The sequence below is a fragment of the Mchenga conophoros genome, linkage group LG3, assembly GCF_057382185.1.
Source record: "Mchenga conophoros isolate Kocher_MC1m ecotype Shallow Benthic linkage group LG3, M_conophoros_male_GT1.1, whole genome shotgun sequence".
Taxonomy (NCBI): Eukaryota; Metazoa; Chordata; class Actinopteri; order Cichliformes; family Cichlidae; genus Mchenga; species Mchenga conophoros.
This window is the reverse complement of record NC_140528.1, coordinates 29,054,757-29,125,757: the sequence shown is the minus strand read 5'-3', so window position 1 is coordinate 29,125,757 and position 71,001 is coordinate 29,054,757. Positions and strand designations below refer to the sequence as shown.

Here is a 71,001-nt window from a genome sequence, read left to right as displayed (position 1 = left end):
GGGACCCCTCTTCTTGCCTCAGATGTCTCTCCTTTCTGAGGCTCTTCCCGGGTGGGGGCAGATGGAGCTCCTCCTCAAGGTTTCTGCTGGGCTTTGTCTGTTCTTGGAGTACTGTTTGTTCCTCTTTATGAGATAACTCCTCGTTTATCTCAGCCTTGGCACCAAGCACAGATGGATGACGTATGGAATAAAACAAGTTGGAGGTGAACAGTTTCACCCCTGACTTGTTAAAATTAAATCCATTTGCTTTAAACAGATGCCTGCGTTGAGGATAAGGTAACTATAAAAATGTTGCTGTTTCTGTTAAGAACACTTTAGTCCTGATGATCTATAAGTGTCCAGAAGCTATCGCAGGTAAGCTCATACGCAAAAAAGAGAAAAAATCAGCATAAAAATCAAAAAAAGAAGCAAAGCATTTAAAGAGCAAAGAGAGGAAGCCCTTAAGCACCTTCTTTGCTGCCGCATATTCTTTTCTTCTTCGTTGTATCTCCGGGGCATAATCAAGTACAAGTACTTAAATAAATAAATCATTAAATAATTAATTAAAACTGTCAATAATTATTTAAATGTGTTATTAATTAATTAAATATGTCAATAATTAATTAAAACTGTCAATAATTAATTAATTACATGTGTTGTAAATATTTATGTAATTAAATATGGTGTATTTAATTGATTCATTATGGCAGTCCTGGCGTTCCTTACCTCGGGGATAAACTACATGTTTTATGGCAAATGTGAGATGAGCCTTTGTGGTGTTCTTGGTCAGCAGTGGTTTTATTCTTAGAACTCTCACATGGAGGTGATTTTTGCCCAGACCTTAAATAAGTTATTCAATTAATCCCAATTCAGGGTCTGCAGCCTTAAAGGCCGCATTTTAAGGCCGATTACATCAGAGCGACGCGACGAAGGCTGTCCCAATTCAAAGGCTATACATATATCATACATATACATATATCATACACATACATATATCATACATATACATATATCATACACATACATATATCATACACATACATATATCATACATATACATATATCATACACATACATATATCATACACATACATATATCATACACATACATATATCATACATATACATATATCATACATATACATATATCATACATATACATATATCATACACATACATATATCATACACATACATATATCATACACATACATATATCATACATATACATATATCATACATATACATATATCATACATATACATATATCATACACATACATATATCATACATATACATATATCATACACATACATATATCATACATATACATATATCATACACATACATATATCATACATATACATATATCATACACATACATATATCATACACATACATATATCATACATATACATATATCATACATATACATATATCATACATATACATATATCATACACATACATATATCATACATATACATATATCATACACATACATATATCATACATATACATATATCATACATATACATATATCATACACATACATATATCATACACATACATATATCATACACATACATATATCACTGACTTTCAGCGTGTTGTGTTTGTGGATATATGACTGACTTTAATTATTAAACATTCGCACATAAATAAGTGACGTCATATTCAGTACTTTTGACAGTTCACTCTTCGGCCGCTCCATCTTATTAGGGAAATTCCACATACATAAATGTAAATTTCAAAACTCAACCCCATCATTTAATTTGTTTTTGATTGAAATTGAATATTACTTAAACTCTCTTAAATTAACTTCCAATATAAAAGGTTTCTCATTGATTGAAGTTCATCCAGAAATGTTTAACGAATGAGCTGTCACAACTTTCAAGTACAAAGTTGTTATGAAGTCTGTCACATTCCCCCCTTTTTTTCCCTTTTTTATCCTTTATTTATTTATCCTTCTTATTTCATTGTGCTGTATATTGTTACTCTTATTTGCCTTGTATGTCTACTGTACAAACTGAACTGGAATGACTGACTGTTCGCTTTATAAGTTCAATAAAGTTTGGAAAAAAAAAAAACCTCTTCGGCCGATCCCTTCCGTATTCCCTGCCGTATTTTGCAGCAAAATTATCCACACCCACCGCCGCGCTATGAATTGTGGGATATATGGGACCACGAAGCGTGCACCGGACCACGCTTGATATTTGGGGAAATCGACGGCGCATTTGGAGTATTGCATTTGAAGTACACTTCGATTGGGACAGCCGTCGTCGTGTGGCGGTGACGTAACCGCACTTAAAATGTGTACTTCAAGCGTGCAGACCCTGAATTGGGACACAGCTTGAGAGCTTCAGGTGGACCCTGAAGGAGGTCTCAGACACAGGTGGTAAAAGTACACACAGTCTGTACTGAAGTAGAAGTACTACTGTTAAAAATACTCCAGGTACTAATTCAGCCTCTTTACTCAAGTAAAAGTAAAAAAGTACTGGCTGTGAAATGAGAGTAAAAAGAGCTGATTGAAGAACATTTCTAACACGTGTGTTTATACAAAGCTAACTGACTGTGTGACTAACTAACTGACTAACTGCTGTGGTTTGGAGTAGAGATTCCTGAATTTACCAGGCGCACCTGAAGGCAGCACAATTTAAACCGTAAATAATGATGTAGGTGCGCAAATCCTTTTCAAGCTTCACACCATCAAATGAGCCGGCTTACATTTGTTGCACTTCTACACCAAGTTTTACGCTAACGTTTCTTCGTTGCTGATTTTTGTTCCACAAACCAAAAGAACAAAGATTCAACCTTTAATATATTTTCATGTGTGTTTCAAGCACTGTGACATATCACACACACACATGCTGAGTGTGTCACTGATAAAGCTGTGACACAGCAGCTCACTCAGTCCAGTCCAGGTAACAGACTCACCTGTTAGCAGCAGCTCTGCCCTCACAGAGCTCAGCTGCTTATTTCAGTCAGCAGGAAACATTAATATTATGGACTACAGCCGTCTGTCAGGGCCGTTCAAGGACACAACGTCACACACAGGTTTAAACTGTTAGACTCATGAATACCCACAACGTTCGATGCACATTTCTCTTTAACAGGAGCAAACGGCCTGATCAGATAATATAAGAACTCATAAAAGCTCATTTATGTAAATCTCTGCTTGGACCAGTGAAACAGTCTCACACTGATTAAACACCATCACTACTTCAGTCAGTGGCGTGCACAGACATTTTGGGGGGCAAGTGCTCCAGGGGGGAAAAAGGGCACTTTTTGCATATGTGGAAAACCTTTTCTTTTTATAATAAAAAAATCGCACAGGTTAAATGCAATTTGACTTTTATTTCAAAACATTCTCTAAAAATCAAAAATCACACCACAAAAAGATAAAATCTGTATCCAACTCTAAACTATATACATACATATTCTCAAGTGTCCATTAAATGGAGTGTACTGCTCTAAAGAAGCATCCTTCTTGGTGCCATGTCTTTGTAGATGTTGATGACCTCGTTGTAATTGATCTCCACATCTTTCTCAATGGCCAACAAGAGGAGATCAGACAACCTTTCTTCTCCACACAAACTTCTTAGTTTATTTTTGATTATTTTTAGCTTTGAAAAGGATCTTTCAACTGTCGCAGTTGTCACTGGTAGTGTTGCGTAGATCTGAATCATTTTGACAAAGGCAGGAAAGATCAGCTGGCCATTGTTTTCCCTCAGTATCAGAAATATTTCTCTGAGGTCTTTTGAATTAAAGCTGGAGTGGAAGACCTTTAATTCTGTTTTGAGCTGGTCCTCATCTTCTCCATAGAATTCACAGAGGATGTGGACAGCTTCAATGGCTTCTGGGTTTGGTGGGCCTACCCAGTTAGCATGCACAGTTAAGGGCTGGAAGGACTGAATGATTCTGGCCGTTGGGCTTCTAGTATTGTCCCCTTTGAACCTCCTGTTCAGTTCCCCAGTCATGATGTCCAGAAAGGTGAAATATACACCACTCCTGAAATATGCCTCCACTGACTCAAACTGAGCACCTACTTGAGACACTGTGGTGCTGTGTTGGAAACGCACTGGAACTTTCCGCTTTCTCTCCTGACCAGGCACCACGGTAGGTACTGGAATGTTGAAACTCTCTGCCTTCTCTGATGCACATCTAAATATCTCTCCAAATTTCTCCTCAGACCTCATGGTTTGCAATGTGTGAAGCACACCATCAATTACCTTGTAGGCAGTGGAATGGTCCAACCCTTCTTCCTGCAGAGAATCTGATGCCAAAGCAGTGACTTCGAATACTGGTGTGGTGATTTCCATGCAGAGAATGAACATAAAATTAATGGCATTTCTGTACATCTGAGCATCACCTTGGGCCAGGTTAGGTGGGTCACTGTCACTGATGTCATCAAGGAGCATCAAAATGGCTTTCAAATTTCTCTGAAGTGCCTTCAGTGCTTTTTCCCTGCAAGCCCATCGAGTATCTGACAGCTGCTGGAGCTCCATAACACGTTGTCCAGGAAAGAGAGACTCCTGAAATTTGACCAAGGCAGCATGACGCTTTGGGGAGCCTGAGCAAAAGGCATACAATTTCTCCACCAAGTTGAAAAATGTCACAAAATGCTTGCTGGACTTTGATGCCTCCACTAGTACCAAATTGAGGCAATGGGCTTTGCAGTGCACATAGAGGGCCTTCTCATTGTGTGCACGGATTCTAGCTTGGAGACCTTTATACATGCCACTCATGTTGGCTGCTCCATCATAGCCTTGACCATACATGTTCTTCATCTCTAGGCCATTCTTTTGCAGAAGCAAGAACACTGTATTCTCCAGCTCCTGGCCTGTAGTTGTATCAACATTGCACACTTCGATGAATCTCTCCTTTATTTGCATATGATGAAAATATCGCACAACAAATGACACTTGCTCTTTGTGTGAAACATCAGAGGTTTCATCAAGTAGAATGGAATACATTTCAGCCTCTTTTATTTCACGTTGTATCTCCTTCCTGATGTAAGTTCCTAGTGCTGCAATGATGTCATTTTGACTTCTGTTGGAAAGCAGTGACACCTGGGGCCTTGTCTTGGTGGCTTTAACTGTGGCAATTTTTTCCAAATGCATTTTCAGCACACTATCGTAGCGGGAAAATACATTGACTAATTCACGAAAATTGCCACGGTTATCACTGGACTCACTCTCATCATGACCTCGGAATGCTTGTCCCTGACGTGCAAGATACACTGTTAGGTCAATTAATCTTGTCAGGATTTCTTTGTTTGTCTGCCTCTCTCGCTCTCTAACTTCCACCCCTTTTACGTCTGAAACATCAAATGCAGACTGAAGGGCCTTTTTCTGGAAATTGATCCATCTAACCATGCTTGTCATGTGCATCTCTGCGCTGGAGTGTTGTTTGATTTTTTCAAGAGCAGTACTCCACTTTCTGATGCCATCAGTTGTCCAGGCTGTTCTGCTTTTATATTTTTCATCCGAGAGGAAAAGCCGACAACTAAAACAATGCATTGAATTAGCAGTGGGTGAGTATTCCAGCCACACATTAGCAGAAAACACTGTTTCTGGAATGATCTCCCCTCAGTTTTTGGGTAAGGTATATCAGGCTGACATGGGCCCACATTGCAGCACATTGAAACGTATCTGTCATTGCGCTTTATTTTAAATGTATGGATGTGTGTTGGATCTGTTGGGTATTGTAAAGCTGCTAACTTTGACATTATGTGATCGATCTGTTCTTCCTCATTGTGGTCTTCAGAGAGCACTACATCAGTGTCTGTAGGCCTAACTGAACCTGTTGCTGCATTGGTCGCGGCTTCATCTGTTTCTATATCTCCCTCTTCTGCTATGCTGGTAGATGGCATAGAGCTGCTTCCCTGCTGTGACTGACTACAATGGAACAATAATAATAATAATAGTATTATTATTTATCATAATAATAAGCTTAAACAGATAGTTTTAATAATAACCCATACTGCAAGTCTTGTAACATAGAAATAACTTTCGTAGGTACAAAATAATAGTTAGCTCAATGCCTGCTGATTAAGTTCATTAAAAACTAAGTGTGAACAGCTTTTAAGATTTTTCAATAGAATTAACTGCAAGGAGCAGGTTACATTAAAACATTAAAATAGAACCTGACTCTGCCCTTGACTCTGACCTTTCATCTTCATTTTCCTTTGCTTTCATCCAGGAGAGCAGAGAACTGCTTCCCTGGGCTGCCTGTTGTAGATCCCTTTCTTTCTCCTTTCTCAGCCTCTCTTTCCTAGGCATTATGCTTGCTGAAATTAGTAAATAAATAGACCAAAATGTATGAGAACGAATAAGACTGACTGTGGTCATTACAAGAACAGGGCAGAATGGTCGTTTTCACAGGCAATTGGGAACTGCCTATTTTTCCTTTAGCAAATTAATGTGTTAATGTTGCCAATATGTTACACCAAAAAAAATTAACATGTCTAACCAGTGCTTCTCAAAACTTTTAACATGCACCACCCCAACACCGTACCCTTCAAACTACCAATAACAACGTCACTGTTCTGTCACAATCAGGTCACAACACAGTGCGTAAATGTCTGCGAGCATCGCTGAGTCAGTAACAACCAGTTAGGCTAAAGACTGCATCTTTAGACAGTTGGACGGTGTTCTAACTTTCTCACAGGAGACACCTACTAAAGACAGTCAAAGACATTAATTTCAATCTTACCAAAGTAGGACAGTAGTTGACGTTAGTTATGGAAAGGCTAATCCACAAAAACGGAGAAACGTCCATAATTCTATTATTCATAATCATGTCAAGGTTTTAGGTTTTTCTGCAGTTCCATCTCTAAAAAGTGTGATGTCTTCCCGTCACTGACTTCAGTTTGAAAACTTTGTATTTATTCACAGATTTCCGTGAGATCATCCTAAAATTTGTAACGAAAAATGGGCTCAAAAGAGCCCTCTGCCTAACGGCATGTAGCCTATAGCATAACGTGATATTTTCAATAGTGTATGCAAAAAGGTCGGAATTGATGGAGAGTGGGGTTGCCTAAATGGTTTAGGTTACATTTTAAATGTGTCGTTTTTTTGTTTTTCCATATGGATGGATGGAGGGGTAAGCTGGCAAAGTTTGTCATGTGCAGTTTCTGACAGGCTACTTCACAACAAAACAATTGCAGGTTGGTCTTAGAGGGCAAACAGAATAATTTCACTCGATTCATGGGTTACCTGACTGGTTGGGAAGGGAAAGAGCTGCCGTGTTGTCCGCCGTGGCTCCCAGTCGCTATAGTTAGCCTACTATGCCTACTCCAAGTAGTCCTATGTCATGCCGCTGCTACACGCCTCACAACAAATGAACTGCAAGCGTGTTCACGTGACACGGTGACAGTGAAAAAGCGACAGGGTTCGGGTGTCTTTGAAGAAGGGGCACAAATCAAGCCATTATTTTCACACCTTTTTAAATCGCGCAGCTTTAAAAAAAAAAAAAAATCACGTCTTTCAAAAGGGCACTTTTTTGGACTGAGGGCAAAAGGGCAAGTGCTTCAGCACCACCTCGTCTCTATCTGTGCACGCCAGTGACTTCAGTAATGACAGAGGGGCGTAGGCGTGCTCGTGGGACAGCTTCCTCCAGCTGTGGAAACCAGATGTGGAAGCAGACTCCCTGATGTTGCAGTCCAACACCAGTGTGAGCAGAGAGGACTCAGCTGCTGGGCGGAGCTTATCTTCCTGTCCTGTTCAAATCCAGCATGAAACTCTTCTTATGTTCCCTCTTCAGTCTGATCCTGTCTAACAAACATCACTGTTCACCTCCTCCTCCCTCTGTGACTCCTTCATGTCCACTTTACTCCTCAGTAAGTCTCCACAGCTCCAAACCAGCTCTGCATTCAGAGTTAGTCCACGTTTTCACCTCCATCTTCAACCTTTCCTCAGCCAGGGTACAGAAAAGCCACCTGCCTAACAAACTACAGACCAGTTGCACTCACTCCAAAGTGCTTTGAGAGAGTGGTGCTGGTCTACATCCAGACTAACATCCCAGACACTCTGGATCCCCTGCAATCTCCAAATATTTTTTTAATCTCCAAACTGACTCTGAACCATCATCTCTGTTAAAGATTTTTCCTCTGAAGGATGAATGAAGTCACACTAACTGTGCTCACTGATTTTAAAAAGAGCACATCTGTGTTTAGAGAGAATCAAAAGTATCAGTTTCTACAGAACAAAACATCAAACAGAGATGAACCTTCTCAGCAGCTCCCACTGTGGAAGTTACTCAGACTGAAGAAGGTGTGTGTCCTTCATCACTACACTGAACCATTGTCATCATCATCTGTCCCTGAAGTGCGAGTCCTCACATCAGAGTAGATAACATCTGGATCATCAGGACTTTTAGCTGGAAAACACACACACAGGATCATTTACCTGAGAAACTGTGTGTGTGTTATGAGAGCACACGCAGCTCTCCTATTGGCTCTCTGTCTGATGGTGACATCACTGTTCACATGTACAGGAGAGGAGGAGTGGAGCGCTCCTGAACAAAGAAACACACCAACACATTCACAGGGTTTCAGAGTGGTGCTGAAGATCTAGTTCCTGCATTTATTACTTCCAGGCTGGACGACTGTAATTCATTATTATCAGGACGTCCTAAAAACTCGCTGAAAAGCCTTCAGCTGATCCAGAGAGAGTTTGTTTCACACTGGTTCCTGTTCTACCCGCTCTACTGTGGCGTCAGCTCCCAGTCTGCAGTCAGGAGACCTTCTAGCTTTGACATCATGCTTTAAACTCTGAAAGATTTCATTCTGTTTCCTCCAGAGAACTCCCCAAACCAGCAGAACAAGAAGAACCACCGAAACCAGACCTGCTACAACCAGCACGAGGGTGGAGGAGGAGGGAGGAGCGGAGGAGTCTGTTACAGGCCAAACAAGAGCAGGAGAGTTCACAGGATTAGAGGAGGTGCAGGTGTGGAGATGAGGAGGAGGATCTGTAGGAGACATGGTGAAGATGGTTCAGTCAGCTTATTTTTACTTTTACACAGGATCTGGAGGGATCTCCAGGATCAGAGCTTTATTGGATCAGCAGACACAAACAGAGTGATGCATAAATCTGTGACTGGCATCAAATGTGTTTGTGTTCTTGTTGGAGCCTCACTGATGGTTTTGACTTCATCAACTCACCTGCAGACAGCAGCAGCACACACACCTGCAACAGGAGGTCAGAGGTCAGTGAGGGACACAGCCTGAGTGTATCATCACCATCATAGTTTATTTATATAGCACTTTAAAAACACACAAGGCTGACCAAAGTGCTGAACAATAGAAACATAATAGATACAATAAGAATAATAAATAGGATAAAATTACAAACATAGCAAAAACAATAAAATGTAAGTAAATACAAGTCAGTTAACCACTGAGTCAAAAACAAGCAAATAAAAATGTGTTTCTCTGGATTTAAAAGCAGCACTGATGTCGACTGCCTCGTGTGAAGAGGAAGATTATTCCAGAGGAGCCACGATGGAGAACGCTCCGTCTCCTCAGTTTCAGCCCTGATTTGGGGACTGAGAGCAACGGCCGCTCAGCTGACCGGAGCGAACGAAGAACACGGTGAAGAACAGTTCCTGTTCTGTCAGTGACATACAGGAAAGACAGACGATGTCAGAGGAAACATGGACTGGTTTAGGAGGAAGTAGCACCAGTTTAGTGTGATGGTTTAGTCAGAGTGGGAGCTAAAAGTGAACCTATAGACAGAGCTCAGAGGAGTGTGATGGTCCCCAGTTCCAGAAACGGTGGCAGAGCCGAGATTAATAACAACTAAGAGGATATTTGCACAAATGGAAGAAAGCAGTCTTACATATTTGTTTAATATGAGCGTTGAAGGACATGTCCTGGTCAAAAATGACTCCAAGGTTCCTCACAGCGTTACTGGAGGCCAAGGTAATGCCATCCAGAGTAAGAATCTGCTTAGATACCATATTTCTAAGATTTTCAGGGCCGAGTACAATAACCTCAGTTTGATCTGAGTTAAGAAGCAGAAAGTTAGCGGCCATCCAGGTCTTTATGTCTTTAAGACATTCCTGCAGTTTAACTCATTGATTGTATGAAATCTCCCAGAATAGATGGTTGGAGTGTTTTCTAATCATATTGTGTTGGGGAAACATGAACATGTAAAACGTTCCAGCACATCGAGCTCTGTGACCAACACTTGTGTGTTAAGAAGAACACTTGTATAACAATATGGTGTGAAATGAAAACTCTGACGTTCAACACAGCATTGTTTCAGTTATCAACACATTCCTGCACTTTAGCTGATGTGTATCATGTGGCTTGATGGAAACCTTTTGAACACAAGCTCACACACACAGGTGTACACAGACACACACTGTGTCGTCCTGGGCTGCTGACACTAAACACATCGTGCATTATCAGTCCAGTGTGCTGCTCAGTAGGATTCAGTGTTTATTAGTTACTGTTACTGGTGCACATGATGCTGCTGCTGTGGTTTGCTGTGGTTTACCAACAACACGGCACCGAGCTACCTTAAGGAACTGCTTAAATCGTACGTTCCTGCCTGATCATCTACTCAGTTACTCTTGGTGCAGCCTGGATCTCGGCTGAAGTCTAGAGGTGACCGGGCGTTTGCCCTGGCTGCACCAGAGTTGTGGAATAACCTTCTGATCGTGATTCTTTTAAATCACGGTTAAAAACCTGTTTGTTTAATCTCGCCTTTCCTGCTCGTTCATGCTCGCACCTTAGACTTACTCTATTTTCCCTTATACATATTTTTAATGCCTTGTGCTTTCATTATGTTTTATATTACCCCTGTGTATTAGTGCCATTGACCTGTGAGTATATTTGATACTTTGCTGAGGCCTTCTCTGTGTCTTATGTTAAGCACTTTGGTGTACCGCTGGTTTTTAAATGTGCTCTATAAATAAAGTTGTTGTTGTTTCCTTGGTGTGCTGGTTTCTTTTTGCTTCTTTTTGTTTCTTTTTGTTTCTTTTTGTTTCTTTTTGCTTCTTTTTGTTTCTTTTTGTTTCTTTTTGCTTCTTTTTGTTTCTTTTTGTTTCTTTTTGTTTCTTTTTGCTTCTTTTTGTTTCTTTTTGCTTCTTTTTGTTTCTTTTTGTTTCTTTTTGCTTCTTTTTGCTTCTTTTTGTTTCTTTTTGTTTCTTTTTGCTTGTTTTTGTTTCTTTTTGTTTCTTTTTGCTTGTTTTTGTTTCTTTTTGTTTCTTTTTGCTTGTTTTTCTGCAGGATGGGATCAAACAGATTTTAGTCTTTTCTCTCTGTCCCTCTTCTCCTCTATGTTTCTCTCCTTATCTTTACTTTGTCTTTCTTCTGTCTCGGCCCAGTCCTGTCTGTTCTGAGTGTAATAACTCAAAAGTAAAACAAATCTATTACATTTAGCATAGCAAAGCCATAATGATCCCTTTGCGAAATAACTGTGGGGGCGTTTTTCTTGGCTTTCAGATTGTTCTGATTATTCTGATGGTTACAGGTCAGGACAGGCAAAAGAAAAATGGTGTCAGCTGCATGTCAGTGAAACTGTACACTTACCTCCTACTGATGACATCAATGAGATATGATACCAACCACTGCACCTGCGACACCTACAGCCTGCTCTAATGGCTCTAACAGCACATCATGATCACAGCATTGAACACATCATACATTTGGGCAGGTTTGTAGAAATGACAGCTGCTCAGTCCAAACTGGCTGAAAGCCTCCTGTCCTGTTGGAGTCTGTGCTGTGATTGGTTCTCATGTAGTGCTCTTCTACACCACCTGAACTCTTACTTTACTCAATATTTACTGGCTGTATGAAACTCGCCTCACACAAACACTTCTTTCTGTGCTTTTTCTATCAAAGTGCTTTCTGTCTAACGCACACACATCCACAGTCCAATGCATCTAACTTTGTGTTCGCGTCCCGCCCGAGGATATTTAGCATGCAGCCTGGAGCCGCCAGGAGTCAAACTACCGACCTCCAGGGTCTTAACAGGTGCCCGCTTGACCTCCTGAGCTGTGAGAGTGAAAGGATGAAGGTGGGACTCAGGAGCAGGAGCAGGGAGGCAGCTGCAGCCTTCATGCTGTCTGCACTGACTGAGAGACGCCTCCAGCTTCCCTTTGATCTCATCGGGTGTGTGCTCTCTGTGTGAGTATGCTGCTGTGTTACTCTGATGAGTTGCTGAGGCTGTGATGATTAAACAAGCTGTTATCATCATGAAGAATCCCCTCCACCCTCTGCACCACCTACTGGACAGTCTGACAGGTAACTTTGCTGCCTGACACTCTGCACGCATCGCCTGCATCCACCAGTGAGACAAACGTCTAAATCTAAACTCTCGTACAGAACTTAAACCCTTTGCTTTACTATTGAATTGTTCTTGTCAAGTTCAGATTGTGGTGCAGTTTCAAAGTGACACAAAAATCTGTTGGTGACTTTAAATCTTGTCAAAGCACAGAGACGCTACGAGCCCCTCACTGCTCCTCACAGAGACCAGAGGAGGGTGGATGAACTGTTGGTGTCTTTGCTGATGGGTTAGATGAGACGTCACACAGAGGGTCTGTTACAGGGATGTCAGGGGGTCCTGGTGTCCCACAGCAACCACACATGGCAGCAGGTCATGTTATTGATGGCATCATTGTGTAACTGTGTGTGAATCAGGACGTATTAAAGAGTCTCCTTTACTGTCTGAAACTGTCCAAAGCTTCCTGATCAACACTTCCTGCTGCACTTTCAGATCCTCTCTCTGCTCACAGGAGAATCAAACCACTGACCTTTGACCTCTGACTCCTCAGCGTGTTTGCTCTGCAGCTTGTAAACGATGACATAATGAAACATGTCGTTACAATAATGTCAGATGTTGGTGTCGCTGACGTTAAAGTCACAGTTGTAGATCACGAGAGCAGAAGTGTCGTGTTCAGGTGTGACGCAGCTGCTGTCATTAGATTTAAATAGAAGCGAGCGTCCAGCCAATGAGATCAGTCCTGCTCTGTGTGCTCTCTCCTGGTTGGTCTGTGGATGTTGTCATTACAGGTTATTTCAGTGCGGTTGGGGGTGTGGCGTCCTGATGGTGTTCCTCCTTCAGCTCGGCTCTGTCGGGGTCGTAGGTCCAGTGTTTGAGTTTCTGTAACTTCTTCATGTTTTTGGTGAAATGTTCCTGGTTCCTGTTACCATGACGTCTCAGTGTTGTGTCTCTGGGCTTCTTGTAGGTGACGTCTGGTTCTTTTGTCCTCCTGGTCCTCTGTGAGTTTTGTCCTTTGGTGTCCCTGTTATGAAGTCAGTCAGGTGTCTCTGTTTGGGCACCTGTGTGAGGTTAGTCTCTGTGTTATTGTGAGTCTCTGGTCTCGTGCACTTTGTGTTGTCCTGATTCTCTCCTGCTGTGTGTTTATTGTCTCCTGTTGTTCATTTCATGCTTCACACTCATGCTGTGTGATCTCTCACACAGCATGAGTGTGCTCTGTGTTTCTGTTACACTTCCCTAGTTTCTTCATTTAGTGCATGTTGTTGTATTGAGACTAGTTTGAGTTTATCAGGCAGTCGCATTCATGTTTCCACACTTTCATTCATTCATTCACCTCAAAAATGAATTGGAGATTACTGATGGATGAGTGAACAGATCAGAGACTCTGTAGAGTTTAACGTTTTTAACCTTTCGAGTCATCGAGAGGCTCCATCAGCTCAGTGGTGAGGTTGTTGTCAAAGCCCTCAAAGCCCTTTTAACCAATAGAGCTCATCCAGGTCTTTAACAGAAGCTGCAGGTTAACTCTACAGATCCAACAGCAGCGTGATAAAGAACGATACATTCGTTCAGACTACAATAAACACATTCAGTTACAGAGTCACAGGTAAGGGTCTCATACTGTGATGTAGTGCAGGAACTTTAATATTTACAGTAAAGTAGAAATGAAGCTGGTTAAAGACAAAGTCAGGCTGACATTGTGTGAGAGAGGAGTGCAGACTGCATTAATAACTAACATGTACACTATAAACACAACTGCATGAAGGTGAAATACAAACCATGTTTGGGCTCTTGTGGCTCACAGGTGAGTTCAGGCTGAAGACTCGTCATCCAGACTGATGGAGAGCAGCAGGAAGCACTTCCTGAAGTAGCACTAAAGCTTGTGAATGAATTGTTTCACAGCACGTGCAGTCCCATTAAGAGATTAAAGACAAATAAAAGACTTTAAACGAGCCTCACATGTACAGGCAGGGAGTGGAGTGAAATTAAAATGGGCTAATGTGCTCAGACTTGTTGCAGTTAAAGACGTGCTGCAGCACAAGCTGCAGACTCATAATGGATGCATCAGTAACCCCACAATAAAGTGCGTTACAACAATCCAGCCTAGATGCAACAAAGGCGGGTTACTGTCTCAAAAAGCTGTTTGGATCAAACAGGAACTTTTCTCTCCATCATGCTTGTAAAATGACGCCTAGACGGCAGAGTGTATCCTGGTTGGAAAGTGGTCAGCATTTCTTTGAATCCCTCACCCTCAACCACAGCAAGTGGTCTCATGTCTTTTAAAATCACAGCTAAGACGCTCTCAGTAAGTACAGCCACCTCCTGGGGGGTGCATGGTGTACTTCTTCTCTGACAGTAGTCCTCCAGACTTTTCTGTTTGTTCCTGAAATCATAAATCACACATAGCACACAGATGAATTCGAATAATTACAAAATAATTATATGGAAAGCATAATATCAAAATAATTAGATAAGGATCTGGTTGATATATATAGATATATATAAACCATGTATGTGCCTTACTGTTATGCCATGTGCTATCATAGCATAACAGTAAGAGATTAATGATAATCACCAATGTTGAACATATGATATGGCTGCAAAAAATAACTGCAAAAAATAGCGTTTAAACAGCCATAGCTGATGGCACCTTTACTGGTGCACTGCTTTCTAGCCATTAGATGGCATAACTTTGACCTATAAGATCAAGCTGGAGAAGCATTATGTATAAAAACAGCGTTCAAATAGGATGAAAGACATTAAACTTGACAAATCAAGAGTTCGTTGTCATTTTGCTTTTGCAAGCACTTTAACAATGTTGTAACAGTGTCCACGACGGCTACGTTTAGCAGGTGGTGCATTATCCTTGTTAACATTTCTCCTGCGGCCAATTCGCTGTCTCACATTTTCGTCTTTCGCCGATTCTGATAATCAGCCTGCGCGCATTCAGACTCATTTTGCCAGCATGGGCCACAAATAAAAAAAACAACAACTAAACAGCAGCTGCTATATGTTACTGCTAAGCAGCTTAAATTAGTTTTGCATTTATGGAGGTTGGGTGTTTATCTCTGTCTATGAGTGAGTGTATGTCTGGGGGGGGGGGGGGGGGGGGTCTGGATGAATTAACGGGTAAAAACTAGCGTTAGTAAAAAAGTTGAAAACTTACGGTGGTTTGTCCTTTGCAGAAGCTGCTCCTGGATGTCGTCGTTTGAGGTGCTGGTGCATAGCCGTCGTGCTTTTATGATAGGCCATTTCCACCTCACAAAGCCGGCAAACGACTGAATCACTTCCTTTTCGGTTAAAATATCCCCATACTGTAGAGCTGCGTGTTCGGGTGCAGTGGTTTAAGTCGACTGCGACTGCCTCACTCATGTTACCGCTACTCGCTGCCGCCATGTCTGTTTTTGAAAGTGACGACGCATCGAGGGAAATTGTTTTACGTCGACGTATTTTACGCGTCGACGTAATCGATTACGTCGACGCGTTGTCCCAGCCCCAATTAGGAGTACTCGATCCCTCCTCTGTGATGTCCATCACAGCGACTAGAATAAAACAAAAATGCTATATTTGTTCCTTTAAAAAAGATGTGTCAGAAAGAATCAGAATCAGAATACTTTATTGATCCCTGGGGGAAATTATTTTTTGTTACAGTGCTCCATTTTAAACCAACATTAAGACAAGACAGACAATACGCTAACTAAGAATAGTACAATATATACATATATATATATACATACATACATACATAAGTCACTTATAAATAAATATTTGGAAAAGAAACATGTGTAGTTGTAGCAGCAAACAGTGTGTTAAGTGGATGCGTTGTACAGGGAGATGGCCACAGGCAGGAATGATTTCCTGTGTCGTTCAGTGGTGAACAATAAAATAAATAACAAAATCACAAATGTGCAGCGTTGAAACTGGCCCCACGTCGCTGAGAGGAGTCGACCGTCCAAACAGATGATTGACGGCTCACGGCACCAATGTAACCCCCCTCAGTCTCCATGTCCGGTGCTGTATGAGTAAAACTCGCTGGACTTCAGATGGGTAGAGCTCAGGCGTGGTTTATTCCCCTTTAGTGGGTCTCTGCAATAACATGGGACATGAATAACCATGGGTTTCCAGCAACAGGACTCCGCCCAAACACAGCAAAAGCTTCATTGCTACTCACGGATAAACAAATGATCGTATAGTGGAACTCTTAGTTTTCTTAAAATAAATAAAAAAAACAAATATTGATTGAAAAATAAAATGGCAACAAAACTTATTGCGGAAAATAAAATAAAAATATTACTTCATTGTGGTTTAGGTAAAAAAAGAGAAATTAATTCTCTTAAATGCACATTCATGTAAATATAAATAAACTTCCAGACCAAATCCAAAATTTCCTTTCCTGTACAATAGTAAATGAAACGATGCTGCCATCTACTGGGCAAAACTTAATAAGCAGTATTTCTTAAACAGAATTAGCCTGCAGCTCAACCAAATACATGTTTCAAATACACATACCTGCAATAACATGGGACATGAATAACCATGGGTTTCCAGCAACAGGATCCCGCCCAAACTATCAAGAGAAGTTTCACAGTATTAGACACGACAGCCTCCTCTAGCTGTTAGCCGCTAGCTCAGCGTGTCCATTTTTCCTACCGCCTAACCAATTAATTGCAAAACAAGGTCATAAAACTGAATCTACTCAGATGCTACTGGAGGGGCAGTTCATGCTGTTAATGCACTGTCATGTTAACCTCAATGAGGATCTTCAAATATGTTTTAAACTCATGTTGAGTCAGGGCGGACTGAGGAAGAACTTACCACAGCAAAAGCTTCATTGCTACTAACGGATAAGCTTAGGAAAGACCCGTTTACCAGTAGCAGACTTCCGCTGCGGATTTTCAAAATAAAAGTTTCAAAATAAACCCATGGTTGAGATCCCAAGTTTAACAGGAATTTAACAACAACAAAACCATATCCATTCTTTTACATCGTTACAAAAGCATACAGTACTTAATTGAGATGGAACATTTTAACAACAAAAGTATAGATAACCCCTCCCCCCTCCCAAAATGGTTTGTTCCAGCTGGCCTCTCCCCTGCTCTGGCTCTGGCGCAGAGGCTGAGACCTGAGACGCAGCGGAGCGGAGACATAAGTGTCTGGTTTAAAACAGGACATATTAGCTGCATTTAACCTTCAGTTACTCTTTATATAGTTGGTAGGAGTCAGACCATGTTTCTGTTTACCTGAAAAACATTACACCAGGTAACCTGCTGGTAGTGATGGCCAAATGAAGCTTTCCGAAGCACTGAAGCTTGTATTGAAAAACGGTTCATTACTCGAAGCTTTTCAACACAGTCCTCTCCGGTGACATCTGGTGGCGAATATTTTGAAGAGCAGCTTGAATCTGCAAAATAAAACGGACTGCTCAATCATCGCTGCTCACTCAAGAGTGGAGTTCTCTCTGATATTGGGCCACCGTTCCGTTGCTTTGAACATGTAATTGGTTTTGTTTCACGATTGGGGGGCTGAAAAAAATGTAATGCGTATTTGCGTAATACATTTTGATCAATAAACTTTCCCTATTTAAACATGCACTATGGTGTGGCCTTTCTTTGCTCATAACTCCTTGATGTTGGTAAATACAATAAGTGAGCAATATATTGTAACGTTCACAAGAACCAGACGGTTGGGGTCTCAGTTTGTCCGTTTATTTGGCACATAAGCCAGCGGGTTGTTAACTCAGGGGGAAGCGCTCTCGAACTACACCTCTCTTCAGCCTGGCACACACACAGAACAACCAGGTCCCACCCACCCCTTCCTGTACACCACAACCAAACATGAATCTTAAAGGAACAACAACAGTGTGCAGAGATCACCAACATGTCACTGTACAATAACACTTAACCATCGTTACACTGCCCCCCCAGCAATAAGTTCCTCGTCCCCGAGGGAACGACAGTCTCTGAGGCGGGGTGGTAGCCTACGTTCCCTCCTTGACCTCCTGAGCCCCTGAGGTGGACGCGGAGCTTCGGGGCTTTGGGGTGGAGAGTCCGAGGGAGGGGAACGCAGCCCCGGTCGGGGGTCCCTCTGAGCAGGGTCACGGACGTTCTGTACACGTCCCTCTGGAAAGGAGGGGAGGGACTGCCCTCTGTAGGGGGCCATCCGGTCTCTGTGCAGCGCTACTATCCTCCCCCTAGGAGGCAACTGCACCCTGTAAACAACCTCCCCTACTCGCTCTAGGACGCTGCAAGGCCCCACCCAGCTGCTATCCAGTTTAGGACACCGTCCCTTCTTTCTCTTTGGGCTGTAGACCCACACCAGCTCCCCAGCATGGAAGTGCCTCCCCTTAGTGGTGATGTCGTAATTCCTCTTTTGGCGCAGGCCTGCCTTCGCCAGCTGCTCTCGGGCGTAGGAATGTGCAGAATCCAGCCGGTCCTGCAGCTTCCTTGCGTAGTCCCGGCCCGGTGGTGCCTCTGGCGCGTCCGGGGGCTTCCCAAAAGCCAACTCTGCAGGAGTTCTCAGCTCTCTCCCTAACATGAGCAGGGCAGGCGTACATTGGGTGGAGTCCTGTACTGCCGACCTGTAGGCCATGAGGGTAAGGGGAAGATGGTAATCCCAGTCCCGTTGGTGTTCTGAGGTAAGGATGGCTAGCTGCTGGGCCAGCGTCCTGTTAAACCTTTCCACCAGCCCATCGCTTTGGGGGTGAAGTGGGGTGGTGCGGGTTTTCTTAGTCCCAAGGCGTTCACACATGGTAGCAAATACCTTGGACTCAAAGTTACGCCCCTGGTCACTGTGGAGGGTCTCTGCTGTTCCAAAGCGGCTGAACATCCCCTCCACTAATACATCAGCGACCGTCTCAGCCTCCTGATCTGGGATGGCGTATGCTTCCGGCCACTTGGTAAAATAGTCCATGGCCACAAGAACATAGCGGTTTCCTCTGTCTGTGCGAGGAAATGGGCCCATGACGTCCACAGCTACTCGCTCCATTGGGGCTCCTGCTGGTTGCTGCTGAAGCTGAGCCCGGGACTGGTCCTGTGGCCCTTTGTGTGAGGAACATGCATCACAGCTGCGGCAAAAGTCCCTCCGCTGTTGACCCCAGTAATAGCCCTGGCGGAGGCGGCGGAGAGTCTTGGAGACCCCAAAGTGGCCGGAGCCAGTGCTCCCATGGCAGGCTTCCAGCACAGCTGACCTCAGCGACCTTGGCACCACAACCTGCCACCTCTCCTCTCCCGTGGCAGGATCCTTCCAGGCACGCTCCAACACCCCCTCCTTCAGCCTGAGAGCTGCAAACTTGGCCCATAGCCCCCTGGTACAGATGGAAAACCCAGTGACCTCATCCCAAAGGGGTTGCTCCCCCTTCTCCAGCCACTGCAGGACCGGCAGCAGGTCCGTGTCTTGTTCCTGCCGTGCCCTCCACTCCGCTGCATCCACCATCAGAAGAGCCCTGCAGGCGAGCTGTGCTGCTCCGTCTATTGTCGTGAGTTCCCGCTCTATTTCCTCTCGCTTCTCACAGTAACGGCAGCCAGCTGCAGCACATGGGCGACGAGAGAGGGCGTCTGCGTTAGAATGGTGCGTCCCTGCTCTGTGCTCCACAGTGAAATTGAAGGCTTGGAGCTCCTCCAGCCAGCGAGCCACCTGTCCCTCTGGCTCCCTGAAAGACATCAGCCACTGAAGGGCAGCATGATCAGTTCTGATAACAAATGCTGTGCCGCACAGGTAGTACTTAAAGTGTCTCACCCCCGCCACCACAGCCAACAGCTCTCGTCGTGTGACACAGTAGCGCCGCTCACTCCTGTTCAGGACCCGGCTGAAGTACGCCACCACCTTCTCCCCTTCCGGCCCAACCTGCGACAACACCGCTCCCAGCCCCACATTACTTGCGTCAGTGTCCAGGACAAAAGGCAGGGCGGGGTCAGGGGGGGCAAGGACTGGAGACTCTGTCAGCGATCTGCGGAGGGTGTCGAACGCCTGCTGACAGTCCTGGGTCCAGATGAAGTCACGGTCCTTCTGCAGCAGGTGGAAGAGTGGTGCGGCTATGGAGGAAAAGCCCTTCACAAACCTCCTGTAATAAGACGCCAGTCCTAGGAAGCTTTTGAGCTGTTTCTGGTCTGCTGGTGTGGGCCACTCGGTAATGGTGTGAATTTTTTCCTCCAACGTGCTGATGCCCTCACGACCCAGCTTGTGGCCCAGAAACTCCACCTCCCTCCTCATGAAGTGGCACTTGTCGGGGTGCAGCTTCAGGCCTGCAGCTGCCACCCTCTCCAACACTTGTCTCAGGGCATCCAGGGCAGCATCAAAGGAGCTCCCGTGCACTAGAAGGTCATCCAGGTAAACCAGACACCGTTGCCGTGGGACGCCAGCCAGCACACTGTCCATAAGCCTCTCGAAGGTCGCAGGAGCATTGCAAAGACCAAAGCTCAGGACTTTGAACTGCCATAGTCCCCTGTTAGTGCAGAAGGCTGTCTTCGGTCTGGATTCCGGGGACAGTGGCACCTGCCAGTAGCCACTCCGCAGGTCCAGGGTGGAGAACCAGGAGGACCCGGCTACTAAGTCGAGAGACTCATCAATCCTGGGAAGGGGGTAAGAGTCCTTCTTCGTCACTTTGTTGAGTGGTCTGTAGTCCACACAGAAACGCATCCTAGGACTTTTTTTCTTAGGCACCATCACCACCGCGGAGGCCCACGGGCTATCAGATGGCTCTATGATGCCCGCCTTCATCATTTCACACAACTCTCTGTCCGCAGCCTCCTGATGAGCCAGGGGCAGGCGGCGGGGGCGCACTTTAATAGGCTGGGCATCCCCGGTCTCAATGACGTGCTCTACCAAGTGTGTCAAGCCAACATCACTTTCTTTCAGGGCAAAAATGTCACTAAACTCTTTTAGTACCTGCCATAGACTCTCTTGCTGCTGTGGAGTCAGCCCCTCACAGTTCTTTGACCAGATACTCCTCACTGCTAAGAGCCTCTCCTCCTCCTCCTCCGCTCGCTGTTCTGCTGGCGGGTCTGCAGCGGTCTCTGCGGTGGAGGTGGACGCCGCGGCAGATGCTGTGCAGACCGGGGGAGGAATAAGCGGCACCTTCTTCCCATCAGGGGTTACGAGGAAGCCTTTGCCTAAGTCCAGTACACCGCCAATGGCTCGTAAAAAATCCAGCCCAAGGATGCAGGCGTCCTGCACGTCAGCCACCCAGGCAGCATAAGACACACCGAGGTCCCCCACCTTGAACTGGAACACTCCCCTCCCTCTCATTGGGGCCAGATCACCGGTCACAGTCTTAAGTTGCACATTAGTCGGTTGCACAGCAGCTCCGGTTGGGACAATATCGGGTCGGACCAGCGTTGCATTGGACCCCGTGTCCAGCAGGGCCGTACAGGACACCCCCGCGATCGTCACTGGAACATGGCAAAAGCCGCCAACCTGGGTCCAGCCCACAGCGATGGCCGCACCGGGTGGAGGTGGCGGTGGTGTGGGGATGTCGTTCTCCCAGGCCCGTGTACTCCCGCCTACACGGGCCCGTGGGCGTTTCCCTGAACCGCTGCAAGCTTGGGGCACTGCCTGATGAGGTGTCCGGGTTGTCCACATCCCCAGCAGCTCTGTGGTCGGCGGTGTGGGCCAGCTCAAGGGGAAGGCGACTGCAGCGAAGCCGCCTGCACCAAACTGCACAAACCCGCTGGCGTCTCCATCTGTTCCACAGGTGCTGACACAGCCCTCACCACGTGTGCGTCATCAGCGCCCCCAGAGGATCCTGCAAGCATCTCCCTCTCCAACGCTAGCTCCAGGGCTGCACTGAGTGTGGCTGGCCGAGCAAGCTGAGTTTGCATACGGAGCTCTTTAGGGCTCAGGGCCTGCAGGAACTGGTCCCGAGCTAACTCCGCTTGCACTGATGGTGGCATGCTGTCATACGCCCTCCGGCAAAGGCACTCGATTTCATGGGCCAAAATGCGGAGGGGCTCGCCTGGCAATCTGCGTCTGTTGTGGAACTCCGACCTCAGCAGCACTGGTTGGTTATACTGCCCGAAGCGCCTCTGAAGTGCTCCGACCAGAGCATTATAATCTCCCCTCTGCTCCTCGGTCAGCAGCAGCAGGCATGCAGCTGCATCCTCACACAGACACAAAGCCAGTTGGAGAGCTTTATGTTCCTCAGACCAGCCAGCTGCGACAGCTAACAGCTCGAACTGTGCGATAAACACTTCCCATGGCGTCTTGCCGCTGAACTTAGGCGTTTTTATATTCGCTGCAGCTTGCTGGGCGCCGCCATGTTTGTTTACATCACGTGACGGCGCGCCAAGCGAGGTCGACTCCTTCCCGCCGGAATCGCGGCCGCTGTGCGAACAGTTCCCGAGCCTAGTCAAACCTGGAGAAAATCCAGCCTCGGCAGACAGCCGCAGCGCCGTTTCCCTCACTCCATGGGCGGGCGAGCGCGGACGAACCTCCCTCTCCTCCGTCTCCTTCTTAATCTTGCCCGGCAACATCCTCGTCTCGTAACGGCAAGCGTCGCCAGCAACAGGGTGTCGGGCGTTCTGGGGTTCTTTTTTCTCTCTTCACTTCTGACACCAATGTAACGTTCACAAGAACCAGACGGTTGGGGTCTCAGTTTGTCCGTTTATTTGGCACATAAGCCAGCGGGTTGTTAACTCAGGGGGAAGCGCTCTCGAACTACACCTCTCTTCAGCCTGGCACACACACAGAACAACCAGGTCCCACCCACCCTTTCCTGTACACCACAACCAAACTTGAATCTTAAAGGAACAACAAGAGTGTGCAGAGATCACCAACATGTCACTGTACAATAACACTTAACCATCGTTACAATATATAATATACATATGATAACACACAGCACATTATGGAGTATGCCCCTGCTGTGAAGTCCTGCCTCCATCTACTTGTCATTTAATCACTGGACAGCTGGACAGGTTCATACAAAATATTAGATGAGGCCAATTGTCCTATACATATTTTTGACCTAGGGGTGGGATTGATTGTGAACTGGAAAGGGAAAATGCTTAGGAAGCTGAGTACGGCTGCATCGTCACTGATTTGTAGAATCATTTTGATTCGATACAGGATCCGATTCAATTTGATTGGAATCTGGAAAGTTTTGCCTCAGTCAGAAATATTACAATTCTGATCATTTAACAGTATATATCCATAATTTCGTATCTATTAAAAGAAAGCTGACACATGTGAGACTTAATTAGAGATGTAAACAGAGAGTTATGAAACCTGCAGCTGCAGAAGCCAGCGAAAAAAAAAGAGGCAAACACAGCGCGGACCCGACGACACATCAAAATCTGATTCTGACGCGTCGGGTCCGCGCTCTGTGTTCACGTTTGTATGCAGAATCCGTAAACCTGCTCCCAGTTACTGTTTTAGCTGCATGGTGTTTGACGACATGTTGTGAGGTTTAACCTGAGATGCTGGCGTTTCAGGCATAATAACGTTAATTCACAAATCGACACGGGATTGTAATGAATCAATATCACTTTATTCAATTTAGCATGGATTGTAATCAGAAAAGCGATAATCAAAACCCACCCCTAATCAAGAACTTGCAAAGTAAAAACATGATCTATGTCAGGTAGCCCTTTTGTTATTTACATTTAAAAAGAGGATTAGTGTTACTGTGCGCTGGCTGAGTCTGTTTCTTTTCTTAGAAATAGTTTCTCCTGCCCTGGAGAAAATCCACTTGCATGGAACAGAAGAGGCTGTGGAGTGCAGGAACTACACTGCAAGCTGGTAGATATGCAGGTATTCCTGGGTCCTGCAGACTATCACCTAGAAACAATAAACAAAATGATTTTCTAAACTGTAGCAATGTAATGTACGTATAGTGTCAAATACATTTTTGTAGTCTTCATTAGCTTTAATTCACATGGAAGTGTTCCTAAAGTCATATGCTGTAATGATATTTACATTATGAAAACATGATTTTGGACATTTCAAGTTTTTCACTTCGGCAGATAAAATGAATTGAGCAAAATCAACTCAAAATATCCCCACACGCCAGAACGTCCTCTCTTCCTCGCTGGCTCCATATCTGTCAGTGGAATGATCACCTCGTCGCTCTCTGTCACCATCAACACACTCCACGAATCCCGTGGATGATTCACTTCCTTATATCTGTTTGAATCAGGTACCGAAGCAGTTACGTGCGTAATGAAGCTTCGGACGTCACTGGTCACGTGACTTTTGCCAAACGAAGCAAGCCTCGACACAGTGCTTCTGAACCAGTGTGTTGTTTTTTTCAGCACACGCTCCGGAGCGCCAGCTTCAAGCGGGCCATCACTACCTGCTGGGTTAAAAACGTGTTTCCTGACTATGTTTGCTGCCCTACAATCCGTCCTGCTCTGTAGTAAAATCAGCCATATTTGACCGTCCTGTTGCTCCCATTGAAATTTATACAGCCTATTTAAAATCTAAAACTTAACATGCTGCTGCTGTTACCACTGTCCTGTTTGAAGTGTAATCAGAGAAACTGGTTATTTTGTCATATGTGCATTAACCTTATAACTCCTGTTGTGTGCGTGTGTGTTTGTGTACAGAGAGACAGCCAGGTTCATAATGGATATGAGGAAGTTTTTTCAAAAACAGGAGCCACATTCAGGTAAAAGTGTTGGATCAGTGTTTCAGTATTTATATCCTTTATTAGATGTACATGTGTAGTAGTAGTAGTATTATTTATTGTCATTGTCAAGAACAATGAAATTGCGTTTGGGGCTTCCATACAACCCAAAAAAAAGAAGAAAATAATAAATACCCCTTAAAACCCAAGTGTACATATTTAACCCAGTGTGACTCCAATGCAATAAGACAATCCTTAGCAATAATGTTCGTAGAAATTCAGACAAAGACCTGAGAAACATGACAAAATACAACAATGCAACCCATTCAATATTATTGTACTGTGAGACATGATGTCAGATATGATAGTTATCTATTTAAGAAAGAGGGGGGGGGGGCAGGAGGGGGAAGAGAATAAAGATATGATGCACCAATGCAGACCAGTTCATTGCTATTAAGAAGTTGGATATGGTTATTGTCCGTGAGAGGGGGGCAGAGAGTTCAGGAGCCTCACAGCCTGTGGATACAGGCTGTTGGCCAGTCTGGATGTTCTGGCCTGTATAGACCTGTACCTTCTCCCTGAGGGCAGCAGATGGAAAAGGTGGCGCGCAGGGTGATGTTGGTCCCGCAGGATACTGTGCACCCTCCTCAGACAGCGAGTGGGGAAGATATTACTGATCTCTGGCAGACTTGTTCCAATAATTCTGCCAGCTTCTTTCACCACCCGCTGGAGTGCTTGCTGATCGGCCTTGGTGCAGCTGGGGAACCACACTAGAAATCCATACGTCAGAACGCTGCTGATGGCACAGTTGTAGAAGTTCAACATCAGAGATCTGGGAATGTGTGCGCTCCGCAGTCTCCTCAGGTAGTAGAGGCGCTGTTGGGCCTTCCGTACAACTGAGGTGATATGGTTGCCCCAGGACAGGTCCTCGGTCACAGTTACCCCCAAGAATTTAAAACTGCTCACCCTCTCCACCGCCTCACTGCCAATGAAGAGAGGCAGATGGTTGTTATGACCCTTCTTCCGGAAATCTACAATGATCTCCTTGGTCTTTTTGGTGTTTAAGACCAAGTTATTGTCGTGGCACCATGACTCTAGTTGTTGCACCTCTGTCCTATAGTTTGTCTCATCATTGTTGGATATAAGTCCGAGCACTGTAGTGTCATCTGCAAACTTAACAATGAGATTGGACGCGCAGGAGGAAATACAGTCATGGGTGAAGAGAGTGTATAGCAGAGGGCTCAGGACACACCCCTGAGGGGCACCGGTGTTGACCACAAGGGTGGAAGAGGTGTTCTTACCCACTCTGACACTCTGTCTACGGTTAGTGAGGAAGTCCACAATCCAGTTGCACAGAGAGGAGTTAAGTCCCAGTTGGTGGAGTTTGGGACGGAGTTTGTATGGCCGGATGGTATTAAAAGCCGAGCTGTAGTCTACAAAGAGGAGCCGTGCATAGGTGTTCCTGTGTTCCAAGTGCTTCAGTAATGTGTGCAGCACTGTGGCGATCGCATCCTCGGTTGACCGGTTCTCCCTGTATGCAAACTGGTGCGAGTCCAGGAATGGTGGAAAAGCAGCTCTGATGTGTTTAATGACCAGTCTCTCCAGGCATTTGGCGGGAATGGGGGTGAGTGCCACAGGTCTGAAATCGTTCAGACATTAATGAATTGTAGAATAAAATCTGTATTTGTAAATTCATTTTTGAATTCCAATTTAATAAACTGGTTTTTAAAACGCTTTTTAAGTCTTCATTTCAAAAAACATTTTCGAATTGCACTTTAATAAACTGCACACACTCTAACAACATAACAATATAAAGACAGAAGAAGCAGAAGGATAGAAATAAAGTCAGGAATGGGGCAATGGCAATATTTTCTATATACAAGGGGAAAAACTGTACAGCGTTTGTAGTTCTCTTATAGTATTGCACATTTTTCACAGACCTGTTACAGAAGTCTGTTGTGAGTATGTTGCACATTAGTCAGTGAATCGATCGTACATTCAAAATGAGGTGAAGTAGTGCAGTGTTTATTTTAAGTGTTCTGTGTTTTTGTTTGCCATCAGTCTGACTGTGGCATATTCAGTGTTGTGTTATCAGGGGTTCTTCCAAAAGTGCAGTATTCATTCCTTGGTTCTGTCCGTGTTGAGGATGAGGTGAAGAAGCTTCTGTGATGAAAAGAAACTCAAAGAAGTCCAGACGCTGGTTAGGGTTTAGAATGTACGTGGTTAATGATGTGCTTTTGAACACACCATGTGTGAAATAGTCCCATGTGACCCCGTGGGGAGCTGTTTATCTTGTGCCTTGTTTCTCTCCTGTTCCCACCTGTGTTTTTCCCTCTGAAGAACTGGTAACCAGTGTGAAACGTCAGGGATGCTCGATCAGACCAGTGAGAGCAAACAAACCCAGCCCTCCCAGCTTATGGTTTAATCTTTATTGGGGGAGAAAACTTTTTAAGCCCTAATTTTGACAGGGAGTAGAGTCTTTGAAGCCTTTTCTGGATCCTCAGAGGGGATGAAGGAGGCAGAGGAGGAAGCAGAGATCGGTCTGTGTTTCATTGTAAGATAGAGACCTGGACCATTCTGGGAATGACAGCCGACTTTGGCCCATCGGTGGAGGATCTCATGAAGAGAGACGGCAGGGAGAAGGACAGTGTTTCATCGATAACAGCTCCAACACCTACAGTGTATATAATATATACATCAAAGTATATTTGCTATACTTAATGTATATAACATCATGTTCTTCTGTCCCCTTCACAGTGCAGGAGCGTGTCAGGATAGATTTCACTGCGTGTTGTATTTGTATAACTGTGCATGTGACAAATAAAGAAACTTGACTCTAATCAGCACAAACGAGGCTCTGACACATGGATTGTTTTTATAGTTTATTTAAAAGGATTAACCCCAAAATGTGAAAACAAGACCATCAACAGGCAAGACAGAGCTGACAATGTTACTGATGTCTGTCTGTAAATAAAGGGTGAGTGGAAACTAAAACTGGGGTTGGGAAACTTGCTGTGATCACTAACAGCTGCACGAGTTCTGGAGTCACCAATAAAACAAAAAGTATAAAAAAGGTTTAGCAAGCTCAGCATTACATAGATAAGGGATTAGGTGGGGATACTTTCAATGCAAACCCAGGATGAGAGCACGAGGTGAGGCAGAGGAGGAGCAGGGAAGTGATGAAGGAGGACCAAAAGGATTCTTCTGTATCTTTGGGTTTGCAGCAATAAGCAGGTGGATTTTTAATGTTTCTAACTGTTTGCACAGTTTCCGTGCTGTTATTCTTTAGCTTTGGGGCCGTTTTATAATAGTTTTGTCTGAGGTGTTTAAGCTTCTATTTGTTCATCCACAATATTGTTTAGCTGATTCTATACGAGCTCGTTCCAGTTCTTTCAGTCAGTCTGTTGCTTCTCTCCCGATCATTTTCCCTGTTCCTCATAAATCCCAAGGGTGGGGCCCGTGGGTCCATGTTAGAGTCTGGACACATTTCCACCCTGAAAAGAAGAAATGACATTCAGTTACCTTTGTGTGCAGCAGAAATGCCTCCTGGGTGCACTGGAGATAGAAAAGCACATCCCTCACTTATTTTAAAGCTAATGCATTCAACAGCATTTCTATAAAATCAGACCTGATTTTTATTCCATCATATTAAGCCCATCTCTCAGCATAAACATTACTGTCATGGGTTACTTTGATAACTCCAAACTACAGGAGGTCAGAGGTCGTTAGAAGCTCCCTGGCTGTGCAGAGGCAGGAGGCGAGCTGTAGGAAACCCTTTGACGGCTGATGAGGAATTGTAAATGCTTTTTGTTGGAAGACGGCAGCTCGTGAAAGGCAGATGTGCAATGCTTTTGTGCTGCACGACCATCGTTGAACATCTATAATCCAGTTTTAAGATCCCTTTTTGTCAGGTGTGACTGCACTTAAAGAGGCCTGGAGGCCTTTTCAGAGGCGTCTCTCTTCGTGCATGAGAGACAAAGGTGCCACCCTGCCTGCTGGCTTTGTTATCTTCACACCTCGGCTCATATGATTAGGTAGAGGATGATTAGGGGTCCATGACCCTCTTGGGGACTCTCCCATATGGCTAAATGTGGGACTCTCCATCAGCAGCTCCTTACACTATGCTGAGCTGGATGACTGAGAACCGACATACTTCCAGGTGAATGTAACGCTACGGAGAAACTACAGCGAGAGTAAACCTGCTAACTTTGGTGTTTTTTCAAGTATCGGGTAATTTTATATGTGACTTTTTCTATCAGGTGAACAAACTGTGCATGCATATTCACGCTAAAGTTAAATGCAGAGAAAGCGCAGAGTCTCTGCTTTCAGAAACAATTTGATTAGTTTCAATTGAGCGAACGGTTCAAAAGTTACAGTGATTTAAAAACAATTTGCAAAAACCTGTTGGATTGTGAGTTTCAGGCATTAAATGCAATTCTACATCCGGACACTAGAGGGCGGACACTAGCATTTCTCAGCAGCTCTGCCTCCTTTTCGACTACCAGGACATTTAAACAATGAATAATCCGTATCCGCAACAAATTTTTGCTTTTCTCCTCAACAGAAAGCGTTCCCCGATTGAACAACAGCGCCGTAAAATAAGAAGAATGGTGCCTAATGACAGAGTTAATAATACAGACTTTATAATATGTCACGTGAAGATTCAGCAGCCAGATGAAGTGTTTACTGGCAATTGACAGTGATAGCAGACATTATCATCACTTTTCCAACAATCCTCTCCACATAGACAAGCATAAACACACTCGATTATCACTAAATCAAATTTAACACACGTTTGTAATGACGCTAATTCAGTTTACAATAGGGTTCATTCGCTCAGTCAGCAGGTGGCGGTATCCTCGTACACTGGGGAGTACACTGCCATTAAAGGAACAGAAGAAGAAGAAAACCCTGCACATGCGCGGTACGGATCGGGTAGAACCGATTTGTACGGTCTGACTTTGCACATGCGCAGTAAGGATCGGGAGTCCCGATCCGTCACTATCTTTTAATTTTTTTATTTTTGTCTACATTATATTAAATGTTTCATTAGCGGAAACATGTTAAGAGATACTTGTTATTCTTAACATCTTAACAGATACTCTGACCTGTAACTATCGTAAAATGCTTCGACCGGAAGTAGACACCTTTCGCGCATGCGGGGTACCGATCGGGTTTCCGGTACGGATCGGGTAGTGACACCTGCGCTTCGCTGTTCCACTTGAACCACGCAGCTAGCAAAATGAAGCGTAAAGTAGGGCTGGGTATCGTCACTGATTTCTAGAATCGATTCAATTCCGATTCACAAGGTCCCGAATCGATTCGATTTAGTTCGATTCGATTTAAATCTGGGAAATTTTGACAGTCAGAAATATAATTCAGATCAGTACATTTACATATTTTTGTATCAATAAAAAGGAAGCTGACACACGCAAGACTTTATCACAGGTGTGAGCGTCACAGCAGAGGCCTTTGTGTCAAAGTAGCTGAGGATAAAACACAGAAAAACATGAAGGTGATTTTCCTGGCCTGGGATTTTATTAAAATATTCTGCAGTACATCAAAAACGAAAGAAAACCATTAATCAACATATGAACATTACCTCTGACGTTACAGCGGTTTTATTACAGACACAGCATTTTGCATTTTGAATAATTTTAAAAAGTTTAAATTTGTTCAGTATTGAACAGCAGAAATGAGGTTTTCATTTCGGAAGAATGTAAAAGGGAAAAAAACAGCGGCCGACAGCGCTGTAAACAACGGTAGACTTGTGCGTAACAAGCAAGCGAATAATGAAGAAAGGGAAACTGTTCCTGAAGTATAGAGAGAGAGAGAGAGCTGCGCATCGCGATGGAAGCAAAACAGTAAAAGTGAATTCATGACGATGTTTATGTGAAGCGTTTGGATCTTCTTTTGCTGCTGGTTCGGTCAATATTGTTTGGAGAGAGATCAAACTAACAGCTTTAGAATCAGCGCATAAAGGGCGTGAACACAAAGCGCCGACCCGCCGACAGATCAGAATCAGCGAGCTGTCGGCTTTCAGCCCCGACCGTGAGAAAGGCGCCATCTAACTGATTCTGATCCGCGGGTCGCGCTGTGTGTTTAAGTCTATGTGCAGAATCCCTGTACCTGCTCTCATTTACTGTTTGGTGGTTCTTGAAATTTTGTGAGATGTCACCTGAGATTCTGGCATTTCGGGCAAAATAAATTTATATTAAAAAATCGATTCAGGGTTTTAATGAATCGATTTTACGTTATCCAAGCCAGAATCGATTTTAATCGATGAATCGATTATAAAAACCCAGCCCTAGCGTAAAGTACTGTCGATGAAAACAAAGAGAGAAATTATTGATAAATATGAGCGAGGTGTGAAACTTTGTGCTATTGCACGCGAGTATGCCGAAATCCTTCGACCATAGGAACAATTCTAAAACAAAAAGAAGTCATCAAAGCAGGTAAACCTTCAAAGGGCACCACCATCATGTCCAAAAGGAGGACCCCCATACACGACGAGATGGAAAGGCTTCTCCTTGTTTGGATTAAAGACAAGGGAGGGCAATACCCCCACAGAGACTGTCATTTGCGAGAAGGCGTCCTCAATTTATAATGATTTAGTAAGTAAGCCAGCTTCCAATGAGCAGCCAACGGCATCGACGTCCTCGCAGGAGGCACCGCTAACCTCCCCAGAGTTCAGGGCATCGCATGGGTGGTTTTATCGGTTCAAGAAGAGGACTGGCAACCACTCCGTTGTGCGTCACGGCGAGGCAGCAAGTTCCAATCACACGGCTGCCGAAGAATTTGTTAAAAAATTTGAGGAACTTATAAATCAAGAAGGCTACATCCCCCAGCAGGTATTCAACTGTGACGAGACTGGCCTCTTCTGGAAAAAGATGCCGCGGCGTACGTACATCACCGCGGAGGAAATAAAGATGCCAGGCCACAAGCCCATGAAGGACCGTCTCACCCTCGCCCTGTGTGCTAATGCCAGTGGGACTGTAAGGTCAAGCCACTCCTAGTGTACCACTCAGAAAATCCGCGTGCCTTTAAGAAACACAAAATTTTAAAGGAGAGGCTCGAGGTTATGTGGAGGTCCAACTAGGGCTGAACGATTATGGAAAATAATCTAATTGCGATTTTTTGCCCCAATATTGCGATTGCGATGCGATATGCGATTATTTTTTAAGGTCTTTGTCTTCTGTATTATTAAACAAAGACAAGCAATACATCATATAGTATGGCCAATACTATATTACATTAATTTTAAACTGTTCTTTCCTGGAAGACAGACCTCTGTTATGATGACATGAGGTGATGCATGAATTGATGACTGACATTTTTATTTAACTTCTTCAATCACAACAGTATATTTGAACATACACAATAGTTTATTTTTAGCTTACAAACATCTGAGCATAAAGTGCTGACAAGGAACCCTGGTGTAAACATTAAAATGAAAGTCAGTACAATGTGCAGATTGCAGAAATATACATAAACAAAATCAGTGGCTTTACCACACTCAGTTTTTCGACATCTGTGAACTACTAGACAGTCATTCAATTAAAAAATAATATTAAATAAATAAAACTAATAAATAAAAAATACACACATCTTACTGATCTCTGCAGTCAGTAACATTACACATAAAGTGCAAACATAATAGCAATTGTATAAACACACACAAACACGCCTTTAAAATTTAAAGGCGTGAAATTGGACGGTCTAGTTCTGATTAGCGTCACCGCTGTCTCGGTGGAGTTTAATAAACTCGGCCGTCTGCTTCTTGCTATCTAAAATATAACCAGACACTGGCGTAAATTCTCGACTGTCTCATACTTCTGTTTAATAAGTTTTCTGTTTGACGTTTAGTCAGCTGTGTGAAAACCAAGGAGGAACCCACCCGGGGGATTAATAAAGTTTTATTTTATCTAATCTAATAACTTTAATCTCAGCCAAACCGATTTACTCACGAACAAACAAAACACTGAAAAAAGCCCAACAATAACATTTTTAGGTTGTCTAAGTGACTTATATATTACGTTTAACCCGAGCAGCGAAACTCCGCGGTGATCTGAAAATGATGTGCCGGGAGTTGTGCCGTTCTCGGCCGCATCAGTAACCCTCGAGCTCCCGGCTAGCTGTCGAGCTGGTGGGTAGCAGACGCCTCTGAAAACGTCGAAGCACTTTTGCAAATATGGGATATCTTGATAAACCGAGCAGATATTTGATGTTTACACAACTACTTTCTCGCCTGAAAATATGTTAAAAGTTTATTTTGTGACCCAGAAAGATTAGTGTGAGTAATTTTAAAACTTAGTAGCGGCCGCCATTGCTGGAAACTGGAGTTTGGCTGGGCCGCGCTATGAATTCTGGGATATGGTAGTAATTTGGACAGCCTTCGGCGCGTTGCTGTGACGTAATCGGTCTACAAATGCGGCCTCAGGAGGATGCAGCCCATGAATTTGGACATGTCCAGAGTATAATCGCAGCCTTTGCGGTTAGAAAATTGCACTTGATCATGTCGCGATATTATCGCAAATGCGGTATATCGTTCAGCCCTAGGTCCAACCCCAAGGCCTGGGTGACCCGACAGTTCTTTGTCGAATGGGTCAACTTGGTTTTTGGCCCTGCTGTCAAGAAGTTCCTCGAGGAGAACGAGCTCCCCATGAAGTGCCTGCTGATCATCGATAATGCCCCCGCCCACCCCTCTGGCCTCGAGGACGATATCCTGGAGGAGTTCTCGTTCATCAAGGTTCTCTTCCTCCCTCCCAACACGACCCCTCTCCTCCAGCCCATGGACCAGCAAGTGACCTCTAATTTAAAGAGACTGTACACGAAACACATGTTCAAACGGTGTTCGGACATAACAGAGAGTACGCAGCTCAGCCTCAGGGAGTTTTGGAAATATCATTTCGACATCGCTGCATGCCTCAAGTTGATTTCTTTGGCATGGCGGGAGGTGAGTCGTCGAACGCTAAATTCTGCTTGGAGGAAGCTGTGGTCTGATGCTGTTGCCCCTCGAGATTTTGAAGGCTTTGAGGGGGAACCTCAACCTGAAGTCAAGGTTGAGGAGATCGTAAATCTCGGCACCGCCCTGGGACTGCAGGTTGACGAGGAGGATATAAACGACCTTGTGCATGAACATCGAGAGGAGCTGTCAACGGCAGAGCTGCAAGAGTTGGAGGCGATGCTGCACTCATCAGTACAGCAACAATTCAGCGAGGAGGAGGAGGAGGCCGTCATACCATCGGCCGATATCAAGGACAATCACCCTGAAAAGAACTTTACCGCTCATGCTATAGAGCATTTTGGTGACGTCTGCCTCTCCCACTTCAGATCCATTTTGAAAAGTAGACAGACGTCGTTGGATAGATTTTTCACAAAGAGGCCAGCAACAAGTCAACCTTCAGGTGAAAGTGTGCCTTAGAGGGCGAAAAGCGATGAAAGTAGCAGTAGTGATTAGTTCAAAAACATAAAAATGCACAAAAATGTAAAAATAAATGATAAAATAGATTTTTTTTTTAATTATCTAAGTTTAAAAAAGTTTTAGTTTTAATGTTTAGAACGTCATGTACATGCAGCATATGTATGCATGCATACAGCTAACACATATATACACTTATTCCTCTAATTTTGAGTTATTGGTAATGTTTTACCCAAATGCGATACTTCTTAAAATACAAGCAGACATTACAAAGAAAGCTGAAGTGTTACTAATTGTGTAAAAATGTCTGAATTGTTTTTTGTTGCCTTTCTTTTTTACTTGTAGTGTTTTAGATGTCAGGGCTGTTGGTGGATTAAAACTTTTTGTTAATAAAAATAATGTTCTCTCTGGTCTTTAATGTGCACTTCAGTGTCTGTTGCACTACCTCCTGATGTTTAAAGCCTGATTAATCTTTGAATTAAAAAATCAACAACTTTACACCTTAATGTTATGCCAGTTTCCCCCGTGGTGGTGCTGTATGTATGTATGTATGCATGCATACGTATGCTTTCTTCAGCCTCCACCACCTCCGCCACCAAGAACTCCGTCTCCAGCCAGCATCTTCTCACTCAAAAGGCGCGATGGCTGCTTCGATTTACGAAAAACCGTCGGGAACAGATTAATTTCGTAAGTCGGGGTTCCACTGCAGTGTGTTGCTGTGACATTTGTGAGGTTCCCTCAGACACACTCCGCCAGTCTTGTTGCTGTTAACAACAAAATATTTTTAAAAATCCACCATCGTTTCCACCGTCACCAGTTAATCTGGAACACCGGGTGATTTAACGCTACTCCGTGTTCATACTTGGAAGTATTAGCATGTTATTGACTTGGATACTATATTGTTTTAAGCCTTTGTGAATGTTTGTTCATTTTAAAGTGAAAACGCCATCTGCTTTTGGCACAAAACTATCGAATTTGCAGCTTCAGTTAGGTGGGATGGTTTGTCAGACATCACTGTAACATCATCCTACAGTAGGACCGTTTGTCAAACAGTGGTTACATGATGTCTGGAGACTTTCTGGTTCAGTTTTGTTTGTTTAGCAACTTTTGCTCATTTACGTAACTGCTGTTTTAGTCATGGCTTGTTTTCTTTGCGTTTGCTGGTTGTAGAAATGGTTTCTATGAAGCGTTTCTTTTAGCTGAACGAACTGCTGGTGTGCGTGCATGTTTTATACATGTGCTAAAGTTAAATGTCTTTGTGCAGAACATTGTGTGCTTTGGAGAAACAGCAGAGGATCAACAAAGGTTCAGTTTTAAAGTAGGTACTGCTCGGTGTCCAGTGTAGCGACATAGCTAGCTTTGCATCATACCGAGACACGCTACTGGTGCTATAAAGTGATGTGCAGAGTTTGTCTCTCTCTTTGTATTTGCAGTCCAAACAACATGGAGAAAAACATTGTGTACTGCCTGCTGTGCAACAAGCCCCAGCTGTTCATTTGGAATCACCTGAGCGGAGTGTGCCTGAAAGACGGCACAGCACAGGAGAGGGAGCAAGAAGCTTCCAGAGCTAAAGCCTCCCAGAAGCTGTTTTCCAGGGAAGGTCGACTCTGGAGCTTCTCGGAGCTGCAGGAGTTTTGCAAGGACGCAACATCTTGCACCAAACTCTGCAGTCGTCTTCAGAGTCGTGGCTTTATCATCACAGACACTCCCCAAACCTGCCCAACACAGAGGTCTGATGAGCTTGTTGCCACTCTGGCTCACACATACTGCAGGACACATACGCACTTTCAACACTGTCTTACTGTCACCTTTGCAACAGCTTTGATAAGAAGGAAATCCTCACCGTGGCCAAAAGGGACATCGAGTATTTCCACCAAAAGCTTGCAGGCGGTGATTGCATCCCCAGCGTTGCCATGACAACGTTCAGGCAGTACTGCGAGGCCATCCTGATGTTACAGCACGGACTGACAGCAGGTGCTGTTCAGGAACTTTCTGTAAGCGCCGCCAACAAAAACAGTAAATTATAAGTGATAGTTGATGGAAGTCACCCTGAGCTCCAACACTTTGTCCCACACCCACAGGTGCAGGACTGGATGGAGCGAAGGGCAAGCTTGAGGATGACCATCCAGGAAGAAGAAGTAAGTCCTTTGTTCTCAGCAGCGACTCTCTTCCTGCTCTGTGTGGACCCTGGGAGGTGATTTATAGTTTTCATTGATGGCTCTTGTCGCTGCAGCTGTTGGAGTGCTACTTTAAGAACATCCGCCCAGTGTGCTTACAAAACCAAAGAGTTGGCAGTGACGACGGGGGCAGGTTCTTCCTGGGAGAAGGTGGGGTCCCTCTGACCAACCCAACAGGAGATGTACAGCGCCTGAGGGCCAGGTGAGTGCTGCACACCACTGGATCCATACTGGCAAAACTTTGCCAGTGTGGTCATAGCACTCAAACACATGTGTTGCTGCGTTTGTTGGTGGATGTAGAACTGCTTCACCTTTCTAATTTGGTTAGATACCTGCGCAGCGACACTGAGGATCCTGCGGCTGGGTCAGCATCACACTCAGCAGGAGGAGTAGAAACCTCGGGACAGGCCAGGTATGCTTTTTGTTTTTATGTTACCCACTAGCACAAGAAAACCTGCGTTACAAGTTTCCACATACAAACTATTGGTGGGTTTCTCTCTCATTCTGTGTAGGCCCATTTCCACAAAGCGCCTACCACTCAGGGAATGGGATGCCTTCCAGCAGACCTTCCCAGTAACCCTAAATGGAGAGCCACCTTCAAAACGCCGGTGTGTACAGGCTGGTTTTCCACACTACCGAGCCCACTACAAAAGGTGGAGGGAGCTTCAGCTTAAGCAGAGAGTTCAGCACATCCTCGGTAAGCCCGTCATGCTAATGGACGCTCTGCCTCCATTATTTACAGCTCTAATATATACACATAGCTCAGCAATACTTCACATCACAGAGGTTCAAATATATATGATTGACTCAGATGGTTGATTTGCAGTATTCCTCACGCCTCGCTCTGGGACAGGGTGTGCCAGAAGAGGCAACGCCCCTCAGCGTGCAAGAGTACAGACGGCATTAGATAAGGAGACCTGGAGCACCAACAAGCCCACTGTTGATGCCGTCCTACGGGCCTGGGTTGCTCCACAGCCCAGGATCCAGGACAGCCCGTCCCTCATGTCCTCGATTTCAGAGCAGAAATGGAAGGGCCTGGCTTTGAAGGACTTCGGGGGGGAAAAGGGCAAAGGTAAATGCACCTATCGTTTGGACCACACCCTCGTTTGACAGCAAGTCAACATTTCTAAAGAGCTTATGATGACTTCCTGTTGCTCACAGGTGTCATCGCCCTGATGCCCTTCAACAAAGGAGACGTCGTCTGCGACTACCACGGGACGTGCATCACCAAAGCTGCAGGGAATCAGAGGCGGCAGTCAGGGTCTCTCTTCTTCTACAGGGACGAGTGCCACAGGGTTGATGCCACTGCGTCCCCCTGTGCCTGCCACCTGCACAAGGACTCCTATAGAAGGCACATGAACCATTGCCAAAGGAATCCAAACGTGAAGCCACAAAGGTTCACCATGAACTTCCCTGCTGGTCCTCGGGAGAGTGTGCTGTTCATCGCCCTGAGGGACATCGCGGTTGGAGAGGAGCTCCTGTGGGACTATGGAGTCTAGAGATGGCACCGTGTTTTATGTCCCATATCCTACATTTGGATTTCTGCCCACACCGACATGACTCCAATAGTGTATTTTATAATCAATAAAACTGTGTTTTTTAATATATTGCTGCGTTTTGTATAAGTTCAAACTCAAACTAAAGCTATTCTGTTATATATCTTTCTCAGAGGTGAAATGCCGGTTGACTCGGTCCATCACTGATGGAGTCTCCCATAAATCCTTTGGCTGGACATTTGACTTGTCTTTATTTTTCCTTTGTTTGATGCTTGGCTTTTGTTGTGTCTGACCTTTTCTGATTAAAAACAAATTGAGCTCACAGGACACCATGTTGCCTCAGCTGATGCAGTCCTCTTTGCAATAATGTTTATTTCCAAAGGAATTTCTAGAAATTCAGAACAGTAAAATTCACAGAATGAATTAGAAGATAACTCTGATGTAGTTAAACTAAAATCCTCTGTGGGGGTTAGTATATAAACTCTTAACACCTAGTTAGCATGAATAAGTGTTGAACGATCAACTCCAGACAGATTTGGTATTCAACACTAAGTCAGAGTTAACGTTCCAACTCTCCAATAAGAGTTAAATTAACTTATAAAGAGACTTTAAAAGAGCTGAAATCAAATCTGACAGTCTTCATTTGGACATGTTGGATTTTTTTTACTTTTTACTTTTTTTTTCACTTTTTAACATGCATGTAGAAGCATATCACACGGAGGCTCTCCACCCACTGTGAGACAGGCAGTGAGTACTGAGAAACCTGCAGAACACTCATCATTTAGAGTCTGACGGGGGTTGACACTAAAATACTTTAAATGTTTAGCATGAAGATCAGAGCCTTGGATCCCACATTTGATTCACTTTGTACCAAAGCATCAAGGGTTTCACAATATAAGAAGGGTTCTCATATAATTCATGAGAGATGTGATGCTAACGATGCAGCTTTATTATCACTGGACGCTCGTCAGGCCTCGGACAGAATAGACTGGTCAGATTTATTTAACCTTCTCCCAAGATATGGATTTGGAAATCTTTTTCTCAGATGGGTTCAACTTAACCCGTCACATTGGAGTGTTCCACTCATCAGGGGTGCCCGTTATCTCCAATGCTATTTATTCTGACTATGGAACCTCTGGTGATGACACTTACAATGAGAGCTGTACTATTTGGTTTCCAGTTAGGAGATCGAGAGCAGAGATTGGCCCTAGGCCCTAGACTGGCTGTCTGTTAGCCAAGTTGCAAAATTAATGCTACAAATGGAGCTATTTAGACGATTTTCTAGCTATAAATGATTCAAAATCCTCCTCCGTCCTATTCCTGAACAAGGATGAAAGGTTATGCAAAGTTTTTATATTGAGTCACGTCCTCTGCCTCCTCCAAAAGAATCCTTTCAGAAGTTATACGATATCTTTAATTGGTTAATTTGGAATAACAAAGGTCCTAGATGAAGACTTGGCTTGTTGTGCCTGCCATATGAAAGAGGGGGTTACAATTCTCTGATCTTAAACTGTATCACTGGTCTGCACAGGTGCGCTCAGCCACGCTCTATTTTTCCACTGAGACACCTGCAGCCTGGATAAAAAGTGAACAAAAAACAGTGACAAACCTTCAGTTTGATCTGCATCTATGCTCTGCAAGCTCAAAAAATAAAAAAATAAAATTATATATATATATATATATATATATATATATATATATATATATATATATATATATATATATAATTTTATTTTATTTTAAAGTTTCCACTTGACAGAAATGTGTTTTTGTTTGAGATTCCCGAGGTTCGCACGGTGTCATCCTCCTGAAAAGGAAACACCTTGTGGCGTCAGGTGAGCTGCAAAAGGTGCTGTCAGTCACATGACCCTGAGCCTCAGCAGGAAGCCTGACCCCTTCATAATAAAAGCATGTTCTTCACCTGCACTAATCAGGCTGAGAACACGCTGGGCTGGAGTCACGTGATCGACTTGTAGTTCAAACACAGCTGTTTCCTTTCCTGAGTTCTTATCACATCTCCTAAACACATTTCCTCCACCTCAGAACGTTTCTATCAAGGAAAAGTGCTTAGGAAAGGAGGTAGGAGACCACTGAGTGTATGTGAACGTGAAGGGCTTTTATTGTGAAATGCAGGGTAGGGAAAAGTTGTTCCGCACATGCGCGGTAGAGATCCTGCGTGAGCAGAGACTAGTCAGTTTAATAAGTTTGATGATTTGTTTAAAATACAGAACAAAAGTAAACAAAGTAGGACGGTAGGGCATCATGGCGGCTTTATGAACGGTAAGAGGCGGGAACACGGGGGCGACGGTCAGAGGGAGGACATCAACAGGAGGAGGACCGGAAGCTGTTTGAAAGCCGTGAGCGGGAGTTTGTCAGCAGGGGGAGAAACCGGCACCCGGAGCGAAGACATGGACCCCCTGCAGGAGCTCCTGGACCGGGTCAAGCCCAGCACCGAGGCGGTGAGTCCCAGTCTGACCCTGTTTGCCCGAACTGAGCGATAAATAACAGTCTACGTACACGCACAGCCCTGCGTACGTAGACTGTCTGCGTCATGACGTAGGCAGAGCAGCAGCCGATCACTGTTTCGAGCTAATTCTATAGCAGAAATCCACACAGAAAAGAGAATATAAGGATGTGAGCCTGTTCTACATTTATTATTGTGACCTCCGACCTGCTGCTTTGTTTCTTTAGGAGTCCCTGTGGTTAAAGAACATCTTCACCTCCATCTCTGAACACCTGAGTCCTGTGGTGTGTAGCTCCGCCCCCTCGCAGACAGGTGAGTTCCTGTTTGTTTGAAACAGCTGGCTGATAAATCAGCTGTACTTTAAATCCTTAATGACGATGTCCATGTCTTTTATGAAACCAAATACTATTTAAACCATTATTTAAACAGTGAAAGCAGGGCTCACCTGCCCTCACAGGTGTCATCAGAGCAGTCCAGTGTGTAGATGTGAGTGTGGTTCAAAGGTCAGAGCCATGAAGGTGACCGACTGTCAGTGAGGAACAGGGAGGACTAAGAGTCTGAGGATGAAGAGCAGCTGCTTCCTCAGGTGGTCCCACCTGTTGACACATGTCACAAAATCAGTTTTACCCCGGTTCTTTTTATTCCTCGAGCATCCAGAGATGGCACCGGACTCAGTAGTCATTTTCACAAAATCTTTATTCATCTTTATTCATCTTTACTCTTCTTCATTTAAGCATGCACTTCTAGAAGGGAAGACGAGGCCGATGTCCCTCTGCAAAATCTTCACCCCTTTGTTAGTTACAGCCAGCTTTATAGAAACGTCCCCATCATAACCCCCCCCCCCCCCCCCCACGGTGTGCTGCAAACTTTGTCTGTGTCTATGTGCACGAGCACATGAATGCCTACATGTGCGCATTCCCGCGTGCCTATATGAGTGCTCATGTGTGAGCGTGTGCACATGAATAAGTGTGTGCGTGACCGTTAAAACACTGTGGGTGTAGGTGACTCCCTAGAGGTCATAAAAGCCCTCTCACTCCCAGACCACAGGTATCCAGTTACAATGTTGAGACCCCCACCCACACATCCTCTGGGGAATTTCCACTCAGCATTAACTCCTCTCTGTTTTACTTTCACAGCTCAAGTGGGGGAGGGGTCTCCTACAATAGTTCTACATTATATTTTAACACATTTCTAAACTCTAAAATAAGCTAAACATTCTACACACACCAGCTCTGGTGTCCACTTCAGGTGTTCTCAGTGGGCGGGGCTTCAGTTGTTTATGTTTGTGTTTACCCTTTAAATGTTGTTTTCCCAGGTAACCACGGTGACCTCAGCCTCTTCGATCTGAGCATGTGTGCGGTGCAGGCGATCCAGCAGCAGATGTGTGTGGCCCACAGCTTACCTGTCAGCTACAGGTAACGCCCGCTGACATCATCGCTGTAGCAGGTCACGTGACCTGGCCTTACCGCTGTCCTCCCGTCTGTCCGCAGGCTGCTGTCCGTCTCCCAGCTCGTCTCCCAGCAGCACCTGGCCTGCGTCAGCAACCTGTCCTGGAGCACCAATCAGCAGAGAGCCTGGGCCAGGGAGGCGGAGCTCGCCGTGCCGGGTCAGAGGGCGCTGCCGAGGGTCAACCTGCTGCTGATTGGCTGTCTGAGAGAAGGCCCTGACGGAGAGTACAGGCTGACGGACGCCAGCGGCAGCGTCATGTGTGAGGTGAGTCAGAGGGGGAGGAGCCTAACCTTAACCCATGGTCCATCAGCTGGTTAGTTCTCAGGAGCTTCTTCACAGCAGCGTCACTAAACCGGATCTGGTCAGAACTGATGGTAACGAGGTCACAACAAACTGCAGGTGTTCATGTGCAACGTGAATGAAATCGAATTCCTCTTTAATTCAGCTCGTTCTCTGTGCAGGGACACAAGTGCTGATAGAGTCTGGTCATCACACGCTTCTCTGCTGATGTTTACATCAGCATGAAACAAGCAAACAAGCTCAACAGCTGACTTTCATTTCTGTAACTCAGAAACATCAGGACTTGTTAAATGTGAGCTGTGTTTATATGGATTCACTTAGCTGATCGATAAGTAAGGATGTAAAGACAGAGTCTGTCAGCAAGTGAGTAACTGTGCTGGCACAGACGTGATGACAGCAGAGCTTTATAAAGATGTGGAGCCTCCTCCTCACATAAAGTATACAGATAGCATCACCTGCAGTAACCTGACAGATTACAGTCAGACAGCTGCAGCAGGCTCAGTGTGGTCCTAGCATCACCGCACGGATTAATGACTCACAGTACTTGAAATGTGCAGTTCTCTTGTGTTCTTATTGCTATTTATTCTATTCTTCCCTTTTCTATACTCTGTATTTGTATATGTGTATATTTCTGCTCACCTTCTGTAACTTCTGTCGGTGCTGGGCTGTTGGAAACCGAATTTCCTGGAGGAACGCAGCCGAGGGATCAATAAAGTTTCATCTAATCAGATCAGATTAGATTAGATTAGATTAGATCTGATCAGATCTAATCCAATCTAATCTAATCTAATCTGATCTGATCTAATCTGATCTAATCTAATCTGATCTGATCTAATCTAATCTAATCTAATCTAATCTAATCTGATCTGATCTAATCCAATCTGATCTAATCTGATCTCCTGCAGCTATAAAACAAACGGCATCACTGCAGATCAGAGCTGATGAAGCTGTCATCATCAGTACAGGCTTCCAGCATCCACCCAGGACACACTCCGCCTCTCTCTCACCCGCGTCTCTCTCTCTCCCTCATCCAGTGCCTGTCTCTCTCGCCCCTGTGGCTCGATCGTCCCGTTTTCCTCCCTCACTGGAACTACATCCCCCACAATGCATCGGGCCAGGAAGAGGCCGCAGGCTTCTTGGAGCTGATTGGCTCCCCTGTCCTGTTGTGTCCTGGTGCTGAGCAGGGATTGGCTGCTGCTCCTGGAAGGGTGGAGCTAAGCGGAGCGGTGGGAGTCGGAGAGGCCGGCAGGCTGCTGAGGCACAGGTGGGTCACATGACCTCTGAACTGCAGCGGAGTTTCTGAGCAGTGTGTGTGACAGATGTGTGTGTGTGTGCTCCAGGGTCAAAGGTCAGCGGCTGAGCGTGTTCGGAGAGGTGGGCTCAGTCTGCCCTCTGCTGGCCGTGGCAGGAACGACCTTCTTTTGCTTCACGCTGACGGATGAGTCGCGCTCGCTGCCCGTGCTCGTACAGGTACCAGCTCTCTGAGGATGATGATGGTGAGGAGGGACGATGAAGCTCAGTGTGTGTGTGTGTGTGTGTGCAGGACAGCAGCCGGCTCAGCTGGATCCAGCGTGTGTGTGTCGGGCAGAGCGTGTGTGTGACAGCTCTACGTGTGTGTGCGCTACGAGGCTGGAGAGGAAACAACATCCTGTGTGTGACGAAGCGCTCCGAGCTGCACGCCGACTACACGCACACACAGGAACACACACAGGAACACACACACTCTGAGTCCCTGCTGTCACAGCCTGCTGAGGACGACTGTGAGGAGGCGGAGCATGAGGAGGTGGAGCTGGACCAATCAGCTGTGAGGATAAAGCAATCCAAAGTCATCAGCTACCAGGTGAGAGTGCTGTGAGCTCTGATTGGCTACCACAAGTTTGTACCTGTGTGCTGATTACTAAGCCTCCTCTGCTGTGATAGGGCACGGTGACTGAGGTTGTGAGTGAGGGGGCGGGGCTCTACGTGCTGGATGGGAAGGTGGGTCTGTGCGTGGCCTATCAGCCGGCGGCGAAGAGGAAGCTGAGGGCGGGAGACAGAGTGGAGGTGAGTCACATGATGTGACATCATCATGCCCGTTTGTGTTCGTGGCAGCCACGACTAATAAAGTTTGATGGTTCCTCCTCCTGCAGTTGCATCACGCCCACTTCCTGTACCGGCCCTGCCCGGACTTCCCTCCCAGCATGCTTTGCACCTGCCTGCGCTCCAGCCTGAGGGTGACGGCCTTCAGCAGGGCGGGAGGCTCGCCACCCGACAACCGCTGCCCGGGAGATGGGGCGTTACCACGGTTACTGCTGCAGAGAAACACAGATGTGTCCGATTACCTGTGGACCTGTCACCTAAGCTCGCAGCTGGCACACAGGTGAGGCTCCACCCACCACCACCTGTCCACAGTCAGAGACAGCAGAGCCTAACCTTTGTCCTCCTGTCCTCCGCTGGCTCTGGCTTGTTTCCTGGTCCTGGTTCTGGTCTTGGTCCTCAGTCTGGTCCAAGGTGTGTGGAGGCAGCAGTGTGTGTGCTTGCTGTCCTGGAGGCTGATGGAGACTCTGAGCAGAGCTGGAGGACGAGGACGCAGAGACATCTACGCTGAGATGCTGGACGAGCCTCACACCTGTCCTGTGACGCAGGTAGGTCCCACTCTCACCTGTCTTCCTTACAGGTGAGTGTGGAGCATGCTCAGTGTGCTCTGTGTCCCTGCAGTACAGCGTGTCCTCGGCGGTCCGGCAGTACCTCGGTGTGTCGGAGCTCCTGGAGTCCCTGCAGACTGGCTGCTGGTCTTCGGCCCCTCTGAGCTCTCTGCTGCCCCCTGATGGCTCCAACCTGACCTCCGCCCAGATCAACGGGTTCCTGTCCTGGTCTTGCAGGACTCTGTCCTCCGAGCCTCGGGGTGGAGACGCTGTCAGGTAAGGTGACAGCAGCTCCCACATGAAGTCATGTGATTACGTACCAATGGTTTTTGCCGGTTTGTGTGTCAGGCAGCGCCCCCTGCTGCTGGTCGGCGTGCTGGAGCTGCCGTCACAGACGTCTGAGTTCAAACACTCGATGCAGCTCAGAGACGCCGCGGGAGCTGCAGCCTGCGTGCTGACGGAGAGCAGCGAGGAGGAGGAGGGAGCGCAGAGGGCGGTCTTTAACAGCGCCTGGATCGGTACAATGCACGCACACAGACACACACACAGGGACACACAGCTTTATTCTTTAATGTGTGTGTGTGTGTGCTGCAGGTTGTCTGGTGGGTGTGGTGCAGTTCACCATGGTGACAGAGAGATTCCTCCAATCAGATTTCCCCTCCTACCAACACCTGGACCAGGACAGGTTCATCACACACAAACACTGCAGGTACACACACGCACAACCTGCAGCATGCTGACTGCTCATTGGTCCACTCTCTGTGATGTAAGAGGGCGTCTGATTGGTTCAGGGTGTGAGCTTCCTTCCTGGTTGTAAACATTATGAGTTAAATAAAGCTGGGTTCAATTCACAGGGTTTACCTGCAGTTCTCTCTGGACCACCTGCACATCCTGAGTCCATCTGTTGCCATGGAGACACACCTGAGACACAAGGGGGAGGAGCCAGGAGGGGATGTCACTGCCAGGAAGCAGACAGTAGAAGAAGAAGAAGAGACTGCTGGGAGTAAGAGGAGGAGAAGAGAAGAAGAAGAAGAAGCCAACTCCGGCAACCCCTGGCCCTGTGTCTCCATGGTGATCAGGGTGGAGCAGAAGGAGGGTGTGTCCTGGAGGAATACAGGGGCGGAGGCAGAGGATCAGGAGGCAGGGCTGAGACTGTGCTTCTCAGTGAAAGCTGCTGTGATTGGTCCAGTGGTCAGCTGGAGGCGGGACCCAAAGAATGAGCCAATGACAGAGAAAGAAAGTGAACAAAAGCAGGAGAGAAAGGTGAGAGACGCACCTGTGTGTGTTTACCTGAGCTCACCTGGATACACAGTTACGTGTGTGTGTGTGTGTGTGTGTGTGTGTGTGTGTGTGTGTGTGTGCAGGTGGTGCTGGTGTTCTCAGGTGTGTGTACGCGGTGGTTTCCTGTCCTCCAGCCTGCATGTTTCTACAGACTCATCGCCGCTAACACTCAGGTATCAACCCAGCTTTGATGATGTCACTAAGGGGCGTGGTCAGAGGTTGGCCTCATCGGTCTCTGCTCTCTGATATTAGTACACATGAACACGTTTTTCAGCTTTAACTGTAGTTGTTCACACACTGAGGTTAATTATGGAGTTCCACAGGGTTCAGTGCTTGGACCAGTTCTGTTTACATTATACATGCTTCCCTTAGGCAGCATCATCAAAACACAGCTTACATTTTTACTGCTATGCAGATGACTCCCACCATTCCTGTTTGTGGGGAGTTGATCTGACCTGAATCCTTGCAGCTGATTGGCCCATGTGTCTGTCAATCAGGATCCCAGTGTTCTGATTGGCTGTGGAGTTTCTGAGCGCAGTGGGGTGGATCTCCACGCTGAGTCGACCCTACAAGTCAGACGTGGTTGGAGATTCCACACTCTGACACGCCCACTGCTGCTGCCCACCTGCAGACAGGTAACACTCGGTTTGCTCCCCGTCTTCCTCCAGGACCCTTAAACTTTTTTTTTAGAGATTGACAGACCATGTGACTTTCACGCACTGCATTGTGGGTACAAGTGGCAACAAATCAAAACACTGCATTAAGCGCTAGCATTTCCAGCACTTTGGGGTCCTTCGGGACTAAGTAAAGAATACAAATACAGGCCATTTACCGTTTATTTAGCTGTTGTTAAATATTTTATCTCCTGTACAGGCCAACACAATCTGTTTGTCGTTTCAGGTTGTAGTGTTACACAACATTTTCAGATCTAATATAAATAAAATGAGTGTTTCGTAATTCATTCAATTTATTGTCTTTATTTATAACTGGCATCATTGTTTCATTCTATTATAGAATCTTACAAGAAAGAGGCAACATTGTAAAAATCCATCAGCTTTATTAGCTGCTTCCTGAAAAACAAATCAACAATACAAGAACAAAAAAAACATTGCTAACAACAAACTGGAAAACAGTTATTCATCACTTGCTTGCTTCAGTACAACCCTTGGGCACATATATGCGGACGTTTCGTGGCTGTTTTGATCTCGCTCTCTCTCTTAACCAATCAGATCTGGCTGTGGTAGCAGCTTTAAACTCGGTATGACCCAGGCTGATAGAGGGGCCAGTCTGGATCACATTCCTGCATTTTGTTTCTGGTTTTCCTACAAAACACAACAAACATTAGCCCGCAAATCCACAGTGAACAAAGCAGCATAGCAACGAATTCAATTCAAATCAATATAAGACTTATTTGTAACCTACATCATCAATCATGTTGTGATAAATTACGTAATAACTCCAACAGAAGACTTAATAATACAACACAGTTAATAATACAGCAGCTTCTTGCCATTTTTGTGTTTCTTTTTATTACTGTGTGACTGTTTTCGTGTGAAAGCCTGCGTGCGCTAGTACCGCTTGCCACTCGTTCCCACAATCCTTTGCGGTTTTACCCCTGAATGACGTCATATTTTTAATGTCTGTGTTTTCAGGCCGTCCCACCCACAGTCTTGTCCGTCTCAGAGGTCTTAGACTGCAGGTAAACTGCTCGTCCCTCACTGAGTCGCCCCCTGTGGCCATCCGAGGAACTGCAGCTGCAGCCTGCTTTAAACTCTTACTGGTGTGTGTGTGTGTGTGCGTGTGTGCGTGTGTGTGTGTGTGTGTGTGTGTGTGTGTGTGTGTGTGTGTTTCAGCTCAGAGCTGGTGTGTTTTCAGGGTGTGGTGTCTGAAAGGATCAGTGTGAACAACAGGACCGCCCACTCTGGACACACACACTCAGGTACAAACACACAGGTGGTTTGTGTATCAGGCTTTTTCTGCTGTGAAGTTGTAACATGGGGGTCTATGGAGGCGACTCACTGCTGCCTCTGCTGGACACTAGAGGAACTGCAGGCATCAGTGCTTCAGGTCTGAGTCTCAGGTCTGACTGTTAGCTGAATGTGTGTGTGCAGGTGTGCGTCTCACTCTTTGTGACCAAGCTGGGAGGAGTCTGCAGGTGTACCTGGACCTAAGCCACACCCCCTACCCACCTGGCCTGTTGCCAGGTAACACTCTGCTGTTGTCTGGTTTCCAGAGGAGGCTGTCCAGGTGAGACACACATAGACAGGCTTATAAAAGTTTGGACTCTTTATTTGGACTCATTTCCAACAATGTCAGCCCCAATAAAGTTCTGGATCATCTTGCATCAATAGGCTGCTGGTTTTCTTTACTGGTTTCAGGTGTTACCAGCAAAATAGTTGTTTGATCATCTGGAAATGTACCCAGATTTATTTATTTAGACAGAGATCTTGACCCCCCAATGTTCAATACAAAGTCACGCCCATGGTTACGTACCTGTGCGGTTTACCTGTGTGTGTGTTTCAGGACAGGAAGTGTGTACTGCACGTACTTACCTGTCAGCTCCATAACTGTGGTCTCCCTGGGAGACACCAGGTAAGTTTACAGGTAAAGTCTGGTTCACGTGTTTGTCGTGCTGTTGTTTATTTGTTTGTTTGGTTTCTATCAGCTCGGCCCAGCCTCCTCCTCCTGCTCCCATCATGCACCTGGGTGAGTGGGCTCTGAGCAGCAAGCAGAGGTGCGCTGTGGGACAGGTCAAAGGTCACGTGGTGTGTTTCCTGTTCCTGCAACTGCAGTGGAGCTGCTCGCTGTGTGGCAGCGTGTACACACAGGTACTGCATAAAATACACACAGTGTGTACAGGATGTGTTTAGTGTCAGTTTCTCGGGTGCAGTGAAAGTACTCAGAGTGCTTCATGTGTTGTTAGCGTGTTGGTGGCGTGTTAGTGTTGGTGCAGTAAGTAAAGTGTCGTTTTGGAGGAAACTGCTCACGATTTCAGGTGTGTGTGTTTACCTGTTGCTCTCTCTCTCTCAGGGCTGCAGCAGCTCTCAGTGTCACTCGACCTCGTCAGTGTTTCAGTCCAAAGCAAAGTAAGAGCAGCTTCCTGTTGAGCTCACCTGCTGATACGTGTTAATCACCTGGATGAGTCAGGTGACAGTCACATGATCAAACCATGTGGCTCTGCTCTTCCATCAGGCTGGTGATCGATGACGGGACAGGTGAGGCTCACGTCTGCTTCTCAGCTGCTCTGGTTCCTGCTCTGCTGGGATTGGCTGATGCTCAGTGGGAGGGGCTTCAGAGAGCTCTCAGGGTCAGAGGTCACATCAGAGTCTTCCCTCGTGGGCAGAGCCAGGTCAGTAGCACCTGTCAGGTGTATATGTTTACCTGTCACAGGTGAGTCACGTGCTCATCGTCGTCTTTAGACTTTATTTTGTCTTTAAAATTTAAGATGAGGCTTTAACTGTGAAAGGGCACATCCTGTTTGCATCCTGGTAACAGCTCCGTCTGCTCACACCTTACTGCTGAACTGGTTTGGGGGCGTGGCCACTTCCACCTTTAAAAGTCTGTAGGTGTGACGGACCCACGCTGGGCTCACGTGAACAGGAGGGAGGGGCCTTACAGCCGTGTGTTTCAGCGAGACTCAGGTCGTGCCCCTGACTCCACCCACTCGACCTGATGAAGCAGCAGGTGGTGTAGTTCTGAGGGTAATCAGGGCTGACTGTGAATGCCACACCTCCCACATGGAGGGTGGAGACCACAGGGGAGGGGCAGGACAGCGAGAGGCATTTAGGACTCGGGTCACACCAGGAGAACCCACAGGGCCCCTCCACCCACAGGTGGAGCTGTGTTAAAAGACCCTGCAGACTGAAACGTCCTGTGGTCAGAGGAGGTGAAACGAGAAGAAGATGCAGCTACAACCCAAAGAACAGCGTCCACACAGTGAAGCACGGTGGGGACGCTGTGGGGGGGCCACCACAGAGAGAAACAGGCGTCCTGCAGGACGTTTCCACAGGGCCGAGCCGTGAGTCTGCAGAGACATAACCTCTGTGTCTGTCTCAGGTGTGTGACGGGGACGCTGACGACTTCCTCCTCCACTTCCTGTTGTGTCTGTGCAGCAGTGATGTCATGATTCGGCCGCTCAGCCTCACCTGCAGGAAACACACCAACCAGAGACCAGAAGGTAACCCCACCCTCACACACCACCCTCACCACCCTGACTGCAACCTTCAGAGTGTGTGTGTGTGTTTCAGAGGTGAGGAGGTTCACTCGAGGAGACAGAGAGTTCCTGACCAGACTGGCTCCTCCCCTTCAGCTCACCTGTCTGCACCTCCACCCTGACTGAGCTCCACCTGCTTCGTTCTGACTTCATCTGTTCTACGTGTTCGTACAAATAAAACTTTATAGTTCCTCTTCCTGTCACACGGTATCTCACCTTCACTGACCCTGACGCTGGTGATCAGGGTCAGAGGTCACACGAAGCTCTCTGGGTTTAACAGGTCATGTGACCCTTCTACAGGAAGTGATCCCTGTGAGTGGCGCCCACATCGGAGACGTTCTCAGATGGTGATTCATGAAACCTAATTGGTAAAACTAAACACTGAACGTGTTTCGGTTTGTTTACAGAGGTCAGACGGTGAAAGCTTCAGCCTGACCAGGAAAGAATCAGTCCTCTTTAAATCACACTTACTTTAAATGAATTCCTCCTCACCTTCATGTGTTTTGTATTATTGCATCTTATACTGAAAGAGTTCATCCATCGACACATTTGAATCCTGCAACATTTCACCGTGTCAGTTTGTCATGAATTGGACTATTTTAGGATTTCAGTTCATCTTTCCAATAAAGCTGGCAGCTCTGAAACAGCTGTTCTCTCTGAGGCTGTTTTGCATGTAAATAAAAGTGAAATAATTAAATGTTCTGTGAACAGACCGTCCAGTGGAGCTCCTCAGGGCTCTGTGCTTTCACCACTTTGTTTTCTATGCTAATGAGTGTCAGAGCACGTCAGCATCAGTCCTTCAACATGGTCACAGCCTCTGATGAAGGTGTTCAAATGTGGCTTTTAATCCAGGTCTACACTTAAACAGTCTCCATGAAACGGGCCTCTGCCCTCATTCATCCTGGAGATCACTCGTCTAAACCAACCAACATAAAGAACGTGATGTTTTCAAAGCGAACACGTACACACAGTTGTTATGGAGACGATTAAATGTAGGAGCGATGATTCGTGAAATCCTACATGTGTGTTCTAACATGCTTTAATGATGGCACGAGCTGACAATGAATAACATAATAGTTAATCTGCAACAAAACTTTTTCACCGCTTCAGTTTTTGGTGTCGGGTTCTTCTCCACATACGGTGGTTGTCATGGAAACTGTTTAAAGTGAAACAGTAGAAGGGAGGGATGAAACTTTGACTTTGTCTTTATCTGTAAGACAATCGGGCCTTGGATGGACGTCGGGAGTTCTTAACAGCAGCTCGTTGTTCATTCTGATGTTGTTTTTTAATTATATTTTATATTTAATATCATATATTGGCCTTTTTCAGCTTTATCTGAAGGGCCACAGGTCAGACTCCACCTGGGCCTGCCGCTCTCAGCCTCACTCTGAGGAAGAACACACACCCACGCTGGTATCGGTAATCCACGGTGGTTCTTTAATACGCCTTCTTCAACAACCATATAAAAGCCCGGCTGAACGGCTGCGGCTCAACAACATAACGCCCAGCGTTCATACAACCCAAGCGTTGCAAACAAAACAAGAAGAAAACGTAAATCCGTCCCTCGTTAAGCAGAAGCGTGCAGGCACGTGTCCTCATAATCCCAGAGAGAGAGCAGCGGCACAAACTGATGACACCATCAACCCTCGACTTTGGTGTCTTAAAGGGACACCGCACCATAGTGGCTGTCACAACGTATAAGACTGGGGAAACCTGCATTCAGCTGGACCTGAAAAACACTATGTCCAGATAAACACAATCAACTTTTGGAGAAAAATAAAAGATTCTTCATCAGACTAACAACTAAAAACATGACACTTACCTTAACAGTATGGGCTACATCAAATATATTCAAGACCGACAACAACACTTCTCACTGCTGCTAATTTTAACAAAACAAAAAGTAGAAAAAGGCAATTCACCAAGTCTTGAAAAGTAAAACTGAAAATAGAAACACAGAATAAAATAAAACATCCATCCAGATCTTTACCACCAACAACATAAAATCTATCTTGATTAAATGGCCAAATTCTCCAATAAATGAGCAATAATACAGTAAGAAAAAATAAGACATTCAATTTATGGACGCTCAAATTAACAGAGCGACATTAAACGCACCTCATTGCCTGCCGTAGCGTTCTTCGCAGCTGCACTTCACCTCAAAGGTCGGTTAATACATCGGATTGAACTTAACCAAAGTCCAATTAAAGGAAAATAAATGTTTCTAACAAATACAATGAAGAAGATTAAAATAATTCACTGTCAGTTACTGTCGCTGTGAGTTTGACGAGGTCAGCTGCTTCATTTGGTTCTGCCTAAAGTTCTCTCAGTGATCCAGTGTTTATATGATAAGATACGTGTTTAATGCAGAGAGTTGGAATTACAAGTTGGTAAGAAGCTTTTTAACAAAGGTTTGATTTAAGCTTTAAGTTCAAAGGTGAAAGAAATTTCACGTTTGATGAAGGAAGATCAAGGCTAACAAGGACATAGGTCAAAGGTCAAAATAAGGTGAGAAAATATAATAGATATATATAATCAATCAATAAGGTGAAAATATCAGATAAAAGGGTTTATTTGGTTATAAGGAATAAAGAGGTCAAAGGTCAAAACAAGAGACACTGGTAGAGACCTCAAATCATTGTTACTGAAGAAGGAGGAGTTCTTTAACAGTACGACATTGATAGAGTTTGTTTGTGTGTTTGAGAGTTCAGACTGAAAGGGAGCGCACAATCGTGTGTGTGTCTGCAGCTGTTGTGTTGTTGCTGCATCGTTGCCTCAGGGGGAAAGTTGTGTGTGTGTTATGCAGACTAGCAGAGACTGCAGCTGTCAGCAGCCACACACACTTTCTATTCTTCAAATCAAATCACAGTGAAACATGTTCACTGACAGCTCAGCTTCAGCATCGTCTTCATGCTGTGACTGCAGCCGTTCAACTCTGTTTGTCTTTAACCCAAATCATCACAACATGCAAATATAATCATCAAAATGATGTGACTGGAAGGATGCAGCAGTCTGTGCTCCACCTTTCTCCTCCACACCTGCAGGTGGAGAACATGGATGCATGAATCTCTACAGAGTTCTTTGAATATTATCCGTCTCATCAGTTTTCAGTGAACAAAACTCCTCACAGAGCCAAAATAAGCAGTTTGTATCCAACATAACTCAGCTGGACTCTGATGCTCCGTATAACAGCCACACATGAGTCTGGATTCACTCAAAGCATTGAACAAACTTTATTGGAAATGAAGCTTTTGGACATTTGTTCTCTGATATTTGCTCTTCAGCTCGAGTCTCCATCAGTGGGAACATTTCCTGATTCAACTTTTCTTCTGTTCAAATCAAACTCCATGAGAATCAAAGTGTGAATCAGAGTCCTGATGATCAGATTCTATAGAAACATGGAGACTGTAGAGGATTTACACTCAATATGTTCATTTGTTCCCTTCAAGAAAAATCAATCATTCATCCAATTAAATCAGTCGTTGATCAGTTTGACAGGACAGATGATCAGAGGTGCAGAGTTTTTACCTCAAGTTTTTACTTCAATCAGAATCAGAATAGAAATCAAGCGGTTCTTCCAATGAAAGGGATCGATTAATGTTATTGACAGGACAGATGATCAGAGGTGCAGAGTTTTTACCTCCATCATTAGGATTGGGACTGAAGTATGGGTGGAGTTTGTGAGTGAAAGAGCAGCCAGTAAAGGAGTAGATCAGAGCTGCAGCACCTACATCATAAAAGGAGACCAGACCCTCCTCATAATCCACAAACACCCCCACCTTCTCAGGACCAGGATGGAGACAGAGGGGGACGAGAGGGTCAGCAGCAGCTATGTACTCATTTCCATTTACCAGCCCTACAATCCAGAAACCATTTCGAGGACTCGCTGTGATTTGTCCCTTCCTGTTGATCGACTCTGTGGCCACTCCTAAATCCCACTCAGTCTTTCCTTTAACCTGAACCTCAAAGTAAAATCTGCCTGAAGAGAAACTCTGCTCTCCTAAAACCATAACATAGTAAGAAAATCTCTCTGGGTTGTCTGGAAGTTTCTTCCACACATCACTATGATAAACTTGTTTTCCATCATCAGACAGGATGAGGTCAGGATGAGCTGTATCAGGATCCAGAGTCACATCCACCTCATGCTGCTGCACCCTCTGCAGCTCAGCCTCAAACAGCTTCTTCTTCATGGGTTTCCAGACTGTCTCCTCCAGCTGAGCCACAGCTCTCCCCACAGTCCCCTCATATGATGGTGGATGAACTCTGACCTCTGTCCAGTCCTTGCTGGGTGGAGCAGCTTTCAGGGAGGAGAAGCTTTGGAGGAGGTGGAGGTGGTCTTCAGAGCGTGAGAGCTGCTCCACCTCAGAGCTTCTCTCCATCAGCTCAGAGATTTCCTGTTCCAGATCTTTGATGAGACCTTCAGCCTGTTTCTCTGTAGCTTCCTGTTTGTCTTCGATCTCCTTCATGAGCTCCTTCAGGCGTCTCTCAACAGACTCCATCAGAGCCGTGAGGACCTGAACACCTTCTGCTTTCTGTCTGTCTGCAGCATCTTTACTCATCTTCACCGACTCTGTGATCTCCTGAATCTTCAGTCGTCTCTTCTGGATCATCTGCTGAATCTCAGCCTCTGTCTTCTCCAGCTCTGCCTTCTTTCCTTCATATTCTTCTCTCAGAGGAACAAACTCGTGGTTCTTGTGGTCTAAAACAGAGCAGAGCACGCAGACACATGTCTGGTCGGTCTTACAGAACAGCTCCAGGAGTTTATCGTGCTTCGTGCACATCCTGCCTTCCAGGTTCTCCACAGCATCAACCAGCTGATGTCTATTCAGACGTTTCAGTGTCAGATGAGGCTCCAGGTGAGTCTGACAGTAGGAGGTCTGACACACCAGGCAGGACTTCAGGGCCTTCAGTCTGGTTCCAGTGCAGACGTCACAGGGAACTTCTCCTGGTTTGGCAGCTTGTTGCTCTGAGCTGCTGCTGCTGGCTTTCTGCTGAGCTTCACGTCTGAACTGAGCAACCATCTCAGAGATGAAGGTGTTGACCCTCAGCTGAGGTCGAGTGTAGAAAGTCTCTTTACACATGGGACACTGACAGATGACATTCATGTCCCAGTGCTGACTGATGCAGGTTTTGCAGAAGTTGTGTCCACATGGTGTAGAGACTGGATTAGTGAACACATCCAGACAGATGGAGCACAGAAACTGATCTTCAGATCGCAGATTGCTGGCAGCAGACATGTCTGCACTCTGAGGGAGAAAGAAGAGAAACATTTGATTCAAAATTCACTTTAAATTTCATTTTACAAAGAGAGAAACAAGCGTCAGTAGTCTGAGGAGCTTGGAGAGAAAAGCGTCTGGACTTCTTTGAGTTTCTTGAAGACGTTTCATCAGAGAAGCTTCTTCAGTTCTCAGAGTAACTGGTGGAGACCCAGCAACACACTCAGACACAAACTGGTTCATCCAAACACAAACCTAACATCGTAGTGTCTGCTGTACAGTGCAGCGTCCAGATGGACAGGATCAACGTTTGGGGATGAAGATAAATACAGTCGTTACAAAGATGTGAAATTGTTTCTCTGTTTTACAGAAGGTCCAAGATTCATCCAGATCATTTGTATACTTGAATAAATCAGTTTGTTGGATATTTTCCATCAATCACTGTGAAGTAAACTTCGACCTTGTTGGTGACTAATAAGAATTAAAAGTGCTATGTAGAAAGATATGTGCATGAGATATACATGAGATATATACATGAGAATAAGAATTATGAGTGCTACGTAGAAAGATATATACATGAGTGCAGGTGGTGATCAGTGCCAAACATGAAATGATGCAGTGACACAGCGTAGGGTCATGTGTTAGTGGTGGGAACAATCATGTGGTTATTGTTCATGTGTCCAACAGCAGAGGGGAAGAAACTGTTCTTATGGCGAGAGGTTCTGGTGCGAATGGACCGGAGCCTCCTGCCTGAGGGGAGCAGGTCAAACAGACTGTGTCCAGGGTGAGAAGGGTCAGCTGAGATCCGGGCTGCACGCCGCAGTGTCCTGGAGGTGTACAGGTCCTGCAGAGATGGGAGTCTGCAGCCAATCACCTTCTCAGCAGAGCGCACAACACGCTGCAGTCTCTGTTTGTCCCTGATAGTGGCTCCAGCGTACCACACGGTGATGGAGGAGGTGAGGATGGACTCGATGATTGCAGTGTAGAACTGCATCATCGTCCGTGTTGGCAGGTTGAATTTCTTCAGCTGCCTCAGGAAGTACATCCTCTGCTGGGCTTTCTTGATGACGGAGGTGATGGTGGGCTCCCACTTCAGGTCCTGGGTGATGGTGGTACCCAGGAAGCGGAATGAGTCCACAGAGGTGATGGGGGTGTCAGTCAGGATGATGGGGGGGAGTGGGGCTGTGTGCTTCCTGAAGTCCACAATAATCTCCACTGTCTTCTGGGCATTCAGCACCAGGTTGTTGTGGCTGCACCAGGACACCAGACGTTCAACCTCTCTCCTGTAGGCAGACTCATCCCCGTCCGAGATGAGCCCAATAACGGTGGTGTCATCTGCGAACTTGATTAGCTTGACAGACCGGTGGGTGGAGGTGCAGCAGTTGGTGTACAGGGAGAAGAGCAGAGGAGAAAGAACACAGCCCTGAGGGGAGCCGGTGCTGATGGTCCGGGAGTCCGAGACATTCTTTCCCAGCCTCACATGCTGCTTCCTGTCCGTCAGGAAGTCAGTGATCCACCGGCAGATGGGATCAGGCACATTCATCTGGGAAAGCTTGCCTCGGAGATGGTCTGGAAGGATGGTGTTGAAGGCAGAGCTGAAGTCCACAAACAGGATCCTGGCGTAGGTTCCTGGGGAGTCCAGATGCTGCAGGATGAAGTGTAGGGCCATGTTGATGGCGTCATCTACAGACCTGTTGGCTCTGTATGCAAACTGCAGGGGGTCCAGGAGGGGGGCCGTGAGGGTCTTGAGATGGGAGAGAACTAGGCGCTCAAATGACTTCATGACCACAGATGTCAGAGCCACGGGTCTGTAGTCATTTAGTCCAGTGATCCTAGGTTTCTTGGGGACAGGGATTATGGTAGAGGACTTGAAGCAGGCAGGCACATGACATGCCTGCAGTGAGGAGTTGAAGATGCCAGAAAACACTGGGGCCAGCTCGTTTGCACAGTGTCTGAGGGTGGCAGGAGACACGCCGTCTGGGCCGGGAGCTTTCCGAGCATTCAGACTCCTAAACTGCTTCCTCACATCTGCTTCATGAATATGAAGAGTTGTGGTGGGAGGAGGTGGTGTGAAATCCTCTTTTGTGTGGGGTGAGGAGGGGGGTGTTGTAGGTGAACAGTTTGAAGGTGGTGATGGCTCTATGGAGGGGGGAGAGGTGGGGGAATGAGTGTCCAAAGTGTCTCTATTGTTGGGGCCGTTGGAGGTGTGAAGGCTGCCTGATGGCTCGTCAAAACGGCAGTAGAAGTCGTTAAGGGTGTTGGCCAAGAGCAAGTCATCAGTGGAGTGGGGGGGTTTTAGGCTTGTAGTTGGTGATATTCCTAAAACCTTTCCACACAGAGGCCGAGTCATTCTCTGAGATCTGCTGCTGCATCTTCTCAGAGTGCTGATGTTTAGCAATGTCCACTTCTTTAGTGAACCTGTACTTGGCCTCTCTGTAGCAGTCCCTGTCTCCGCTTCTGAACGCCTTTCTCTTTTCCAGCCACAGCTTTTTGAGTTTAGGAGTAAACCAGGGTTTGTCATTGTTACAACTCACCCTGGTGCGTGATGGCACGATGCTGTCCTCACAGAAGTGGATATAGGAGGTGACAGTGTCCGTAAACTCGTCCAAGCTGTTAGAAGCGGCCTTCATTGTGTCCCAGTCTGTGGTCTCCAAACACGTGCGAAGCTCCTCCACAGCCTCGTTGCTCCACAGTTTTTTAGTCCTCACGACAGGTTTGGAGAGCTTCAGCCTCTGTCTGTACGCGGGGATCAGGTGGATCATGACGTGGTCAGAAAGTCCGAGTGAAGCGCGGGGCACCGCGCGATAGGCCCCGCTGATCGTGCTGTAGCAGTGGTCCAATGTCCTCTCCTCTCTGGTCGGGCATTTAATATACTGCTTGTATTTCGGAAGCTCATGGCTCAGATTGGCTTTGTTAAAGTCCCCAAGAGCAATGATGAGAGAGTCCGGATATGTCCGCTCCATGTGGAGAATCTGCTCTGCGAGTGCGCACTGAGCTGCTCGCGCATCCGCGTCTGGCGGGATGTAAACAGCGGCCAGGATGAATGAAGCAAACTCCCGCGGAGAATAAAACGGTTTGCAGTGGATAAAAAGGTATTCCAGAGAGGGAGAGCAGTGCTGAGCAATCACTGTTACATCTGTGCACCAGCCACTATTGATGTAGAAGCAGACACCTCCACCTTTGGTTTTACCGGAGAGAGCGGCCTGCCGGTCCGCGCGCAGCAGATGAAAGCCCTCCAGCTTGAGCGCGCAGTCTGGGATGTTCTCACTGAGCCACGACTCCGTAAAACATAAGACACAGGAGGAGGCAAAGTCTCTGTTCATGCTTCTCATCAGGGCCAGTTCGTCTATCTTATTCCCGAGTGAGCGTACATTAGAAAGGAAGATCCCAGGAAGGGCCGTTCGCAGTCCGCGTCTCCTCAAACGCACGAGTACGCCGGCCCGCTTACCTCTCTTTCGACGTCTCACTTTCCTGATCAGAGTCAGCAGTAAATCTGCCGCAGATGCGACAAATATTGGAAGTAAATCCACAGGCGTTGTAGTCCTGCAGTTAAGGAGCTCTTCTCTGGTGTAAGAGTATCCAGAGGAGTGCCCAGACACAGAAGAAATGCACAAAATCAAAACAAAAGTAATGCACTGAAGCACCAGGGCATCCATACGCGGCGCCATCTTGGTTGGAATCAACTTGGTTGGAATTCATGTTATTCTGGATCCTCAGAAAACATTGATTTATTTTTGTGTTTCACATATTTGTTTGTCCAAATCAAAGATTGATGTTAGTAGAGAAGAAGCCACCATGATAAAGCCTGTGTGTGAAAACGAGATCAGTGGATTTGATCAAAATCCCATTTAAGGAGGAATTCTGTCCTCCAGTTTGTTTAAATAAGCTTTGGGATTAAACAGCATCATCTATGTTTGTGTCTGATGACATGTTTGATCCAGGTCAGCTTGAATATCACAGCTGATGTGTGGAACTCTGACATGTTTAAAGCCTGATTATCAGGATGATTCAAACACATCTGTCTAAATAATGAGATTCATGTTTCCACACAAAGTTATAAAGTGCAGCATCGACTGTTTTCTGAATGATTGAGGATCATCTGTGACTCTTACAGGATACACTAAGTCAGATAATCTTTGTAAAATGTGTGAATGACTTTTTGAAGTACTGACCAAAATCTGCTGGTTTACAGTATCAAAGGCTTTATATCAATAAAGAATAAATAGGTGTTTTCACGTCTGTAATCCTTATGATCAATCAGATCCAGAATCAATCTAAGAGGAACAGGAAGTGATGAATAACCAGGAAGTGTGGAGTCAGTCTGAAGTCCAGAGCACAGCCTGAGTCCACAGTCCTGAGCAGAGCCACAGTGAGACTGAAGCAGCAGCTCGATGCTCCTACAGTGGATCTGTGGTTACATGAGCAGATTTCTATGGATCCAGTGTGACTGTGATGAGTCCTGATGAAGTGAACAGAGTGAAGATTTGTGTAGAAGCAGGAAGTGTGATCAGCTGCACTCACCACTGTTGCTGAGAGGAACCTGATGGACTCCAGTGAATCTTCTTTTAGAGACAAACAGGACTCGACTGCAGCTCTGCTGCTGCTCTCTCACACTTTCACTTCTGCAAAATGACGTTGGGCTTCTTGTTTTTCAGGTGTTGCTCCGCCTCTTCCTGCCTCTCCCTTTACAGGAATCAGCCGGTCTGTACTCAGTGACTGTGTGCAGCGGGTGGGAGGAGTGAGGAGTGGTGTGTGGGTTCACACAGTAATGACGGCCTCAGGTGATCAGGAGAAACTACCTGGATTTCCTTTTTCCACAGCAGACTGAGAGCTTCAGGTGGACCCTGAAGGAGGTCTCAGACACAGGTGGTAAAAGTACACACAGTGTGTACTGAAGTAGAAGTACTACTGTTAAAAATACTCCAAGTACTAATTCAACTTCTTTACTCAAGTAAAAGTAAAAAGTACTGGCTGTGAAATGAGAGTAAAAAGAGCTGATTGAAGAACATTTCTAACACGTGTTTATACAAAGCTAACTGAACCATGTGCTGCATCAACGTGATAATAAAATAATATTATTCACTTTGTTTCTAATAAATATTCCCAGCTTGAATCAGACAAGTTGAACATGAGCAGAGAAAAAGAAGCAAATCCAAATATTCCTGTGTTCAGTTTTCTCCATTTACAGGCCGACTGTGCCTCTAAACAGGAACATGAGCAGGAAGAGGCTGAAGTGGATTCAGCAGGTGGAGGATGCCTAACATCAGCTGGAAAGATTTACTGTGACGTTTGTTTGCTGTTTTCGCCTCGTGCACGAGAACATCACCAAATAAACTCCAGACAGTTTTTAATATTTCACTGTTCAAGAGCAAAAAGACTGACGGACTGTGTTTAAGGCCACCTCACAAATGTCACACATGAAATATTCAGTGTTTATTTGCTGGTTTGTTGGCAGCAGCTCCTTAAAGTCTGTCACACATCTGTTTGACCGTCTCCAGTTAATCTGAGACACCAGTTAATCTGAGACACCAGCATCAGGCGGCTCAGCTGATCTCTGGTGTGTAGCTGCTGTGCTGCGCTCCCATTCCTCAGTGAAAGCAACAGCAGAACAAAAACTCTCTCGATCCACATGTTTGAAAAGAAAGCTTTTAAACAGATGAACACACTCAGTAAAGGACAAAGAAAGAAGTAAGAAAAAATTAGAGTAAAGAGTCAAAGCAGGAGCAACTGAAACAGGCTGCATGCTAGCTGACGCATGCTAGCTGACGCATGCTAGCTAACACATGAGCACTAGAACTGTTCAACTTCATTGTTATGATTTTAGCACCGAGTTACATGAAATCCTGCATCAAAAAGAACAACACAGCGATCACAGACATGTTTCTGCCAACAAACCAACATTAACCCAGAAAAGCCTCTAAAACAACCTGCTGTGGTTTGGAGTAGAGATTCCTGAATTTACCAGGTGCACCTGAAGGCAGCACAATTTAAACCGTAAATAATGATGTAGGTGCGCAAATCCTTTTCAAGCGTCACACCATCAGATGAGCCGGCTTATGTTTGTTGCACTTCTACACCAAGTTTTACGCTCGCGTTTCTTTGTTGCTGATTTTTGTTCCACAAACCAAAAGAAAAAAGATTCAACCTTTAATATATTTTCATGTGTGTTTCCAGCACTGTGACATATCACACACACACATGCTGAGTGTGTCACTGATAAAGCTGTGACACAGCAGCTCACTCAGTCCAGTCCAGGTAACAGACTCACCTGTTAGCAGCAGCTCTGCCCTCACAGAGCTCAGCTGCTTATTTTAGTCAGCAGGAAACATTAATATTATGGACTACAGCCGTCTGTCAGGGCCGTTCAAGGACACAACGTCACACACAGGTTTAAACTGTTAGACTCATGAATACCCACAACGTTCGATGCACATTTATCTTTAACAGGAGCAAACGGCCTGATCAGATAATATAAGAACTCATAAAAGAAGATCTAGTTCCTGCATTTATTACTTCCAGGCTGGACGACCATAATTCATTATTATCAGGAAGTCCTAAAAACTCACTGAAAAGCCTTCAGCTGATCCAGAGAGAGTTTGTTTCACACTGGTTCCTGTTCTACCCGCTCTACTGTGGCGTCAGCTCCCAGTCTGCAGTCAGGAGACCTTCTAGCTTTGACATCATGCTTTAAACTCTGAAAGATTTCATTCTGTTTCCTCCAGAGAACTCCCCAAACCAGCAGAACAAGAAGAACCACCGAAACCAGACCTGCTACAACCAGCACGAGGGTGGAGGAGGAGGGAGGAGCGGAGGAGTCTGTTACAGGCCAAACAAGAGCAGGAGAGTTCACAGGATTAGAGGAGGTGCAGGTGTGGAGATGAGGAGGAGGATCTGTAGGAGACATGGTGAAGATGGTTCAGTCAGCTTATTTTTACTTCAGGTGAGTTCAGGTCTTTATACAGGATGTGATGTCATTGTCTGACCTCTGACCCTCAGAAAGCCCTGAGGAGATTCTCCAAACACATCAGTAGCACAGGAGTAGAGACCTTCATCAGACTGCTGGACGTTTGTGATGATGAACTCTGATTTATTTCCAACATGACTTCCATTAAAGAAGAAATGAGCTGTGATGATGTCACCATTGCTCTGTCTGCAGCGCAGTGACATCACTTCCTGCTGGCACAGGATCTGGAGGGATCTCCAGGATCAGAGCTTTATTGGATCAGCAGACACAAACAGAGTGATGCATAAATCTGTGACTGGCATCAAATGTGTTTGTGTTCTTGTTGGAGCCTCACTGATGGTTTGACTTCATCAACTCACCTGCAGACAGCAGCAGCACACACACCTGCAACAGGAGGTCAGAGGTCGGTGAGAGTCAGAGGATACTGAGGGTCAGAGGTCAGTGAGAGTCAGAGGACACTGATGGTCAGAGGACACTGAGGGTCAGAGGACACTGAGGGTCAGAGGTCAGTGAGAGTCAGAGGTCAGTGAGAGTCAGAGGATACTGAGGGTCAGAGGTCAGTGAGAGTCAGAGGACACTGATGGTCAGAGGACACTGAGGGTCAGAGGTCAGTGAGAGTCAGAGGACACTGAGGGTCAGAGGACACTGAGGGTCAGAGGTCAGTGAAGGTCAGAGGACACTGAGGGTCAGAGGTCACAGAGTGTAACCCATATCAACTACTCCCTGTCACATGACCCACGTCAGCTGATTTGAGGTCCCTCTTCTGATTGGCTCCTTCCATGTCGCGGCAACTCTGAAAACCGGCTGTGGAGGGATACTTCCGGGTTCGACTCCTGCTGTGGCTGTGAGCTTATGGTATTTAGAACGGTGTTGGAAAACAAAGCGTTTTCTCCCCTCAATTCATCTTTAAACTTTAAACTCAGCGGTAAGTGTCCTTAATATCTTTCAACCTTTGGTTGTCAGTAACCAGCCGATCGTTTTCGCGATTTAAAAAAATGACTTAGTGCGGCAGCGCTCCCACCGCAAGCAGAACTCCGGTTCAAAAACCGCTGTTTTTGAACACTTTTATTTACTTAAGCATGTTAATGGGCTTACTTTGAAACAAAGTGCGATTGAAAGATTATTGTTATGTGTTGCCTTGAATTCGGCTATGCTGTCTGTTAGACAGTTGTTTTTCTTTATTGTTGTTTTTGTATTGTTTGTAGCGAACGCTACTGGAATGTATAGATTAAGCTACGTAGCCAAGATGATTAATGATTTAACTGTTGTACATTGATTGATTGTTACCTAGACTTGCAGAAGAATATACTTGTTTACCGGTACACTGAATCGAACTTGATGTGCTAATGGACATTTTTCTGACCTACAGGTCAGGTTTTTTTCCCTCTTTGAATTGATCTTCTTCATATTGAAGTGGCGAGCCGGTAGGACCATTCTTTCTTTTCCCCCACTTAGCCGTCTTTGGATTACGGACATATTTCCCCCTTGTATGAAGCTGGACCCTAAGGAGGAATACCTTAAAAGTGAACTTTAAAAAGAAAAGGACCAAAAAAAGGACTCTTAGCAAAAGGACTCTTGCACAGAAAAATCACAGCACTGATTTATCATTTAATTGTGGACATTTACGTTGTGTGTTGTGTTAATTATTTTGTTCCATTTCCCCTTTCCCCTATTTATTCAATATATTTTTGGTACAAGACATTGCAGTTTTTGGTCTCATCATTCACACCATCTGGGCTCCATAAAGAACTATTTCTTCTGCGCGTCAGTCAGTAAATTCATCCATTGACATAAACTAGTCCTTAAATAACTTAGCGTTACACACAGCCTGAGTGTATCATCACCATCATAGTTTATTTATATAGCACTTTAAAAACACACAAGGCTGACCAAAGTGCTGAACAATAGAAACATAATAGATACAATAAGAATAATAAATAGGATAAAATTACAAACATAGCAAAAACAATAAAATGTAAGTAAATACAAGTCAGTTAACCACTGAGTCAAAAACAAGCAAATAAAAATGTGTTTCTCTGGATTTAAAAGCAGCACTGATGTCAACTGCCTCGTGTGAAGAGGAAGATTATTCCAGAGGAGCCACGATGGAGAACGCTCCGTCTCCTCAGTTTCAGCCCTGATTGGGGGACTGAGAGCAACGGCCGCTCAGCTGACCGGAGCGAACGAAGAACACGGTGAAGAACAGTTCCTGTTCTGTCAGTGACATACAGGAAAGACAGACGATGTCAGAGGAAACATGGACTGGTTTAGGAGGAAGTAGCACCAGTTTAGTGTGATGGTTTAGTCAGAGTGGGAGCTAAAAGTGAACCTATAGACAGAGCTCAGAGGAGTGTGATGGTCCCCAGTTCCAGAAACGGTGGCAGAGCCGAGATTAATAACAACTAAGAGGATATTTGCACAAATGGAAGAAAGCAGTCTTACATATTTGTTTAATATGAGCGTTGAAGGACATGTCCTGGTCAAAAATGACTCCAAGGTTCCTCACAGCGTTACTGGAGGCCAAGGTAATGCCATCCAGAGTAAGAATCTGCTTAGATACCATATTTCTAAGCTTTTCAGGGCCGAGTACAATAACCTCAGTTTGATCTGAGTTAAGAAGCAGAAAGTTAGCGGCCATCCAGGTCTTTATGTCTTTAAGACATTCCTGCAGTTTAACTCATTGATTGTATGAAATCTCCCAGAATAGATGGTTGGAGTGTTTTCTAATCATATTGTGTTGGGGAAACATGAACATGTAAAAAGTTCCAGCACATCGAGCTCTGTGACCAACACTTGTGTGTTAAGAAGAACACTTGTATAACAATATGGTGTGAAATGAAAACTCTGACGTTCAACACAGCATTGTTTCAGTCATCAACACATTCCTGCACTTTAGCTGATGTGTATCATGTGGCTTGATGGAAACCTTTTGAACACAAGCTCACACACACAGGTGTACACAGACACACACTGTGTCGTCCTGGGCTGCTGACACTAAACACATCGTGCATTATCAGTCCAGTGTGCTGCTCAGTAGGATTCAGTGTTTATTAGTTACTGTTACTGGTGCACATGATGCTGCTGCTGTGGTTTGCTGTGGTTTACCAACAACACGGCACCGAGCTACCTTAAGGAACTGCTTAAATCGTACGTTCCTGCCTGATCATCTACTCAGTTACTCTTGGTGCAGCCTGGATCTCGGCTGAAGTCTAGAGGTGACCGGGCGTTTGCCCTGGCTGCACCAGAGTTGTGGAATAACCTTCTGATCGTGATTCTTTTAAATCACGGTTAAAAACCTGTTTGTTTAATCTCGCCTTTCCTGCTCGTTCATGCTCGCACCTTAGACTTACTCTATTTTCCCTTATACATATTTTTAATGCCTTGTGCTTTCATTATGTTTTATATTACCCCTGTGTATTAGTGCCATTGACCTGTGAGTATATTTGATACTTTGCTGAGGCCTCATAAGACTCGTGTTACTTCCCTGTGTCTTATGTTAAGCACTTTGGTGTACAGCTGGTTTTTAAATGTGCTCTATAAATAAAGTTGTTGTTGTTTCCTTGGTGTGCTGGTTTCTTTTTGCTTCTTTTTGTTTCTTTTTGTTTCTTTTTGTTTCTTTTTGCTTCTTTTTGTTTCTTTTTGTTTCTTTTTGCTTCTTTTTGTTTCTTTTTGTTTCTTTTTGCTTCTTTTTGTTTCTTTTTGCTTCTTTTTGTTTCTTTTTGCTTCTTTTTGTTTCTTTTTGTTTCTTTTTGCTTGTTTTTGTTTCTTTTTGTTTCTTTTTGCTTGTTTTTGTTTCTTTTTGTTTCTTTTTGCTTGTTTTTCTGCAGGATGGGATCAAACAGATTTTAGTCTTTTCTCTCTGTCCCTCTTCTCCTCTATGTTTCTCTCCTTATCTTTACTTTGTCTTTCTTCTGTCTCGGCCCAGTCCTGTCTGTCCTGAGTGTAATAACTCAAAAGTAAAACAAATCTATTACATTTAGCATAGCAAAGCCATAATGATCCCTTTGCGAAATAACTGTGGGGGCGTTTTTCTTGGCTTTCAGATTGTTCTGATTATTCTGATGGTTACAGGTCAGGACAGGCAAAAGAAAAATGGTGTCAGCTGCATGTCAGTGACACTGTGCACTTACCTCCTACTGATGACATCAATGAGATATGATACCAACCACTGCACCTGCGACACCTACAGCCTGCTCTAATGGCTCTAACAGCACATCATGATCACAGCATTGAACACATCATACATTTGGGCAGGTTTGTAGAAATGACAGCTGCTCAGTCCAAACTGGCTGAAAGCCTCCTGTCCTGTTGGAGTCTGTGCTGTGATTGGTTCTCATGTAGTGCTCTTCTACACCACCTGAACTCTTACTTTACTCAATATTTACTGGCTGTATGAAACTCGCCTCACACAAACACTTCTTTCTGTGCTTTTTCTATCAAAGTGCTTTCTGTCTAACGCACACACATCCACAGTCCAATGCATCTAACTTTGTGTTCGCGTCCCGCCCGAGGATATTTAGCATGCAGCCTGGAGCCGCCAGGAGTCAAACTACCAACCTCCAGGGTCTTAACAGGTGCCCGCTCGACCTCCTGAGCTGTGAGAGTGAAAGGATGAAGGTGGGACTCAGGAGCAGGAGCAGGGAGGCAGCTGCAGCCTTCATGCTGTCTGCACTGACTGAGAGACGCCTCCAGCTTCCCTTTGATCTCATCGGGTGTGTGCTCTCTGTGTGAGTATGCTGCTGTGTTACTCTGATGAGTTGCTGAGGCTGTGATGATTAAACAAGCTGTTATCATCATGAAGAATCCCCTCCACCCTCTGCACCACCTACTGGACAGTCTGACAGGTAACTTTGCTGCCTGACACTCTGCACGCATCGCCTGCATCCACCAGTGAGACAAACGTCTAAATCTAAACTCTCGTACAGAACTTAAACCCTTTGCTTTACTATTGAATTGTTCTTGTCACGTTCAGATTGTGGTGCAGTTTCAAAGTGACACAAAAATCTGTTGGTGACTTTAAATCTTGTCAAAGCACAGAGACGCTACGAGCCCCTCACTGCTCCTCACAGAGACCAGAGGAGGGTGGATGAACTGTTGGTGTCTTTGCTGATGGGTTAGATGAGACGTCACACAGAGGGTCTGTTACAGGGATGTCAGGGGGTCCTGGTGTCCCACAGCAACCACACATGGCAGCAGGTCATGTTATTGATGGCATCATTGTGTAACTGTGTGTGAATCAGGACGTATTAAAGAGTCTCCTTTACTGTCTGAAACTGTCCAAAGCTTCCTGATCAACACTTCCTGCTGCACTTTCAGATCCTCTCTCTGCTCACAGGAGAATCAAACCACTGACCTTTGACCTCTGACTCCTCAGCGTGTTTGCTCTGCAGCTTGTAAACGATGACATAATGAAACATGTCGTTACAATAATGTCAGATGTTGGTGTCGCTGACGTTAAAGTCACAGTTGTAGATCACGAGAGCAGAAGTGTCGTGTTCAGGTGTGACGCAGCTGCTGTCATTAGATTTAAATAGAAGCGAGCGTCCAGCCAATGAGATCAGTCCTGCTCTTTGTGCTCTCTCCTGGTTGGTCTGTGGATGTTGTCATTACAGGTTATTTCAGTGCGGTTGGGGGTGTGGCGTCCTGATGGTGTTCCTCCTTCAGCTCGGCTCTGTCGGGGTCGTAGGTCCAGTGTTTGAGTTTCTGTAACTTCTTCATGTTTTTGGTGAAATGTTCCTGGTTCCTGTTACCATGACGTCTCAGTGTTGTGTCTCTGGGCTTCTTGTAGGTGACGTCTGGTTCTTTTGTCCTCCTGGTCCTCTGTGAGTTTTGTCCTTTGGTGTCCCTGTTATGAAGTCAGTCAGGTGTCTCTGTTTGGGCACCTGTGTGAGGTTAGTCTCTGTGTTATTGTGAGTCTCTGGTCTCGTGCACTTTGTGTTGTCCTGATTCTCTCCTGCTGTGTGTTTATTGTCTCCTGTTGTTCATTTCATGCTTCACACTCGTGCTGTGTGATCTCTCACACAGCATGAGTGTGCTCTGTGTTTCTGTTACACTTCCCTAGTTTCTTCATTTAGTGCATGTTGTTGTATTGAGACTAGTTTGAGTTTATCAGGCAGTCGCATTCATGTTTCCACACTTTCATTCATTCATTCACCTCAAAAATGAATTGGAGATTACTGATGGATGAGTGAACAGATCAGAGACTCTGTAGACTTTAATGTTTTTAAGCTTTCGAGTCATCGAGAGGCTCCATCAGCTCAGTGGTGAGGTTGTTGTCAAAGCCCTCAAAGCCCTTTTAACCAATAGAGCTCATCCAGGTCTTTAACAGAAGCTGCAGGTTAACTCTACAGATCCAACAGCAGCGTGATAAAGAACGATACATTCGTTCAGACTACAATAAACACATTCAGTTACAGAGTCACAGGTAAGGGTCTCATACTGTGATGTAGTGCAGGAACTTTTATATTTACAGTAAAGTAGAAATGAAGCTGGTTAAAGACAAAGTCAGGCTGACATTGTGTGAGAGAGGAGTGCAGACTGCATTAATAACTAACATGTACACTATAAACACAACTGCATGAAGGTGAAATACAAACCATGTTTGGGCTCTTGTGGCTCACAGGTGAGTTCAGGCTGAAGACTCGTCATCCAGACTGATGGAGAGCAGCAGGAAGCACTTCCTGAAGTAGCACTAAAGCTTGTGAATGAATTGTTTCACAGCACGTGCAGTCCCATTAAGAGATTAAAGACAAATAAAAGACTTTAAACGAGCCTCACATGTACAGGCAGGGAGTGGAGTGAAATTAAAATGGGCTAATGTGCTCAGACTTGTTGCAGTTAAAGACGTGCTGCAGCACAAGCTGCAGACTCATAATGGATGCATCAGTAACCCCACAATAAAGTGCGTTACAACAATCCAGCCTAGATGCAACAAAGGCGGGTTACTGTCTCAAAAAGCTGTTTGGATCAAACAGGAACTTTTCTCTCCATCATGCTTGTAAAATGACGCCTAGACGGCAGAGTGTATCCTGGTTGGAAAGTGGTCAGCATTTCTTTGAATCCCTCACCCTCAACCACAGCAAGTGGTCTCATGTCTTTTAAAATCACAGCTAAGACGCTCTCAGTAAGTACAGCCACCTCCTGGGGGGTGCATGGTGTACTTCTTCTCTGACAGTAGTCCTCCAGACTTTTCTGTTTGTTCCTGAAATCATAAATCACACATAGCACACAGATGAATTCGAATAATTACAAAATAATTATATGGAAAGCATAATATCAAAATAATTAGATAAGGATCTGGTTGATATATATAGATATATATAAACCATGTATGTGCCTTACTGTTATGCCATGTGCTATCATAGCATAACAGTAAGAGATTAATGATAATCACCAATGTTGAACATATGATATGGCTGCAAAAAATAACTGCAAAAAATAGCGTTTAAACAGCCATAGCTGATGGCACCTTTACTGGTGCACTGCTTTCTAGCCATTAGATGGCATAACTTTGACCTATAAGATCAAGCTGGAGAAGCATTATGTATAAAAACAGCGTTCAAATAGGATGAAAGACATTAAACTTGACAAATCAAGAGTTCGTTGTCATTTTGCTTTTGCAAGCACTTTAACAATGTTGTAACAGTGTCCACGACGGCTACGTTTAGCAGGTGGTGCATTATCCTTGTTAACATTTCTCCTGCGGCCAATTCGCTGTCTCACATTTTCGTCTTTCGCCGATTCTGATAATCAGCCTGCGCGCATTCAGACTCATTTTGCCAGCATGGGCCACAAATAAAAAAAACAACAACTAAACAGCAGCTGCTATATGTTACTGCTAAGCAGCTTAAATTAGTTTTGTATTTATGGAGGTTGGGTGTTTATCTCTGTCTATGAGTGAGTGTATGTCTGGGGGGGGGGGGTCTGGATGAATTAACGGGTAAAAACTAGCGTTAGTAAAAAAGTTGAAAACTTACGGTGGTTTGTCCTTTGCAGAAGCTGCTCCTGGATGTCGTCGTTTGAGGTGCTGGTGCATAGCCGTCGTGCTTTTATGATAGGCCATTTCCACCTCACAAAGCCGGCAAACGACTGAATCACTTCCTTTTCGGTTAAAATATCCCCATACTGTAGAGCTGCGTGTTCGGGTGCAGTGGTTTAAGTCGACTGCGACTGCCTCACTCATGTTACCGCTACTCGCTGCCGCCATGTCTGTTTTTGAAAGTGACGACGCATCGAGGGAAATTGTTTTACGTCGACGTATTTTACGCGTCGACGTAATCGATTACGTCGACGCGTTGTCCCAGCCCCAATTAGGAGTACTCGATCCCTCCTCTGTGATGTCCATCACAGCGACTAGAATAAAACAAAAATGCTATATTTGTTCCTTTAAAAAAGATGTGTCAGAAAGAACAACAATAAATCACAAATGTGCAGCGTTGAAACTGGCCCCACGTCGCTGAGAGGAGTCGACCGTCCAAACAGATGATTGACGGCTCACGGCACCAATGTAACCCCCCTCAGTCTCCATGTCCGGTGCTGTATGAGTAAAACTCGCTGGACTTCAGATGGGTAGAGCTCAGGCGTGGTTTATTCCCCTTTAGTGGGTCTCTGCAATAACATGGGACATGAAT

General features: G+C 45.3%; 3 protein-coding genes and 1 pseudogene across 3 annotated transcripts; 2 read left to right on the top strand and 2 right to left on the bottom strand.

The window, feature by feature from the left end:
- Nucleotides 1-3,371: 3,371 nt before the first annotated feature.
- LOC146578024 (uncharacterized) lies at nucleotides 3,372-5,852 on the bottom strand (annotated as a pseudogene).
- Nucleotides 5,853-35,334: 29,482 nt separating this feature from the next.
- On the top strand, nucleotides 35,335-38,148 carry LOC146578023 (uncharacterized). Its single transcript, XM_085256650.1, has 9 exons — nucleotides 35,335-35,505; nucleotides 35,621-35,917; nucleotides 36,007-36,181; nucleotides 36,269-36,325; nucleotides 36,421-36,566; nucleotides 36,693-36,776; nucleotides 36,877-37,061; nucleotides 37,191-37,436; nucleotides 37,526-38,148. Exons 1-9 carry the CDS (start codon nucleotides 35,438-35,440, stop codon nucleotides 37,861-37,863), a joined length of 1,596 nt encoding a protein of 531 aa, XP_085112776.1. The 5' UTR covers nucleotides 35,335-35,437; the 3' UTR covers nucleotides 37,864-38,148.
- Nucleotides 38,149-39,817: 1,669 nt separating this feature from the next.
- LOC146578021 (CST complex subunit CTC1-like) lies at nucleotides 39,818-59,654 on the top strand. The gene is made up of 28 exons (XM_085267747.1): nucleotides 39,818-40,319; nucleotides 40,552-40,636; nucleotides 41,640-41,739; nucleotides 41,815-42,037; nucleotides 43,108-43,337; nucleotides 43,414-43,543; nucleotides 43,617-43,913; nucleotides 43,994-44,116; nucleotides 44,203-44,432; nucleotides 44,553-44,697; nucleotides 44,771-44,973; nucleotides 45,046-45,215; nucleotides 45,292-45,406; nucleotides 45,552-45,960; nucleotides 46,062-46,151; nucleotides 46,476-46,613; nucleotides 47,631-47,677; nucleotides 47,832-47,917; nucleotides 48,090-48,225; nucleotides 48,502-48,570; nucleotides 48,644-48,806; nucleotides 49,009-49,064; nucleotides 49,171-49,368; nucleotides 49,860-49,935; nucleotides 50,035-50,155; nucleotides 50,436-50,503; nucleotides 54,985-55,047; nucleotides 59,112-59,654. The coding sequence occupies exons 1-28, from the start codon at nucleotides 40,134-40,136 to the stop codon at nucleotides 59,178-59,180; spliced, it is 4,026 nt and encodes a 1,341-aa protein (XP_085123873.1). The 5' UTR covers nucleotides 39,818-40,133; the 3' UTR covers nucleotides 59,181-59,654.
- On the bottom strand, nucleotides 52,710-55,867 carry LOC146578022 (E3 ubiquitin-protein ligase TRIM21-like). The gene has a single exon (XM_085256466.1). The coding sequence runs from the start codon at nucleotides 55,459-55,461 to the stop codon at nucleotides 53,734-53,736; it is 1,728 nt and encodes a 575-aa protein (XP_085112592.1). The 5' UTR covers nucleotides 55,462-55,867; the 3' UTR covers nucleotides 52,710-53,733.
- Nucleotides 59,655-71,001: the final 11,347 nt, after the last annotated feature.

Excerpts from the sequence above, each read along its gene's own strand:
- LOC146578023 (XM_085256650.1), top strand. The coding sequence starts at position 35,438 with ATGTCTTTGTGCAGAACATTGTGTGCTTTGGAGAAACAGCAGAGGATC. Across the intron at positions 36,777-36,876 it reads GAAACCTCGGGACAGGCCAG|GCCCATTTCCACAAAGCGCC; the intron begins GTATGCTTTTTG and ends CATTCTGTGTAG. Across the intron at positions 37,437-37,525 it reads CGGGGGGGAAAAGGGCAAAG|GTGTCATCGCCCTGATGCCC; the intron begins GTAAATGCACCT and ends TGTTGCTCACAG.
- LOC146578021 (XM_085267747.1), top strand. The coding sequence starts at position 40,134 with ATGAACGGTAAGAGGCGGGAACACGGGGGCGACGGTCAGAGGGAGGAC. Across the intron at positions 44,974-45,045 it reads CGGGGTGGAGACGCTGTCAG|GCAGCGCCCCCTGCTGCTGG; the intron begins GTAAGGTGACAG and ends TTTGTGTGTCAG. Across the intron at positions 48,226-48,501 it reads TTCCAGAGGAGGCTGTCCAG|GACAGGAAGTGTGTACTGCA; the intron begins GTGAGACACACA and ends TGTGTGTTTCAG.
- LOC146578022 (XM_085256466.1), bottom strand. The coding sequence starts at position 55,461 with ATGTTTCTCTTCTTTCTCCCTCAGAGTGCAGACATGTCTGCTGCCAGC.